This window comes from Centropristis striata, chromosome 15 (genome assembly GCF_030273125.1).
Source record: "Centropristis striata isolate RG_2023a ecotype Rhode Island chromosome 15, C.striata_1.0, whole genome shotgun sequence".
NCBI classification, from domain to species: Eukaryota; Metazoa; Chordata; class Actinopteri; order Perciformes; family Serranidae; genus Centropristis; species Centropristis striata.
The window spans coordinates 35,413,584-35,485,672 of record NC_081531.1 but is presented as its reverse complement, the minus strand read 5'-3'; the positions used below and the strand labels follow the sequence as shown (position 1 = coordinate 35,485,672).

The 72,089-nt window shown below is 37.0% G+C and overlaps 3 protein-coding genes across 9 annotated transcripts in view; 1 reads left to right on the top strand and 2 right to left on the bottom strand.

The window, feature by feature from the left end:
• npas2 (neuronal PAS domain protein 2) overlaps positions 1-19,698 on the bottom strand; it is a 56,628-nt gene extending 36,930 nt beyond the window's left edge. For 6 of the 7 annotated variants that reach the window (XM_059351899.1, XM_059351901.1, XM_059351900.1 and 3 more), the window contains exon 1: positions 19,229-19,698. The gene's annotated coding sequence lies outside the window, so the exon portion shown is untranslated. The remainder of the gene's footprint in view (positions 1-19,228) is intronic. The other variant, XM_059351902.1, reaches the window with a different exon arrangement.
• Positions 19,699-26,709: 7,011 nt separating this feature from the next.
• brwd3 (bromodomain and WD repeat domain containing 3) lies at positions 26,710-64,001 on the top strand. Its single transcript, XM_059351894.1, has 40 exons — positions 26,710-26,950; positions 27,125-27,183; positions 27,281-27,310; positions 27,502-27,561; positions 28,771-28,921; positions 29,099-29,197; positions 29,984-30,144; positions 30,947-31,168; positions 32,601-32,701; positions 32,818-32,888; positions 34,453-34,553; positions 35,433-35,473; positions 35,570-35,674; positions 36,358-36,508; positions 38,571-38,705; positions 38,790-38,918; positions 40,652-40,877; positions 40,987-41,121; positions 42,509-42,689; positions 43,742-43,835; positions 43,931-44,101; positions 44,189-44,262; positions 44,415-44,607; positions 45,578-45,688; positions 45,773-45,880; positions 46,541-46,665; positions 46,751-46,833; positions 48,028-48,139; positions 49,207-49,268; positions 52,457-52,612; positions 52,705-52,825; positions 54,427-54,552; positions 55,487-55,562; positions 56,297-56,347; positions 56,444-56,587; positions 57,749-57,901; positions 59,216-59,385; positions 60,198-60,286; positions 61,412-61,546; positions 61,973-64,001. Exons 1-40 carry the CDS (start codon positions 26,917-26,919, stop codon positions 62,818-62,820), a joined length of 5,394 nt encoding a protein of 1,797 aa, XP_059207877.1. The 5' UTR covers positions 26,710-26,916; the 3' UTR covers positions 62,821-64,001.
• A 5,932-nt stretch (positions 64,002-69,933) lies between these two features.
• The window catches only part of LOC131986630 (uncharacterized), an 8,020-nt gene continuing 5,864 nt past the window's right edge, over positions 69,934-72,089 (bottom strand). The window contains exon 2 of the mRNA XM_059351683.1: positions 69,934-72,089. This exon is cut by the window's right edge and continues 1,041 nt beyond it. Coding sequence (XP_059207666.1) covers positions 70,857-72,089 — 1,233 coding nt within the window. The 3' untranslated portion in view covers positions 69,934-70,856.

The following is a 72,089-nucleotide window of genomic DNA, read 5'->3' as shown; positions in this document are numbered from 1 at the left end:
ACATCTTCCGCTGGCGGTGGCTTGTAAACAGGCTGAGAGCTGAAAGTAGGTCAGCTGGTAGCTCAATACTCTGCTAAGGACGGCAGGCAGCAGCATAAGCAGGCTGTGCAACACATCCGAAATAAACCTATAGTGATCAGGAGGAGGGCTTGTTTGTAATATTTAACACGTGCTGCATGCATAACTGCATCCCTCAAAATGTCATTTTGAAAACTGGAAGGGAGATTGATATGTGCAGGGTAATATATGTGTAGAATGGTGAATGGTACGGTCTGAAGTGAAGCCTAATACCACTTGGCCATGGGAGCACAACAAGTAGCCTTTAATCTTTTAGACTAGGTCCATATTTATCCAGAAAGAACAGCCCAGTGTAAACTAGTAAAAAGTAAGGGGCTGCCATAATGGGACATTAATTGACCTGTCAGTCAGTCTCCAGAATAAAGACAATAACATGTCGAGGAGGTAATGGTGTCTCCTCCCTGCCGGCAAGACAGCAGATTAGCCTGTCTGACCCTGTTTATAATAAGTTCATAAACCATTTATTTCAATCTGGGGCCACAAAGATGACATGCAAATTCAAAACAAGAAGCTGAATGCCTTTTGTTTTTCCCCCTCAAGTACTTCCTCACTTCCTATGTTTTTGTGTGTGTTTTTTTTGTTTGTTTTTTTTACAACTTCCTGGTTGCCTTTTCCTTCAGTCCCAAATGTGGGTCAGCTGTCTGCATGACTAATATCAAGGGCTCATAATGGACCGACTCCAAGTGTTTTGCTTATGTCAAATAATCACACTAACTGATTACAGCTGTAAATGTATATTCGTGTGTTGACAGCTTTTAAAACAGTTTAAAGTGAGTATTTAAGGCAATCTTGTATACTTACACTATTTTTGATACAATAATCAGGTGCAACTTTGGACTTGGAACAACCCTGTTAGTATTTGATTGCCATACTTACAATGTTAATCAATGCAGTTTATCTAATTGGACAGTCTCCACTGAGTATACAGTCAACAAGTGTAGACAAGTCCTGAATTGGATTGACACAGTTTTGTTTTGATTGACTCCCACTACTATTGATTATAGCCATCATTTGGCTTTGATAACTAAATACTATTTTGATATATTTATGACAGACCTGAATGTGATCCTGTGTCATTGCTGATAAAAGAGAAAAATATCAACAGAATTCTTGGAGAGTTGCTAAATATGTGACCTCCAAATCTTTTCTCACTCAAGTTAAAAACAAGGTTAGTGTGGAGCAAAACAGATGGATTTTTATCACTCTAACTCAATTTCTTCACTTTTTTAGTAAATAGTTTACAGTAGAACAGTACTAAGAGTCTACAGAAGAGATAGTCAGCCAACTGGTGATTGAATTTACACTTCAAAAATCACAAAAATGGTACTCAGCATACTAGCACTAATAAAAACTCTTGTTAGCTAGAGCTTTTATCTGCAGTAATCTTAAATCCAGTGGAAAAATCTCATTGGCTTTTTATCAAGAGAACTTTCTGGTCATCTAACAAAGATAAACATCATCAGCATTCGATCACAGTTCATCTTTTTTTTTACTTTTTTACCCTTTTATTTGTCTTTTGTGACCCATTTTTATTCCTTGGCTTTTTAACACTGCGTGAGTTTTGTTGTCCTCTGTGTCTTTTATTTCTTTTATTTATTTTACTACTTTTAACTGCGTCTTTTATTTTATTTTACTATGTTTATCTGTTTGATTGTATTGTTTTATTTATGGCATCATTTTAGATTTATACACTTATTATTTATTGCTGATTGGTATATGGAATTGTTTGTTTTATTGTTGATTTTATGTACAGCACTTTGGAGACGTTTGTGTTGTTTAAATGTGCTATACAAATAAAGGGGGATTGGATTGGATTGGATTTTTTTTATCTCTAACTCTGTTTTGGAATGAGCTTTTATTACTATTTTATTCTATTTTATTTTATTGTTTTACTGTTTTTAGTGTTTTATTGTTTTCATTGTTTTTATTTATACCTATTTGTGTATGATGTATTCTATTTTAATAACTGTACAGCACTTTGGTAAACTGAGGTTATTTTTTAAATGTGCTCTATAAATAAACTTTGACTTGACTTGACTTCAGAGGAACATGAACGTCTGTGCAAAACTTCATGGACAATCCACCTGCGTCGAGACATTTCAAAACAATGAGGAGACAAGTCATTAGGATCATTCTCTGGGGACCATGAAAGTCTTTGTAACTGTCTTCAAAACCTCACGGCAATCCCATCCATTAGTAGTTACCGAGATATTTCCATCTGGATCGAACATAGAGAGTGTGGGGGGCGACCAAGGTTATTATAGTTAACGAAAACTAACGAAATAACAAAAACTAGAATTGAAAAAACATTTTCGTTAACTGAAATAAAAATAAAAACTAGAGTTTTAAAAAAACGATAACTAACTGAAACTGTATTTTGTGGTTACAAAACTAACTAAAACTAACTAAAATTATAGTGAAAATGTCCTTAGTTTTCGTTTTTGTCAACTTTTTTCATTCATAATTCAGTGTTTCTATTTGAACCTGCAACACATGGTGAATATGTTTACTGAGACTGGGATGTTTACACTCCAACCAAAATTCAAAACAGTTAATAACCTTATTGGGGCTGAGATGATAAACCAAAGGAAATAAAGGCAAAATTTATTATGACCTCTTTGAATCTGGCACCCAACAAATAGCCCATTACAAAAAAACTAAAACTAACACTAAAACTAATAAAAACTAAACTGAAACTAAGCATTTTCAAAAAATAAAAAATAAACTAAAACTAGAAAACTCACTCTAAAAACTAACTAAAACTATTATAACCTTGGGGGGCGACAAGCAATAATGGTCCAGAGTCTGATTCAAACTGAGGACGTTCATGCTTTAACTCTTTATGACACTGATCCAGCAGGGCATCAGCTGCTAAACTGTTTGTACATCATGATAATCACACTAAATGATTTTTCCCCCTTAGGCCTGTATTGACTTAGTTGTGTCTGACACACTTCTGATAAGAAATGTGTACTTCTGTCAGGGTCTTTGATATTTACACAAAGCCGAAGTGCTGTGTTACAAGATCATTTTGCAACTCCTACTTTGATGCTGCCATCACTTATATAATCCCACAACGTCCTTTTCCTTTTGATTCTGGACATTTAGGTTGCATAGAAGAGTTTCCCCAATGATACATGGTCTTATGATTAAGACCAGTTATCATGTGAGTGAAGAGTACAGCTAAAAGAGCAAACAAGAATAAAAAACCTTAAGTGCATTTTCCCAATCAGACAAATGGAGCTTCTCATAATGAAAACTCTATGCAATAAAATATCAACGAGGTGGAAAATATATATAACGTAATATTAAATACTGTGTGCACAATTATGAGCTACACAGGGGACACTATGTTGCGTTGTATATTTTTGGTATGTCAATGTTTTTAATACCTTAGTGCAGGGGTGTCAAACTCTGGCCCGCGGGCCAAATTTGGCCCGCAGTGTAATTTTATTTGGCCTGCGAGCCAATATCAAATTATTATATTCATTTTTGATTAATTGTTTTGGGACTGTTATGGTTGTTTAAATTGCTGTTGTTTTGGTCTTTTAAAACTTGTATGTACATTTTTATGTTATGTGTATGATTTCTATGTGAAGCACTTTGTGACTTCTGTCTGTGAAAGGTGCTATATAAATAAAGTTTACTTACTTACTTACTTACTATTATTATTGTACTATAAAAGCTGACCCGCCGGTATTATATGGCGCATTTACCGCTAATACTAGATTTATTATTGTTATTTTATTTTTAAATGTATTAACCTGTTGAAAAACTTTATTTTGATATTTAAATCAGAAGGATGCAAATAGAAAAGAGGCATACGATTTTTATTTAATTTTTATTTAATAAATTAATGACATTGATGTGTTTTTTGTATGAAATTTGAATTTGCATGTCTGCACTATTTAGTTATATATTGTATGTTTATAAGCGTTGCTGGTTCCATATTTAATGTTAAAGCAAAACAAGTTTGGTATATATTAAAAGGTTTATTTGTTCAATGTTGGCCCGCGATTTTATTCAAGTTTTAAATTTTGGCCCATTGTGTATTTGAGTTTGACACCCCTGCCTTAGTGGCTACATGATTTAAACGTCAAACCAAACCAAATGGCGGCCTCTGTCTCTGCCAGTCCTAATTATGACATTTTAGGATAATAATTTCTCCCCCGACATCTACGTGCTTGAGTTAGAGGTATCGCAATACTAGATTTGCAGAACACTTGCCTCAATGGCAATCTTCATGTAATGAGTCACACTTTCCCACAGTTGATTCAGACTGCAGCTGGTGTAGTAGTCCAGGTTTCGATGAGTGATTTGGCTTATGATGTGGTACTAGCATGCATGACGCCATTTTAACCAGCTTGCCAGACATGGAGCCACAGCAGCACAGCCAGTCATAACTTGTCCCTCCTTCATCAAATGAAGAACCCCATATTTGTGCTCAAAAGATTCTTGAATCTTTGTCCCGCATCTTTGTAATGAAGTAATATAACATAACTGTTAGCACTAACTAGCTTGGGTAGCACCAGCCCTCAGTGTGGCTGCTTCACAACAGAGTTTATAGACACGTTTCCTCTCCATGGTACAGCTCAACTCAGCTCGACTCGACTTTCTTATGGTACCAGTTTTTTTTTTCTGAATTTCATTTTCCACAGTGGATAATAGTCCCTCAGTGCAGGTAAGATTCTCAGCCGGTCGCTGCATAACATTATCGTCAAAGAGGCATTTCCTAAATCCTTTCATCAGCGACCAAACAGTCTGCACTTCATCAAATGAACAGCCTAGTTTTGCCAGCTTAAAATCTGGGTTTCGGGACTGAACTAAATTGTATTCGCTATTGATGATACCAGATTTGTGCAGGATTTATAAAAGTGAGAAGTGATCAGAGAGGGTATCAGCTGAACTTCTCACCAAGGAACCAGAATATGCTTCTTATATTTAAGGAAAAGGCAACTATTAACTAGAAGGACGATAAAATAATTATTTCACTGCTGTGTGTGTGTTGAAACCTGTTGAAGCATGATACAGTTTAGCCTTATTTGACACAGCGAGGCCACCAGATACCACCGAGTCCACCCACTATATTGGCCACATTCAATGCCCAACGTTGGTCCTTTCTGTGTAAAGCTCCCACTGTGTGATCACACTGGCTGTCCCAGTTTCTCTCATGTTTGAAAAACATGGAAGTCAGGTGGACAGCAATTTCCTCCCAAATGAGAAAAAAACTGTTGTCAAAAATCAAACATCAATTACATGGTAGAGGTGACTCAACCAGACAAAGACTCCATACAAAACGCGCTGTCAGTGAACCAAGATCGGAAACAAAAATATTAAATTCAATCATCTGCAATTGTGTTTCTGCAGGTGTCAATGAGCCTGCAGCAACCCAGAGGCTCCAGCAAAACTACAAACAGTTGCAGAGTTAAATGTTGATTGTGAGTAATAAAATAATTATTATTTTTATTTCACTGTGTCTACTTTCCAAGGTTCAGGTTGTGTGGCACATCCAGCAACATTTATTTATATTTGTTGGCTGAAAGCAACCACAGATTTTTCTTTTCAAATTTTCTTTTAAATAAATGTTTGTGATTGAGCCAATGCCCACAGATGAAGTCCTTTGTATTTGCAGTATTGTGAATTGTGCAGCAGTAGAGAGTGAATCTTTAACTTTACATTCAAACATACAAGCAAATTCTTGAATTTATTTTTAGAATGTAAATCCCTTTTTGCAGAGTTAAGTTTTAATTAAGCATGATTTATTAAATTATTCAAATATAATAGGGTTTGTATTATAATGCATCCTAATGATTTCTTAAAGCTTGAATTGTAAGAAATGTCTTCCAACATTACAGTAGATTAAAGATTACAATTACCCATATTTAAACAGCGCAACAACCAGAGCAATCCAGAACTCACTGCAAAACGTATTGTTAAGTGATCCAGTAAAGTCTTACATGAATCTAACCGTAGAGACAGGAAGAACAAAAGCAGTATGAAGTACTCTCATAAATATCTCCTATGACTCCTGACACAAAATGCTGACTTTAAAGCATGTACAGTTCATCTAATAAATAAAAAATAAGTAGGACTTCAAAATCCTCAAACTCTAAAGCAAGGAAACTCTTTGAATTGTATCATCATTTGAACACAGCTTTGATCACGAGATGTTAGAACGCATGAAGTAAGAAGTCAGCCAGAGAGATGCCAGTTGGTTTATGCTGCTGTCAGATCTTAAAAACCAAAAGCTGATATGTCCTGACGTTTATAAAAGCTAGCAATGTGATAATAATAAAACACTTAATTAAAGACATTTGTTGCAGATGGATGTAATATAATGTGCTTCACAGAAAAACAAAAACAAAAGACAAATAATAGTAAGTGATGCAAATGGCTCCAATGGGCAATGAGAGATACAGTAACTGTCTAAAAAGCCTGACCTTCAACACCCAGAAATCATGTCAATAAACTGCACACACAGCACATTTGTGTTTACCAACCCGTCTAGTCTGTGAACTACTAAAGGGGTGAAAGGCAAATGATTTTAAAGTGAGTGTGGCTGTGTTTTACTCAACTTGCTTCATTTTAGAATTCCTTACTGGCAGTATAGTGATTGTAACACATTTGCATTGCCTCTTAATAGTTTTTTGTAATTCCTGCATGAAATAAATGTTTTTCAATGATGTCTAAAGCTGTCAGGTGAACATTTTACAGTACAAAGACTTCCAAACTGTGACCCTTTATGGACTCCATGGACCAGACAAATCATTTGTGCAGATCTGCCATGACATTGAGTACAGACATTTATGTCCCTCCACTAAGGATTAACTGCAATAGTTAGTAATCATTACACAGTTAAATCTCACTAGCCTCACTAGCTGTTAACTTAAACCTTTGCTCTTTAGGTGGACAGACTCATTTGTCTTTGTTTCCTTTATTTTGTATCAAATGCTTACAGGATTAATTAAGAAATACAAATCGTTTACTCTGCATAAAGTGCAGCTTTAAGTGAAAGCCATAACCTGTCCAGTCTTGTCCTGGTGCTTATAAAGAGCTGCAGCCCTTTTATGTTGGATATGAGTAGTAGGGTTCTTGCATCTGGTTGGTATGATGTGTAATGAAAAGGACAGTTCATTAAGAAAATTAATCCTGAATGTTAAAGAAATGATGTATGAATGTATCATGTTAATGATTACATATTGAAGAAATGAAATAGGGTTTGTAGGAATGAGCAAAATGAGAAAAACAGTGTAAATTTGTTTAACGTTGTCACCTCTCATATTATAGTGCTGAGCTGATATATAGGACAGTTTGAAGTGGTAAGGTGGGCTCTCTTACTATATATCTGAGTGAAATGACAGAGGGACTGGACTGATTGAGGGAGAACAGCACCTGAACTGTTTGAGCTGTGAAATGAGCTGTTTAATTTTCTGTTTTTTTTGTCTTAAAGTCTCACCATGCTTCGCTGCACCTCACTTTCTAACACTATTTAATGCTTTCTAGCAAAAATGTAATATGTCCAACACTTTCATCATCACATAGTTAAATAACTAACTACATTTTTACCAGCCTTAGCTGTACTGTGTTTAGTGCTTATCATCAAATATCATGGATGTATAAAGGGAACCGGATAGAGCATTGAATGTGAGGTGTCTTTCATTCCTATAATAGTTGATCGGTGGCGCTTAAGCTAAAAAAGTAAAATAAAAAATATCTTATGCCAACAGACTTCCGTTTTGAATGTAAATAAAACGATTTAATAATCTCTTCTTATATACTTTCCAAATGTTATCAGACCAAATTAATCTAATTCTGATTGTAAAATGAGTTATTTCGCAGGGGTTATGATGTTTCAAAAAATGTACCTACAGATTTACAGACGTCTCTTTGTCTATGGGGAAAAGTCCTTTTGGGTCCCATCGCATGACTTTAAAAGGGAATGAGAGATGACACTAATGATTGTTTTAATTCATGCTTTGCCCAAAGCACACCCGTAATTACTTATGAGACTAAATGCAACCTCTTTAGCGCTTGCACCTTACTTTGTGCTCACATTATTCACCGTTTCACATGGTAGGGGGGTTGTATGCCACAAACTGCCTCTTTTGACTGCAGATTTAGATTGTTTAAATAGGGAATTTGTTCCATACATCTCTGAACTGATAAATATGCGGTACCTTTTTAGTTATGACCATGACTCAAAAGGAATAATCTCATATTAATGCAGGAACAGCTGCCAGTTGTTATGTAACATAACAAAGCCAACGATTGAAGGCTGTTTTAATTAAATGATGTTCAAAAACGTTTAAAAATCTGTAGGGTAGCAGTTATATGTTAGCTACACAAGAGAAAGTGAATAATGCCAGAGTGATGATATACAATCTTCCTGAACTAAATTGTTGCTATGCCAGCGACCAACAAGTGTGAGACATCTAAGATTCATAAAGATCTCCCACATTTTACTGCATTATTCACCATCCGCCTACATAGAGATTAGTTCTGCTCTTTTATGTAGGTCATGCTATTGGATGATGAGATGACATTTAGTGCTCATAAGCAGGCCTCCCTACATAATAAATGTCCATAGTTGTGTATTCTGTACCTCTGCCCAGACTGTTTGCCTTTACATCAGTGAAAAAAGGACTATTTTGATAATCTCTCAGACATAATGCCATCAGCTTCATCTGTGATACTGGTATTGATGATGTCATCGTGGCCCTCTGCTGAAGCACCGACTGTCATTAATTAGACTGTGGCACTGCTGTTCGCGCTGTGTTCCCATGGTAACAATGTGTGGTGTCTTTTTTTCCGACCAAGGCAGCTATGTCCATCAAGCCACTGGTTTTCATTTTCTTCTGGTCCAGGAGATTTTTCATGCACACCTCAGAAGCCCATTTGTTAGTCTGATTAATATTAATAAAGTTGCAGGCAACCCTCATTGCTGTGTGCTTTGATTCTTCATTATAACAGCCCAAACCCTCTCAACACATTGTACACAGCAGTAAAGGATGATTCATTACCAGGCAAAAAGATGGGCTGCAGAGATGGTTTACTGTTGCAGCTCTGAAGAAATGATTCCCTGTTTTTCTCTTATTATTAAATCAGATTTGATATAATGAATTACTTAATTATTGTCTCAAATGACATTAATAGAACAATAAATCCAAAGGACATGAAATGTAGAAGTAAAATTTGGAGAGGTAAAAGAACAATAAGTACTACAATTCACAGGATAATATTGAATGTGTAGACGAGGTAAGATAACTAAAGCTTAATTTGAGATGACTGGCAATAACCTAAACTGGAAAGACATTATTGATATTTTGAGTCTCTCCTCAAAAGGTAAGGTGATGTAGGATAATGTCCACATAGGATGTCAGGTTAGATAGATGGGTCAAAGACATGTAGCTCAGGTTTAATTGGTTACTCTAAATTGACTGTGAATGAGAGCATGAATAGTCTTGTGAGCTGTCCAGGGTGTACCACGCTTCTGACCCAATGTATTGACCACCACCACTCAAAGAACCAACAATAACCACATTTAAAACTGTGCCCTGCCACTGGTGGGGACGCAAATTTAAGAAACACATTAAACTAAACAATGAATTAAACTATAGGGAACACGTTGGATCTGAACACATTTTTTTCTCAGAAAGACAAGAGCATCAAACCACCAGTAGATGTTGGAACTGCAGCAGGAACTAAAGAAAATCGCCTTATTACTGACAATGAGTCTCATAACTGTTCGTGAGTCCATTTTCACTGCTTGACATTACACAATGTTCAGGTCAAGGACATTTTGCACCTTGTAGATTGGAGATGGAGAAGCAATGACTATGACTTCAGATGTTATCCAACAGCAGGGGAGGAAAGTTGGAAAAAGCAGAGACTATTTGTGGGTGACATTTACAACCAAAGCAGCATTTCTTCCATTGAGTACCCAATGGAAAAAAGGCACAGGCGGGTAAAGAAACAAATCATCACGACCGTCCTAAGCAGTGCTTTCCCACGAGCACTGTCCGTCTCAACCACACAGCAGCTTCACACTAATCCTCCCCTGGGCAACAGCTGAACCCTTGCACTCACTGAGCTTTACCCGCTGGACAATCCTGTCACAGTACAGTTTAACACATCCTCACGTGATGTGTACAAAAGGAAACAACACATGAACCTTTTCTTCATAACTGTACCTAAGTGAATAACCTAAATTATGTACTTGTCTTATATATATTTTTGCTTAAATTTTAAGTCAAATAATCAATTAGAATAATTGAATGATCGGTTAAGCATTTAAGTAAATTTGCACAGTCCTGCCTCAATCCTTAATTTTAAGCAGAAGGTATTTTCTTCTGGATTACATTGTTTTTTGACATATCACAAATATATTTCTAATTAAAGTCTATGTAGGTTTTTCAATTTAACTATCTCGGCTATGATTAAAATTGTATAGACTAAATTGCATAGACTAAACGAGTATGAGTGCTAAACAATAACTAATACAGATTTAGTGGCTCAATCTAACTGTATATTTTATGTAGGCTTCTTTCAATTATCCTGTGTCTACTTTTCATGCTTATACAGCAACATTTGTCAATGATTTTGGTGATACGTTACCCAAAGTGCCTTGTAATTACACATTCACCACATGGCTCAGCCTCACTGTGGGTGGCTGCATCCTTTCAATGAGAAAGGAGGCTTTTTAAAACAAACATCTTTTCTTTCACCAGGTAGATCTACTTTAAATATCCTCATAATTATACACTTTCAACAATTTAAATGGATCACCAAATTATTCCAGGCCTGTTATTTTATGCTGCTGCTCAGGAAAAGATGCAATTACCTAAGGCAGTGTGTGAGCAAAAATGTGGGTCACAATTCTAGGGCACGGGTGGAAAGGGCAATGCAGCTCTTTCTTTCTACTGCTGTCTCAAGCTTAGATCGTAGGTTACATCTTTGATTAAATCGCTGGCAGTGAAAGGGTGCTGATTCTTTTATAAAGCCCCGAAAAGAAACATTCTGAGTGGATAACCAGAATAATGTTATTGCTATGAATTCATCAGTGAATATTTGTAAAACCGCATGCAGCCACTCTCTTTATGCACAGACTCTGAAGTGAACTCAAATAGCCTTTTGCAAGCAGTCCATGGAAAAAATTACCTTATGTCTCCATTCCTATCTATTGCTATTTCATTTTCCTTGTTATGAAACGGTGCCGTCCATATTTTCAAAGCTTCCTCCTGAAAGCACACAAATCTCTCTCATTAAATTCAGGTTCCTTTTTTTAAAGAGGAAAGCAGCTTGTAATAAAAACATTCTATTTGAGGAAAAAGGTAAATAAATACCTGAATACTGAATTGCACTGTGAAAAAATATCCTGTCTAATATTTAATCCAGAATAACCAGAAGTACAGCACTGTAGATATAGATTTTCATTTCTTGATTGAAACGGCACACATTATTGACAGCTATGCTTTCATTTTTTATGTTTGTAAGTAATTAACATTATGGTTAAACTATCAGCTGTAGATGGCCTCTTTTTTACTTGAGGGCTTTTAAAGTGAAGGGAAAAAACAAGTTGACATATCATAATAGTTGCCTGACAAAGAAAGTGGGTTAATAACGTCTACATTTTTAATGATAAAAGGCTGGATAATTAATCCTCTGGAAAATAAAATAATCACACATTCACATTTGCAGACACACTCGGTTTATGATTCAGTAGAATGAAATACAGCAAATTTTGACCACTCATACTAACAGGGAGGCAGATTGTTGGCGACAGTGTAGATATCGTGCTTCATGTGATGATAACTCATGATTTGTGACCCTGCTGAAGGGTCCTTGAGCAAACCTTTAAATCACTTCCAGCTCTGTGAGAGACCCTGTCCTCTGACCTCCCAACAGATGGAGGAACAGAGTTTTAAACAGAGGAAGAGAGTTTTTTCCAAATTGCATCACACATTCTTGAGTTCTTAAGAGATACAAACATGGGTGTATAAGGAGAACAGATTACAGTGATGGAGTCAGGGCTCCTTCCTATAAAAGTTACTAAGTGTTGCATGAAGCCTAAAAAGACTTTTACCTGGATCCTAATGGATCACATTCTGATAGAGAAATTAGTAATTTTGTGGGGACCATGACACTGAAAAAAAGCATTTACTCATTTACAGACAACATAGTTAATTCCCTAAACCCTAAAATATTGCTTTACCTGACTTTTTATCAGAGTTAATGCTAATTATAACCTTTTTAACTAATGTAGGTCACTCTTAGTGGACAGAAACTAACAGCTTTAGCCCGATACAATTTACATGTGAGCAAAAAAATAATGTCCGATATTCTATATCCATGTTTATGCATAATATGATATGATCTGCGCTGAATTTCTGAGTTGCACCTTGAGAGATGGCCGTTCATTTGAATTTTCCCAGTAAGGAACGTATTTTTACCCTCAGTCGAGTACCACATGAATGCAGGCAATTATTTAATTGTAGCATTTTTACCATTTGTTCCTTCTATGTCAATTTAGTTCATGTTATTTCTTTATAGTAAAGAACTGTGCTGCAAATATTGTATAAAAGATGCCATACAAACAAAGATTATTATTATATCAGCAAAATATATAAAATAAAACAACAATACTGTAGTATCAAGTTGTCTAAGTTGTCTAGTTGACTAAGTGTTCATGCTGTGAGACTCCAGTTCAGTGTCACGAGCCATGATCACGTTTAGTCTCTTCCTATAACAGATAGCAGCTGACCCACTGAACATCAAAAGGAATTAGGAAGCCAGTGTGGGAGTGCTCTTTTTATTTTAGCATCAGACCTGACCTGACGTGTGTACATGTATGGTCTTCTGCTGTCTCCTGTGTTGTGTAGGTTACTCCACAAAAACAAACCACATCATAATGCCCGTGCAGCCAACACCCTGAGCTAAAGATCTGAATCACATCTAGGTCACACAGAGGGGCTGGGCCCAAGCACATTGTGAAACTATTTTTTTCTACCTCCTAGATACAAAATGTAGCCACACCCAACTCTTAAATGTGACCTGGTGACAAAGCGAATTACGTGAGTCTTTAAAACAAAAGAAAAATGACTGCAGCAAACAGTGTGTTACTCAACTAGTGGCTAATTTAACCTGATACTTAAAGCAACTCCGAAACCTTTCAATTTGGGATGATTTTGGTGGCTCCTGTGGACCAAAGCGGTACTGTTTTCCATGTCGAAAAGATCCAGCTACGAGTCAAAGAAAGACAGCTTTTTAAAAAATATTTTTCATTTTCGTTTAATTTTGCAGGATACATAATGATTACATAATGTATCTACAACTGTCGCTATGTAAGATTAATAATTGGCTAATGTACAACTCACATCAAAACCTTTGTGGGGAATCAGACCTGATGATGGGCATTATTAATAACTATATGGAGACAGCCAATCCTCTGGCCGATGGCCTTATTTGCTTAAGTAGGTCATATTAAGGCTTCAGTATTAAATTGAGGCGGTTTCATAACCAGTTAAAAACTCCTCGTAGCTGCTTTAATGATCATCATTTAGATGAGACCTTCAATCCTTTGAAGGAGCTCAAAACATCCTCAGAACATTTTCAGGTCACCAGCGTATATATTTCCTTAATAGAGATCTTTGTGTAGTCCTGCAACATCTTTGAAAAAATTTAACACATTATGTTGAGATGTTCATCTTTGGTGACGCAATATGTTTCATGCCACAAATATAAAGAGCAATTCACATAATGTAATAAGTCCCAGAGCCCCAAGAAAGGGACTTTTTTTTTCAAAAGCAGCTAAATGTCTTAATCATGCCCCGGTGGATCTGAGCCTGGAGCTACTGAGGACAATGAATGTGTGCTTTGGAGCAAGAGATCAGCGACAGCAGCAAGGACGATGACGTCTATTGAGGCAGTTATATAACCAGAGCTGAACATTTTGTCTGTCATAGTTACAAGGTTAAAGAGGATGGCATGAATACCAGTCATAGTCTCAAGAGTCATGTGCAACATAGTTCCACTGGCCGAGTTCACAGAGGCACACATCAGTCAGTACAGTGTTATTTGATGGTTATAATCAGCATGTCTGTCTCTATAGACCTCTATGAGGGCTTCACAGCGCCTAAAAAAATATCCTTACTTGACTATTCACTAGTCTAAAATGTTATTATAAGATGTGAAAAGCCTACAATACAAAACTCTCTTGTTTTAGGGTCTTTTTTATTGGCATGTATGCTTTTATTAGATAGCAAGACAGACAGAAAAGGGAAGAGAGGGGAGAACATGTAGCTTCAAAACCGGACTCAGCCTTAACCCATTGAAGCCTGGAAAGCGGATACGTCATTTTGTAGTATTTGTATAAGCTCTCAAATACTTTTTGAATTTCATTTCTATCTGCTACAGAGGCTGAAAAATCTATTATTTAGTAGAAGCGTTGACACTTCTGTTGAATTTCCAGAAAAACTTCAGGTTTTAGGGGCTTATTTTAAAATCGCCCAGAGGTTTTACAGGAAGTTTTAGGACATTTTACAGGAAGTTTTTTTTAGTTCACTGGGTTAAAGGAACACTTTACCTGGTGAGCCAGCAGCTTTCTAAGCAGACAGTATACAGACTAAATTTAGGATGTCAGAGTATAGGGAGGTAACAGGTCATTGGCTTTTCAGTGGCTTTAGACTTTCATAGATGGATATTAAAAGCACAATAAATAGCTTTTTCCTAAAACAACAACAACAATAAAACAATGTAAATAATGACATGCTAGTGTCTGTATCACTGTTCTTTCTCTTCTCTTGGGACATTTCTGCGTGTCACCTGACTGACACTGTAAACAGCTTCTTGTAAGCCAGAAGCTTGGGAAGCTATGCTAAACCTGTGGAAACAAATACTCTGCCTATTAGCTCGCTAGACTGAATATCACTGAACTGTTTGGCTAAATAGCCGTCACTGAGCAGGGCAGGAGAGGCCAACAATTATGTGTTAACAAACCACACCCAACAAATCCTTCTCATTCTCCCGTTAAACATGAACAGAAACTATTCTTCTTAGATTTTAATTGGTATTGTTGAGCATCTACAAAGCACAAACTGAGATGTAAAACGCTCATAGTACTTTACCATTTAAAGTCCCTCTAAACTTTTACTCACTGTTACTTTCCCTCAACGTTTGACCTTCACTGTACAGAATGATGAATGAAAAAGTAAACTTTTCTGTGCTCACCTTGAATCTGAGTTTAAGACATGCACGTACAAAAATGATCTCTTGGAAGCCAATCATGGTCCACAATTCAATCTGCACAACTGTGATATGGAAACCTCCACTTCACATACACTTTGTATCCAGCTGTTAAACTCTAGAAGTACTTCAGAAGTCTCCTTATATGTACGTATCCTTCAGTCTTTTTTTGTTTGTTTCTGTACAATTTTGTCAAATTGTCATGATTGTACATACAATATATAGTCTCCTTTTATAGACCAAATAATAATACACATTACTGGAAAAGAGTAAATTATCTTTAATGGTTGGACAGAGGGAGGTTAAAGCAGGATTTAGGACATTACAAATATATTAAATGACTGTGAATTGCCTGCTTCCCATCCCTCTCAGCTTTTGCCATTTTTTCTCTCCGTCTCCATGAGCAGGCCTCGACTGTTTAGGTTGGTATTTCATATACAGAATATGGAATGACTTTGGAAATAATCTGGCTATATACAAGCTTCATATTGGTTTCACACAGAGCTAAGAAAAAGGAAATTATATATAACACAGGATCAAATTTGTGTACCAAACAGGAAGACATGAGAGTTTCCATATAATTTCCATATACTTTGCACAATTTTTCCGAAGTATTGCTTTACCTGACTTGTTATCAGAGTTAAGGCTAATAATAACCTTTCTGACTAATGTAGGTCACTCTAAGTGCACAGAAACTAACAGCTTAAGCCCAATACAATTTAGATGTGAGCAAAAAAAAATGTATATCCGATATGTGAATTAATAAAAAGATTCTTAACATCAATCCACCATTTACTTTCATCCTCCATGTTTATGCGTAATATTGTGTCAACTTACAACAACCAATATCTGCACTGAATATCTGAGTTGCATCTTGAGAGGTGGCTGTTCATAATGAATTTTCCCAGTAAGGAACATATTTTACCATTAGTCCGGCACCACATGAATGCCGGTAATTATTTAATTCTAGCACTGTTTCCATGTTCATCATATGTCAATTTAGTTTATGATATTTCCTTATTGTGAAGAACTGTGCTGCAAATATTGTATGAAAGATGCCATACAAGCGAAGATTATTATTATATCAGCCAAACATTTAAAATAAAACGATAATACTGCCATATCAAGTTGTCTTAACTAAATACAAATTACAGTGGTGTTCATGCTCTGACAAGCCATGATCAGGTTTTGTCTCTTCCCATAACAGATTGCAGCTCTTTCCCTTTCTTCAGTAATTGCATTTCATTTTTCATTTCCAAAAGAAAAACAAACATTGATGGGAAAATGTATGTATTAATGCAATGTACTAATAGGGAAAAGGCTGCTCATACACATGAGACCACTGATGTTTAATAATAAGTAGCTGTACCTATTTGCTACCTGTGATTTCAACCTGAATTTCTAGTCAGATTTCACTCCATTTCATGTGTGTTTGAGAGATGACTCAACATGGGTTGAACATTCAACATTCCCGCGTCGCTCTGTTTTCTTAAAGAGACAGAGGGTGGAAATTATTTCTTTGCTGCTGCACAGAGCAGCACCATTTGTGCATGCCCAGTCACACTAAGCAGCTCTAGCAATATTCAGACTAGCGTTCAGTTTAAGCTTGCAGGACATGGCCCAGTAACCTACTTTCCCCACAACATGCTCGGTAACATCAGAGACGAGGCTGTGTGTCATCAGTTACTAACCTTCACCACAGCATAGTTTCAGCAGACATACAAACCCAGACAAAGCACTGCTGACGCAAAAACAGCGTAACAATGATCACATTTATATCTCAGCTAAGGAAATGTCCACGCTCACTTTACTGGAGAGAGGGATAAAATGCTGTAAAGCGATATTCTCTGCAAGAGGAAGAGACATGAAGAAAGCAAATAGCACAAAGAGGAAGAGATAAAGGGAGAAAATTGTCAAAGAGATTGTGATGTGTGGGTCAAGCTTATTATGAAAAGTTTTTTATGAATGGGTTAGTAATAATTAAAAGATAATACGTTATACTTATAAGAAATAAGTTTCTTAAGATTATGTGTTCATATTTGTGACTCTTGATAGATAGACTATGAGATTTCTTGTGAAAAAGAGACATTGCCTTGGGTTTTCCCCTTTCCCTGTGTTCATCACATCACATTACAGTCGGTATCAGGTGAACAGCACTATAAACCGTATAACCCGAAGACCTGATACCTTCAAACCATTCTTCCAAGTTTCTAGGTTAACATAAGATACAGTGACTAAACATGCTAACATACTGGCACAGTTGCTGTGTGCTCACTCTGCTCAACAAATCTAATAATCAAGATATGACAACAGATGATACAGTATGACCAATTAGAGATTGGACAGTGGGTTGATTGATTAGTTTAATTTCTGATTATGTGACACTGACGTTACATCAATTCTCAGTTTTTATGGGATAAAGACAATTTACGAAAAATTGCAATAGGAGTAAACGTGGATTGGAAAAAGACTGATAACGTCAGCAACTCAATAAACTTGCTTATTGCCCAGCCTTAATTTGTAACCCATAATTATGAGTAGAGCCCAATGGATTTATTGGTCGGATGATTTTATCAGCAGATAATGGCCAATCACAGACCCATTGGTATCTATCAGTATCAGCATTCACATTGTACAATATGTGCCAATATAAACATTTTTTGACAGAAAATATAATGCAGGAAATGATACTTGGGGTGATTTAGAAATAGGAATTAATTGTCCATTTTCCCAGTTTTCATTTATATTATTAATTGACAATGTAATACTTCCTATAATACATAATAATGGCAAATATTATATACATTGTATATGTATATATCTATTTAATAGTACATCAAAAAGTTATTTGTGTGAAAAGCAGCCAGAAATGTTGTAATTGTTTGGCAACTTTTGCTGTCAGACTTTTTCTGTTTGATTTACATTAAAGTTCTACTGTTAAAAACTAAGAAAGTTGCCTTAATTTTACATTCAGCAATGTTTTTTCAGCAGGACTTAAAATTAGCTAAACAAGAGGAAGACCGCAGAGTCATAAGGCTGGCTCAAATGTTGTGCCCTATAATGCATAATAATGGCAAATATTATATTGTATATGTATATATCTATTTAATAGTATATCAAAAAGTTTTTGTGTGAAAAGCAGCCAGAAATGTTGTAATTGTTTGGCAACTTTTGCTGTCAGACTTTTTCTGTTTAATTTACATTAAAGTTCTACTGTTAAAAACAAAAAAAGTTGCCTTAATTTTACATTCAGCAATGTTTTTTCAGCAGGACTTAAAATTAGCTAAACAAGAGGAAGAGCGCAGAGTCATAAGGCTCAAATGTTGAGCAGCATGATGTAAAAAAGGAGCATATGGTGCAGTGAACAGCCCAGTTCAGTCAGTCATGGAGCAGCCACCCTGTCCCACTCAGCTGTCAGCACACATCCTCATCACCATTCATGTATGCTGGCCAGACCTCAGCACTGACGCAGCAAGCTCAAGCCTTAATGTGACTATACGTGGAAGAAGATACAGAACCATAATTTGCAAAAATAGCATCCTTTAACTACATTTTAAGTACTTGACACAGCTGTCATCAGCTTGTTATCAGTGTAATCAGCCTGTGAATCTGGTCTTTTCTAGTCACATAATCTCTCCTAGAAAGTTTGCACAGCTCCTTCCCTCTTTTAAATACCTTCATATTTGTACATGATGTTTAAATGATAAATGATGTCTTACTTGCCGTAATTTTAGTAGTGTCCCTTCGCACATCTTCACTATATTTATTAATATTTTTTAAATACTCAAACTAAATGTTATGTAACGGTACATGTCAGCTGACAGTGATGTAAATCTTTTTTTTTTTTTTTTTTTTTTGAAACACTCGCTGCCTCCAAGTATTATGTGAATGTGCAAAAGTTCTCACTCACTTTATGTTGAGGGATATGTGTCAGGCGAGTCCAGACCAAAGTGTGTGAGGAAGAGGAGCTTCACCCGAGCAGAAGCCCCGGCGTCCTATATTCCAAAAGTTGCCCAGAGATGAGACAGCAGCCCCGGCGGCGGAGTATCGGGGACACAGCCTGTTGAGGGGGAGATCCTGGCGCTGCCCGCACACACACACCTCACAATTTATATTCTCATTTAGCGCTGAACGAAGCGCTAAAAGGTCCAATATAGACTGTCTCCACACACAGACGGAGGCTGAATGAAGAGTTTCCCTGCAGCCCGGCCACACTCAGAGTCCCGCCCACTGGACTATATACTAAATAAAGTTATGTGAGCACGCGCACGCGTGTCGCGTGTGTGTGTGTAGTGGTGGCGGCTGGGCTTTAAATATACCCTTTAAAACAGTAGTTCTCAACCTTTTTGAGTCGCGACCCCCAATTTAACATGTATGTTGTTCGCGACCCCCACTCAACCAAAAAAATAAACAGATTTACCAAAAAAGACACTACATGATAGAAGAAAACTAAAATACTTAAAAAAGAAACAAAATGACCAAAAAAGACACAGAATTACCAAAAAAATGACACTAAATTACTAAAAAAGACACATAATTATTTTGAAAAGACACAAAATTACCAAAAAAAGACACAGAATTACCAAAAAGACACAAAATGGCCCAAAAAAGAAAGAAAAGACACAAAATGGCCCAAAAAGAAAGAAAAGACACAAAATGACCAAAAACACACAAAATGGCCAAAAAAAGGAAACAAAATGGCCCAAAAAAGTCACAAATTGACCACAAAAATTGACTTATCAAAAAAAGACATTAAATGACCAAAGAAGACAGGGCTGACTTCCAAAATGATTTGGCGACACCCAGAAATCATCTCGCGACCCCAATTGGGGTCCTGACCCCAAGGTTGAGAATTGCTGCTTTAAAGGATCAGCACAGTCATGGCTGGAATTAAAGCCAAAAGTGTGAAGAAATCATGTCTTTAGTGCAGTATAACATCGAATAAAAAAATAAAGTTGAATTTCTGTGATGATCAGTGGCGGTTCTAGACCAATTTTACAGTGGGGGCTAAGCAGGGGCCAGTGTTTAATCAGAGGGGCACATTAGCACATGAAAAATGGCAAAGATGATATTTAAGTATTCAAAACCTTTGAATGTCTTGAAAAAGACACAAAATGACCAAAAAAGACACAAAATGAGAAGACAGAATAACCAAAATAAACCCCACAGAAGACATAAAAATGACAAAAAAAGACACAAAATGACCATAAAAAGACACAAAATAACTTAAACAGACACAAAAAAGACACATAAATGACACCAATGACAAAAAAAGACACAAAATAACAAAAAAAAGACACAAATGACCAAAAAAGACACAAAATGACTTGTAAAGACATGAAAAATATTCAAAAATTGACAAAATAGCCCTATAAGACTCAATGGAGTTAAACTATTATACAATGTACACATTCTGGGTTCCTTTTGTGTACATTGAGATATTGTTTGAACAAAAAAAAGGTTAGAATTGTTCCATTGTTCATTGTTATAAATGTATCATTTTATTATAAATTTGACACAGGGGCCACAGCAGGGGCCAAAGGCTTCTTCACAGGGGCAGTGGCCCCTGGAGGCCCCTGTGTTCTAGACCAATTTTACTGTGGGGGCTAAGCAGGGGCCAGTGTTTAATCAGAGGGGCACATTGAAAATCGTCAAAAATTATATTTAAGCATTCAAAACCTTTATTTTAGCTAAAAGTCTCATATTTGGAAGAACTACATTGATTGAAGCAATGAGACTTCCCAACATTATCAATTATTTTTGTATGACAATGACATTTCTCATTTTTGTGGCAATAACTTAAAAAAAACCCCACAAATTTCAGACAGTGGAGTTCAGATGGTTAAATAAATACATACATAGCAATTACATATTCAAGTATCTGTTTAAAAATTCTAATTGCCTGATCATGCAAAGAACATATATGTACCATACACTAATGTGCTGTGATTGGTGAGTCATGCCTTCTGCTCTCTGAGTCATGCTATCGTCATGTTGGCTGCTGATAAGAATAATTACATGTAAAGACAAATACAGTGGTGACACAAGTCAGTCCTTCATGTTTCACATAGTCCAACACATCAGCAGACGCTACAGTGCCACCCTTATGTCAATCAGTGCAGTTCACTGCTTTGGGAGTTCAGAGCCTTCATAACTCAGGTGATTATATATGCTTATTATATATATTATATCATAACTTATTATATATGCTCCATTACATTGCCATAGATCAGTGGCGGTTCTGTTGTGGCCCCTGTGTCAAATTAATAATAAAATGATCACTTTATAATGATGAATGACAGAACAATCCTTATCTATTGTTTGTTCAAACAATATCTCATTGTACACAAAAGGAACCCAGATTGTGTACATTGTACGATAGTTTAATTGTGCAATAAAAGCTTGTATATATATATATGTGTGTATATATATATATATATATATATATATACATATAAAGATTATTCTCACTGTACTGCACTTTCAAAATAAAAAAAGTAATGGTGCACAAAAATGAGAAATGTCATTGTCGTACAAAAATAGTTGTTATTGTTGTATTTGTATCTTCCAAATATACTTAAATTAGATTTTTAAATAACCTAAAATAAAGGTTTTGAATGCTTAAATATCATCTTTGCCGTTTTTTAATGTGCCCCTCTGATTAAACACTGGCCCCTGCCTGGCCCCCCAAAGTAAAACTGGTCTAGAACCGCTACTGCCATAGATGCATAAAAAACATGATTTAGGAAATTTTAAAAAAATGTATATACAGCAAGTATCGTATAGCATATACATTTTCTATGTATAGTGTATATTTCATATCATAATACATATTTTAAGTAGCATTTAGTATTTTAACTGGCTGATGTAGGGCTAATTTTAATTTATATATTAGGACATTTAATCCATAATATTGGCCTCATGTGTTTATAAATGTATGTTTTGTAGGTACACATTTTAATCTGCAAATGTACTATTTGCTCTCTGGTCTTTATGAAGTGCCTGAGGGCAACTACGACATTGTAACAAAGAAACCAAACTCCAGCTGTGACATAGTGAAGTAAAAAGTACCATATTTCCCTCTGAAATGTAAAGTAGAACATAATAAGTTTAATTTCACATAAATATCTAAGCAGAATACCTTAAAGCTTAAGTGCCATACCTGATTATGTACTTGGTTACAATTTAAAAAATGTCAGCAATGAGCTCCTTCATTCCATTCACTTTAATCTGTGTGATATCTCGAGCCAAATCTAAAAGAGCCGAGACGAACTGATAAAGCCCACATGATTTTCTTTAGAAAAGAAAAAGCAACCAGTTATCAGTTGGAATCAACTGTTCCATCAATGTACACCATCAGTTCAAGCTGGAAAATTTGTGTCAGTCCTTGTTTCTTTGATTTCTCCACTACTGCTGCCAAGATGACATTCAGTCTTATACAATAGCTTGGGGAGAAAAACTCTGGGCTCTGATTGTTGACATACCACATGCACTTAATGAAAGACTAAATGTGGCAAATAAACAGCAACTCTGACATCATTTTGTAAACAAGTAGAGATTTTAGTGGTAAACCATGTGAGTCAAGGCTTCAAATTAGCTGTAGGGATGATGAGTTCTTGCAATTATAGTTTCAACCTTGGAATTGCTGCTAGAATTTTCTAAAATAACAATATTCTAAACAAACCCGCTTGACAGCAGTGCTAATTACCTGACAAAATTGAATGTAAATTAACATTAATCTGCATGAAAGCACATATGTAGAACCTGATAATGTAATAAATTCCAGATAATGTAATAACCCCGATAATGTAATAAAAATCTGTACTTAAGTCCATTGAAAATGTAATAAAACCTGATAATGTAATAACTTCCCGATAATGTAATAAAGTGCATTTCCCAATAATGTAGTACACTTTTTTTTAACCAATAATGTAATAAGTTTAACATCAATGGGAGGTTATTACATTATCAGGTTAGCCTTCATTTCGCAAGTCCTGATAATGTAATAATTCCCCAATATTGTAATAATTTAACAGCAGACCACCCATTACTTGGGTTCAAGTGGTGATACTGTGTATCAACTCTAGCTCCAGAGCTCTAGCGCCACCAACAGGTCAGAGTTGAATGTTTATTAACTTCTGACCCATTCATCCGTTTTTCACAAACGAGGTATCCATGACAACGAATGCATTCAAAAGTTTCTTGAAATCTAAAGGTGCTTGGTGTTATACTTAATTACATTATTGGTAAAAAGTGTATTACATTATTGGGAAATGCACTTTATTACATTATCGGGAAGTTATTACATTATCAGGTTTTATTACATTTTCAATGGACTCAAGTGCAGATTTTTATTACATTATCGGGGTTATTACATTATCGGGGTTATTACATTATCGGGAATTTATTACATTATCAGGTTCTACACACATATTTAGAGATAAAACATGCCATAATATGAAGTTGAAGTGAAAATGAAATTACTGTGGTCTTTTAAGGTAAAATGATTCAGTCTTTCTGTCCCTTTAAATGTATACTGATCTTATATTACTGAGCTACACATTTATGGAAAAATGACACAAATGCCTTTTAGTACTGGTTGTCTATCATGGTGCATGGTGGAAAACTTAAAAAAAAAACATGTCAAAAATGGTCCAGGGGCCAAGATATTCTGACATTTTGATGTGTATCAAACTCTAAAAACACTGGATCCCACACTTCCTATAATGCCACAAAGCCAGTGGTAATGAAACTACGGTGGTCTGTTAAAATAAACATTATTCAGTCTTTCTTAGTTCTTCTTTATGAGTGTCAAATATGTTTACAAAAAGAAGCATGAATCACAGGACATTTACCTCCAGTAATCCATAAAACTAGTTACATCTTGGTTTTTTGGTCAAGACTCAGACATGTTGTAAACTTTTTCATGACTGTTTTTATATCAGCAAATAATGCCTGTGAAAAAACACCAAAAAAGTAGCTTTTTAAATTGTTTTTATTTGTTGTGTGTCATTAAAATACATCACTGTCAAAAATGTGTGTACTTTCAATTTCAGTTTTTAACCCTATAAAGCCAAGTGTATCATATTAGATACAGTTATTTTTGAGACCTCTACACAGTGGTGGTTCTAGACCAGTTTTACTGTGGGGGCCAAGCAGGGGCCAGTGTTTAATCAGAGGGGCACATTAAAAAAACGGCAGAGATGATATTTAGGCATTCAAAACCTTTATTTTAGCTTATTTAAAAATCTAATTTAAGTATATTTGGAATACACAAATACACTGATTGAAACAATGAGACTTAGCAACAATAATTATTTTTGTATGACAATGACATTTCTCATTTTTGTGCACAATTACTTATTTTTATTTTGAAAGTGCAGTCCAGTGAGAATGATCTTCTTTTATATACACAAGCTTTTATTGCACAATTAAACTATTATACAATGTAACATTCTGGGTTCCTTTTGTGCCCGATGAGATATTGTTTGAACAAAAAATAGGTAAGAATTGTTCCGTTGTTCATCGTTATAAATTGATCATTTAAATATTAATTTGACACAGGGGCCACAGCAGGGGCCAAGGGCTTCTTCACAGGGGGAGTGGCCCCTGGAGGCCCCTGTGTAGAACCGCCACTGCCTCTACATCATCAAAAACCTGATGTATACATGTGTTGAAGATAAACAAACTGAGCAACAAATTGCACAAAAATACCAGATGTAGCAAAAATGATATGCAGGTTCCACGAGTGGATCAGTCATTGCTGCATTAAAAAAACTTCATATCTGCAGATGTATGATGTTGTGTTATATGGAAAAAATATGTATTTTGCATGGTTGAGGAAAAAGGAAAAGTCAAAGTCTTAATAGGTTAAAAATGTTAGGGTTTATATGTTTTTGTTAGTTCGAGAAAAACAAACTGTGAGCAACAAAATGCACAAAAAGACCTGATGTATCAAATATGATACAAGTTAGAATTCATATATGCAATTTATTTATTTCTTAAAATTCGTCAGCAGGTTAATAAGCACTCAGTTTTTACAAAAATTGAATTTTCTGGCAATTATTTCATGGTTCAGGCTTTATAGGGTTAATATAATTAAATCTTAATATTCTAGATAAATATTTACATTTACCTGTTTTGTTTTGAAATTCAAGAGGGGTGACATACATTTTCTTACCTATAGGAATATTTTGAAGATATCATTTTGCTGGTGTTTCATCACTGTAAATTTATGAGATTAAAGATAGCTTTTCCTCAGTTCTTGTAATTAATTTATTGCTTGGTTTGTGTGTGTGCGTGAGCGGAAAGTGGGGTAGTTTTACTGTGTAGAGCACTTTGTGTTATATTTTTATTTGTATGAAAAGTGCTATACAAATAAAGTGTGATTGATTGATTGAAATAATGATTATTATTATTATTTTTTATTGGTGGCCAGTATCATCTTGTGGATAAAAACAAACAACAACAACATTTCTGTACCCTATGGTTTACAACATATTTATAAGATTTTCCTGGCATATACACATGCACAAGTAATCAAGGTAAACTAGTTTAAATTTTTATCCATTTTTACATATGTGGACACATAGACAGATAACAAAAATGTTTTTCTGTTGACCATTTTCTGTTCTGCATTCCTGTTTTGATTATAGGGGCAGTATTTGGACACTGTCACGAACATCTGGGTTTGATTTTGAAAGCGACCTTCTTGACCTTTGTGGCTGCAAAGAAAGCTGCAGGTTATATTGTAAAGTGGTAAATCATACATTTCCAAGCTTAACAGCAGGAACCAAACAACCCCTGCAACATTCCCAGATCTTATCTAAGAGAGTGAGCCCTGTGGTTATGATGTATGAGGAATTGAACATTATGGACCTTCTATAGTTTAGATTAATTGAATGTTGTCATATCATTCAATAACATTTCACAGTGCACTTGACTTATGAGAGATATTTTTTACAGTGACGTCTTTCTAGAATGAATGGATTGTTATTAAATGTTTTTTAAAGTAACAAGTACAATCATAGAAAAGATTCTCACGAAGTAGAATTTCAGATGTAGTTTTGACAACACAGCTTAACCCTTTAAAGCCTGAACCATGAAATAATTGCCAGAAAATTCAATTTTTGTAAAAACTGAGTGCTTATTAACCTGCTGACGAATTTTAAGAAATAAATAAATTGCATATATGAATTCTAATTTGTATCATATTTGATACATCAGGTCTTTTTGTGCATTTTGTTGCTCAGTTTGTTTATCTTCAACACATGTATACATCAGGTTTTTGATGATGTAGAGGTCTCAAAAATAACTGTATCTAATATGATACACTTGGCTTAATAGGGTTAATGATTTCAGTTGTTGTACATTTTTAATATCTATCCATTTAATAGAAAACAAACAAACCAGTTATTCCCCTGTTTCACTGGAGGGCGCTAACACAAAGCACCAGGTGGTCAGGGAACAACTTGAGAAAGGAGGAGGCCATTCACCAGCCTGTTTTAGCTACACACACCTAGCTACTGCTAGCTAGCCGGCGGCTAACGAGCAAGCTAAAACATCAGTTTGTCTTAATGCCGCCTGTCTTACCAAGTGATGGCAGGAGAACAGTGTTCCCAAACGGAAGCTGGTGAGTGCTGGGTGTCCCTTTTGATCCACCACAAAACATTTTTGCAATCACACAGTTTGTGTGTCTGCTAGCGCGCTAAACCAACCGAAGCTAGCTAACGTTAGCTTGGTAGCTAACGTTAGCTTGGCTCATTAGCAACATCAGATAAGCTAACACATGTGTTTTTCTTCTCAGAACTGTATTACCTCATTGCCAGATTTCTGCAGTCTGGACCTTGTAAAAAAGCAGCACAGGTAACAACCTGTTATAAGCTCGACATTAACTGGTTATAAACGGTGTAGATAAGTAGCTAATGCTAGCAGCTAATGCTAACTGTGTGTGTGTTGTTAGGTTCTGGTGGAGGAGCTGGAGCAGTATGAGGTAGGTTCAGCTGGACCTTTCTCTCTTTATTCTCCTGTGTGGTTTCCGTAGTGATGCCTATCTGTCCGCTTTTTGGGGGCAACTTTTCAGTATTTCTGTTGCTGTTGTCGGATAAAGGAGCGTGTTGCCGAGCCGCGGCGACACTGGCAATTTTGTTGCCATCTCTAACGGCTTGTTTTTTTTAACTTTAGTTGGTCCCTGAACGATGGAGTTGGGACGGAAAGAAATACAAACGGACCTTCCAAGACTGGGTGAGTGTCAATTGTCATAATTAACTTTTTTAATGATATGAATCGCATAACTTCTGTTTTTCTGTTCAGTCGCCCCGTAGTGAATGTGTATAATATAAACTATATCAACCGCACAGAATAGACGCGTTGGTAATGTGTTTATGTTTATTTGAACATATTAAACATTTATTATTAGGCCCGTCGGTAAATAACTATATTTGCTATTGTGTGGGCTAGTAGGCGGAGACTAGAGACGAGGGCAGGCAGTGATTGGCTTAGACGGATATAGAGAGCTGTCAGTCTTGTGAAGGAGCCAATCAAATGACAGTTCTATTTGCGAGCGAACCGGAAAGTCGTAAAAGACTCTTCTGATTGGCTGTGAGCTTCTCTGCCCCTCCTCTTTCGTGTCCTCTCCCTCCCTCTCTCTTGATTGTTTTTCTATCTAGCTACATTACAAAACCATGCAACAAATAATGAGCAAGTACAAACAGTAAGTTAAGTATTTTTTCAGGAAGTTGATATTGAAGCCTATGTGTTGGCACACAGCTGTTTTAATTAAAACTGTTTAACCCTCTGAATCTAAAGTCGTTTTGCTTCCTTTTTTTAACTTAATATTCACTGTGGCCTTCTATTTCACTTGTATGTCCTGCATATTGATGGAATCAGCACAATCAATTCAATTCAATTCAATTCAACTTTATTTATAGAGCGCATTTCATGCACAAGGCAGACTCAATGTGCTTCACAATACACATAATTACAGTTTAAAACAACAACAACAACAACAAAAAACACAGAAAATCAAACAAATCGATTACAAATTAATTGAAGAGTGCAGGTAGACAAGCTATGCCATATTCACCACATATACACTTACTATCATATACACTTACAATCATGGCTAAAAGTTAGAAACAGCTCAATAATGTATTCTAAGAAATATAACACAGTTACAGTTTATGACATGCATTGTAAAAAATTTTTTTCCAAGTTTCATGAATATTGGAAAAAAGAAATGTAGTCTCCACATGCTATGTGTATTGAACTATTTGCATTTTACAACCTCTACTTGCAACCTCTTCTGTCCTGTTCTGTGTAGTCGGAAAGTTCAAATTTAGACGATAATGCCTGTTTTGCCTTTGCAGAAAATGGCCACTAATGTCATGATTAATAATGATTTATTATATATGTATTCATTGTATTACTTTGTAATGTCTGTGACTCCTGTAGGTGATTTTGAACCAGCACATTCCTGCAGACTATCTGCTCCATGTTTGCCAGCGGATAGGTCCGCTTATAGAGAAGGAGATCCCACCTAGTGTCCCTGGAGTCCAGACTCTTCTGGGGCTGGGAAGACAGTCCTTGCTTCGTACCACCAAAAGTGAGCATTTCTCTCTCACTCACCTTTTCTTTATATTTATGAACAGTTCACATATAAGTACTGTTACCGTGTTATTGTGTTTGTGGTTTGTTGACCATAGATCTGGTTCCAAATCAGTTATCATGTCTATCACTTTGTTTACAATATGTGTTTTAAGTCACTACCTGTCTAATTTAGGTTGTAGCCACAAAGTATGCAGTGGCTCAGCTGTTGCTGCACTCCACAGAGGACGTCCACCAGAACCTCCAGTCAGCAATGGACATCCTCCCAATGTTGGTGTGTGAAACTTTTTTCTTTTTTTTTAAATGTATACCCACCTAGAGCAGCTATTCTCAACCTTGGGGTCGGGACCGAGATGATTTCTGGGGGTCGCCAAATCATTTTGGAAGTCAGCTCTGTCTCCACTGTGTTAAAGTGTTTATGTGTTAATGTGTTTTAGTCTTTTTGGTCACTTAATGTCTTTTTTTTTTGTCATTTTGTCTGTTATTTGGTCATTTTGTGTCTTTTTCTTTTATCATTTTGTGGTCATTTTGTGTGTTTTTTGGTCATTTTGTTTCCTTTTTTGGTCATTTTGTGTCTTTTTTTTAGTCATTTTGTTTCTTTTTTTTAGTCATTTTTTTGTCTTTTTTTGGTCATTTTGTGTCTTTTCTAGTCATTTTGTGTCATTTTGTGTCTTTTTTGATCATTTTTTGTGGTCAATTTGTGTCTTTTTTGGTCATTTTGTGTTTTTTCTAGTCATTTTGTGTCTTTTTTTTGTCATTTTGGGTCTTTTTTGATCATTTTGTGGTCAATTTGTGTCTTTTTTGGTCATTTTGTTTCCTTTTTTGGGTCAATTTGTGTCTTTTTTTGATCATTTTGTTTCTTTTTTGGGTGATCTGAACTGTGCGTGTGAGATTCTGTTCAGTGAGCGGGGGTCACGGACAACATGCATGTTAAATTGGGGGTCGCAACTCAAAAAGGTTGAGAACTGCTGACCTAGAGGAACGAGAGCCCTGAGATAATTTAAGTCTACTTTCGCAGTGTGTAGCCTCCACTCATTGTTCTTGTTTGTTTGATGTCAAGTGTCCATCATGGGTGCTCGCCGGACCACAGGCACAGCTCGCTTTGGCCAGACCCTGCCGTCTTCCTCCTACCAACACATGAAGATACACAAACGTATTCTTGGCCACCTTTCTTCAGTCTACTGTGTAGCCTTTGACCGCACCGGCCGTCGGATATTTACGGTAAGTGTCGGTTTTTGGTTCAGATGATTATTGCAACAAAACTTTATCTGTAGTGTCTCTAGCTGTGAGAGTCCTTAAAAAAATTATTTGCAAAAAGATGCAAATGCAAATGGAGCATTACTCCATCAACACAGGGTTTTTCCAGATTTATGCACTGCTAGACATGTGAAAATAATTTTTTTTTGAGGTAAAGGTTTAAGAAATATCATTGGATTTTTTGTTTTTGTCTTGTTGTAATTATCTATGTGTATGCATGTCCCTTTTTCTTTATTTATTTTCTTTCAGAGAATTAAAGTGAAACTCCCTCTTATGTTCGAACTGTTCATAATGTTAATACATAAAAATGTTAAAAAATTGGGCCTGGGAAGAAAACTGATGTTGATGTATATCTATGGATACAGAATGAAAATCCTGATGGTTATCTTTTCTATGATTTAGTTTTGTTTTCCTTTTTTTGCTTTTCCTATGTATCAGGAACCTGTACATATAAGATAAATTATGTTTTGTTTTTTTAAGAAGGGAAAATATCCTATGTTGTATGTAACCTGTTGGCCTCAATAAAGATAAAATTAAAAAAAAGAAATATCATTGGGATAATACACATTGTATGTTTTTGTCAGATATGAGGTAGTTTCACTTTTGATTGTCACAAACAAATTACCTTTATGTGGAAAGAGTCCACAGTTAGACACAAATTACTCTGTTTGTTAACAATTTTAGTGATGATTTACACTCTCCAGTAAAAGCTTGTTCCCAGTGAGACTGTCTTATTTATTTGTTTCCCATGGTGTCTGTGTTTTAGGGTTCTGATGACTGCCTGGTGAAAATCTGGGCTACAGATGACGGCCGGCTCTTGGCAACACTCCGCGGCCACTCAGCAGAGATCTGTGACATGGCCGTCAACCATGAGAACAGCCTCATCGCCTCTGCAAGCTGTGACAAAACCATCAGACTTTGGTGCCTGCGTACCTGTGCACCCATCACTGTTCTACAGGCCCATGGTGCCTCCATCACATCCATCCAGGTGAGACTGATGTATTTTGAAGAAATGACAATCATGGTTAATGTGATGCTAAAGATGATCCGTGCTTGTTTTGCACAATGTCAACTCTTGTATTTTTCCTTTTTTTTCCTTTTTTTAATTTATTAATTCTTCTTTTCGAACCGGAAAAAAAATAAACAACATAAACTACAACAGCGCAGGCTAGATGCATATACATATTCATACACATACTCACATAGACACCATTAAACAGATTAAACATAAACATTTACACACATACAGTATATAAAGCCCTATACATATACATGCATCTGCCCCGTCTAAGTAATAAGATAGAAATAAGAACCAGTTAACTTAATATTCAATATGCATTTCCTCATATCATTTTGGTTCGAAAAAAAAGGGAGTAGGCTGAAGTATAAAATACTTCTCTAGGCCTAAACCCTGATACTCAACACTTCTAAAATAAGAAATTATATCTCTATATATAGACACTTAATGTCAAATAAATATTTATTATTATTATTATTATCATTATTTATTTACTTATTTTCTTATTAGTCAACCATAGTATATCAAACACCTTAGATCTGAGAATTTCTATTACTCCCGCAAAGAAAACAAAAAAACAACAAACAAATCAAAACACTGAAGGCAGTTACAAGAACGTCCTCATCCAGCTTGCGAGCTGTACTTTTTTAGCATATCATTTTTCATAATAAGCCTTTTTAACTTAACAATTGTTGTGCATGATTTCATTTCATGGCTGCAGTTGTTCCATATTCTCACTCCTTTACTTGTAATGCAGTAATACTTTGAATTGGTCCTTATCAGGTGTTTTTAGTACACATATACCTCTCCGGGCATGTGTTCTTACTCTGACCTGAAACAACCCCTGAACACTTTGTGGAACTTTTTGATGAATTACTTTAAACATAAACTGTGATATTTTAAAATCAACTAAGTCTCTAAATTTGAGCGTTTCCAACCTGATAAAGAGTTGGTTTGTTGGCTGTAGTCAGCGTTACTAACTATTCTAATAGCTCTTTTCTGCACAATATATACAGGCTCTGTGTTGGTTTTGTAATCGTATCGTGTTAAATGCTGATTACTCCTCACCAGTTACTATTACCAGTACCAGTTATGCACTTTATGTGTTTTTATGCACACTGTTCATTGCACCTTATTTGTTTCATAGCACCAACATTTTTATACTGTATATTCATATTTATTCTGCACTGGAATTCTATTCTACTCCTTCTTTAGACACTTTATATTTTATTGTATTTTTATATTTTATTGCTTGAAGTATGCCTAGGTTGTTCTTTTTACTTAATTGTGTTGTCATTGTCTCTGTGTGTAATGCTGCTGCTACACTGTAATTTCCCAGCTTGGGATAAATAAAGTCTATCTATCTATCTATCTATCTAACACCGACTTTCTATCCCCTAAGTTTTGTCCTGCTGTGAAAGGGACGATGCGGTACCTGGCCTCCACTGGTGCAGACGGCATGGTTTGTTTCTGGAAATGGCACGCGCCCACCATGAAATTCCAGTAAGTGTTTGAAATACCTGTTGAAGCTTTATTAGCTCTACCATTTCTAGCTCTAATGAAGTTTCTCTTTTTCACGGGAATAACTACAGCTTTTGTGTTTTCACTGCTTTTCTCAGCGATCAACCAGTCAAGTTTGTTGAGCGGTCACGTCCAGGAGTCCAGGTCTCCACTTCCTCCTTCAGTAGTGGTAAGTATTTCTCCTTGTCTGGCAACATTTCACTTCCTAGATGCGTTGTCCTAAGCTGCTGTGAGCAGAGAAGCAAACCCAGACAACCAGGGTCAATGTGAAGATTTTTATGTCTCAGAGAAATGAAATATTATCCCTTTTTCTTGAGATTAAAATCAGTTGATAAACAGGCTTGAAATTATATTCCAATTAAAATAAATCCTGTCAATAAACTTAAGTAGATAAATAAAATGCAGTATTGGCGAGGCAAAAAAAGTCACATCCACAAAGCATGGTAAACGAGACAGGTTCAGTGTTTTTTTTTCTCTGTGTTTTTTTTTTTTTTTTTCTACATAAACACAACAAACAAACAGGGTCAAGAATGGAATGCTTGACATCATATAAAAATAAAAACGGACGGAGTATACTAAGTACTGCGAGTCCTATTTTACCCATGATTATCTTTGAAACAGTCACATTCAGATAAGATTCCATTTCTTCCAATAAGTCAGTTGTTCCATGTTATAAATTTCCTTCACTATTTCAATCCATTCAGGAATTGTCGGAGATTCTTGGCTCAACCATTTCCTGGTTATTGTTTTTCTTGCTACCTGCTAGTAGAATAAGTAATGGATATCTGTCCTGCTTGTTCAGGACACGCTCAGTGTTTCAAGACACGTCTTGAAAAGTGTAATGTGTAATGTCAACTGTATTTTTATGCATCAACGTCAAAAGAACAGAGATTCTCAGTGTGACAATGTCATGACAAATAGTTATAATTATGTTGTATCTATTATGAATGAATTGATGTTTTGAGAACATTTTAAATAAAAAAAAAAAACTATTGCCCATTGGGAAATGTTTTGATATACACTACTGGTCAAAAGTTTTAGAACACACCAACTTTTCCAGAATTTAATTGAAAATGATGCAGTTTAATGTCTCAGTGTACTCTGAAATGAATGCACATTTGCAACATTTAACATTCTTTATTGAGCATGATAGTGTTTTGAAAGTAAAAAAAAAGATTCAAAATCACATTTTATGTTGGACTAAAGGACTAAAAAAAGACACAAAATGACCAAAAAAAGACACAAAATGACCAAAAAAGACACAAAATGACAAAAAAAGACACAAAATGACAAAAAAAGACATGAAAAGAATTCAAAAATGGACAAAATAGCCCAAGACTCCATAGAGTTAAGTTGTTAACCCATTTCTTGTTCCCTGAAAAAGGCCTACTTGTATAATTCTGAAATGTACATTATTTTTCAGTTTTGGTTAAGCTTACCTTTTTTTATTTACCTCTGGCAGTTCACCACTTACCTTTGTACCCTTTCAAGCTGTTCATTTGACTTGAACTGGTTGATTTTCAATAAAAAACTGGAAAAATTGGGGTGTTCTAAAACTTTTGACCGGTAGTGTACCAATACAGACAAGACACAGAATAAATTACATACAAACAAAAATACTGCACATCCCAGTGAGATAAAAGATGTAAATACATTGCATCATAATAGAAACCAGACTAAACTTGTAGACTGGATGGGTTCTGGTCACTTCAGTCTCTTTCTCCTGTCAACAGGTGGTATGTTCATGGCTACCGGTGGTACGGATCATTTGATCAGAGTCTACTACCTGGGTGGTGAAACACCTGTGAAAGTCTCTGAGATGGACGCACACACGGTAAGAAACAAGACACATCTGAGTGTGTTATTTCTTTTTTTTTTTTTTTTTTTTGACTGTTTAGATTATTTTATAGTAGTTATTTGTGTTGTTTTCTAGAGGAATTCCCCTAAAATTCATTATACAATATATATAATTCTTATATGAAACTGCACCTTTCATATGTAGACAATTATTTTTATTTTTTTAACAGTAGTCCTATTATTATTATTATTATTATTATTTTTTTTATTATCTTTTTTATTGATTCCACATATCAACATTCCAACGACATTTTACATGTGCTGTACAATTTTCCAACATTAGTAGAATATTCACATACTTCCCCACCACGGAGCAGAGACATAGTTTGACACAAATTATCAAGTAAAGTTACAGTAGAAGTAAAATGAAACCTTTTTCCACTACTCTCCTTATTTTCATACCTCTCTTGCATCGTCCCTTTTTCTCCCGTCTGAGGGTAAACATATCAAATAAACATATGAACAATGAACAAGTTTGTAGCCTGAACCAATACAAGGGGGTCAATAATCTACAATACACCGTGCCCTTACTGCACAAAGTCTGCTCTCAATGGAGACACAAAACCAACCCAGTTTTTCCAGTATATTATAAAAGTATCTGTTTTTAGTGTAGTTGAGAAAGTCAGCTTCTCCATTCTATATATATCCAGCATTACCTCGACCCAATCCTCTATTTTTGGTGCATCTGTTTTTAGCCATTTTCTGGTGATGGCCTTTTTAGCCGCCACCAACATTATTCGAAATATGTATTTTTCTCCTGACCTTGTAATCTCGAGTGTGTTATTTCTCTTCCAGTGTGTTTAACTTAAACTGGGTGTCTGTAACAGAAATGTACGACTTCTTTTCCTATTTTCAGGATAAAGTTGTAGTCGTCCAGTTTAGCAATAACAGTGACAGGTGAGTGTGATTCCTGTGATCAAACACTTTAACAGTTTTTATTCTGTGTGTGTGTGTGTGTGGTTGTCGAGCCTCTGACATTGTGTGTGTATCCAGCTTAAGGTTTGTGAGTGGCAGTCGCGATGGCACAGCCAGGATCTGGCATTACCAGCAGCAAGAGTGGAAGAGCGTCACTTTAGATATCGCTACCAGGCTGCCTGGGTAAGAAAGTCAGCAGTGTTACAGATACGCCTTTACAGAGTGTCATTTTTTGTCTACATTTGAAGCTTTTTTGAGATTAGTATGTAGTTTTAAATGTCTGTCATCAAATTTTTAAAACATATTTCATTCAATTTTGAAAGCAACAATATGAAACTCACTAAAACAGTGTTGGTTTGGTCAAAATTAACCTTTAACCCATTGAAGCCTGGAAAGCGTTTACGTCGTTTTGTAGTATTTTGTATAAGCTCTCAAATACTTTTTGAATTACATTTCTATCTGCTACAGAGGCTGAAAAATCTTTTATTTAGTAGAAGAGTTCACACTTTTTTTTTCCAGAATTTTTCCAGAAAATTAGAGGCTTATTTTAAAATCGCCCAGCGGTTTTTCAGGCCTCAATGGGTTAATACACAGAGTTGGATGTAAAAATATGCTCCTTTACATGCTGTTTTTCCTACTACTCAGCTGGAAGCTTTTTGTCTAAGAGGCTGATCATTAAAGTGTAAAAAAAAACAGCAAAACAGCTGGTGAGCCGAGATATTTATCCAATCACACAACCTTAGCGCAGCATTCAAATGTTAATTTACAAATGTCAACGTAACAAGCGAAACTTTGAGTTTCATGATGCCTTCTCTGTCTCCTTAAACCGCTAAGTGTTCCATATCTGATGGGGTGTTTTTGTCCAGGAGTACTGTCGCCAACGGGGATGATAAAACCAAGCTGGTGGTGACCATGGTGGCCTGGGACCGTGCAGATAGGACGGTCATCACGGCAGTGTCAAACTACCTGCTCAAAGTGTGGAGCACAACCTCTGGGCAGCTGCTGCACGTTTTATCTGTAAGTGTTTGAAGCTGCTATTTCTACTGTGCAACAAGGAGTAAAACTAGCCTGGGTATACCCAGACTGCCTTGCACGCTCGATTTAATTTTGAACTGCTAAAGGGTCTGGAAACCAGAGAGGTTTCTTAGCCCTGTTTTAGGGATCCAATCACAGAGCGGGGAGGGACGGCAAGACGATGGCGCGTACTACTCGGCAGACGGAAGCTTGTAGTTTTCTTACTGATCCAACATGGCTGCTGCAGACGCGAAACACTCTTTAGCTGTACTGCCCTACAAAGTCTAACTGCAGTAACTACATTTTTGGTCAAAATTGAGTTATAACTAAAAATGAACTCCTTGATGTCTGTTTTATCTTGTGAAAAAGTTTTAGATTTCAATTTTGCTTCATTTCAGAGAGATAATTATTTAAAAACCACAAAATCTAACTCAAAACCAAGCAGTAATTGTAACTTACCATGGTCTGATTTGGATATATATACTAATTTAAACATAAAATAATAAATAATAAGTTTGTTTGAAAGGCAATTATTATCTAGATAGTGATGAAGTAAAAAAGTGAGATAAAATTATATTAAGACTAAAATATAACATTTCTTTGTAATATTAAGTCTAAAATACCTTTTATAGCAATGCAGTAACTACATTTTTGGGGTCAAAGGTCAAATAAATCATCATGATTTTTGAGCATAAAAATGACATCATTAATACATGTAGAAATAAGTGTCATATCACTTATCTACCTATGACCCATTTGGCTGGCCAGTTAAAACAAGTTAAAAAACTTTAAAGCAGTTTTTCTCAGTTTTACCTTTTGCGTAGTTACTGCAGTTAGACTTTGTAGGGCAGTGTAGACTGTGTTTTAAATAGTTTAGAGCAGGGGTCTCAAACTCGCGGCCCGCGAGGCAATTGCGGCCCTCGTGGCGATATTTTGTGGCCCTCACCTTGATATGAAAGTTTAATGTGAGTTTTAAATGAATGGCACTTTACCGTGTTGTGTGTGGAAGGTCCCTTTGGTTACGTTTTTTAGGTAATTTTGTGTCTTTTTTTAATAATTGTGTGTCGTTTTTTAATAATTGTGTCTTTTTTGGGGTAATTTTGTGTCTTTTTTTAGTAATTTTGTGTCTTTTGGTCATTTTTTGTCTCATTTTGTGTCATTTTAAAATAATTTTGTGTCCTTTTTGTTTCTTTTTTAAGTAATTTAGTTATTTTTCTGTCATTTTGTGTCTCTTTTGGTCATTTTGTGTCTTTTTTAAAAATAATTGTGTGTCTTTTTTGCTAATTAAGTGTATTTTTTGTCATTTTGTGTCTTTTCTAAGTAATTTTGTGTCTTTTTTGTGATTTTGTGGGCTTTTTTGGTAATTTTGTGTCTTTTTAAAAAAAAATTTTTTTAGTAATTTTGTGTCTTTTTTTTGGTCATTTTGATACTGCCTCCAGCGGCCCCCAGGTAATTTGACTTTGAGACCCCTGGTTTAGAGCAAAAGCGGCCCCGCTGTCTCCCGGCTCGTAGCGAGATCACCGGCGTTACGGTACCGGGGCTAATAGCGGTAGCGCTACGCTACCGTTACGGCGTTAGCGGTAGCTATTAGCCCCGCTACCGTAACACTGGTGATCTGGCTACGAGCCGGGGACAGCGGGGCCGCCGAGAGGCCCGCAGCAGCTTGTTTATTGCCCATAAAATCAGTGGATGTGTGTGGCTGAATGACATGAGGGGGAATAAAGCGGGAAAATAAATAATTTTGCAGAAAGCGAGAACTGGAGAAGCAAAGCAGCAGCAACACTCTCTCACAGACACACACACAACAAACATCCATTTCTGTCGCTCTACTACGTCATCTGGTATAACTGATCTGATTGGCTAAGAGCTACCTACAGACGCTTTGATAGACATTCTTAGCGCCCAATAAACGGCTCCGGAGGATCGTAAACCACGCCTCCTCTACGGAGAAATGAACGGCTGGTTCCCAGACCAGATGTCATGTGAGATTAGTCTGGTGTTAGCCAGGATAGAGTAAAACGGCTGTTTTACAAAAACTGAAGTTTTTGTGCTCACTCTGTTCCAGGGTCATGATGATGAGGTGTTTGTGCTGGAGGCTCACCCATTTGACTCCCGCATCATGCTATCTGCCGGTCACGATGGCAACATTTACATGTGGGACCTGACCAAAGGAGCCAAGATCCGCAACTTCTTCAACATGGTAATTGATTAACAACCAGAAACGCCCACCAGCTGTGTTTTCATCACGCTATCATCAAGTTCATATCAAAATATTTGTTTCCAGATTGAAGGGCAAGGCCACGGTGCTATTTTTGACTGCAAGTTTTCAACTGATGGGCAGCATTTCGCCTGCACTGACTCCCACGGCCATTTGCTCGTCTTTGGCTTCGGCTGCAGCAGACCATATGAGAAGGTAGCTGCACAGAACTGTTTGTTAAAATATGTTTTCTTTTAAAAAAGCTATCATTTCCTTTTTTTTAAGGAACACACTGTTCTTTAACCCATTAAGGCCTAAAGCGCCTGGACAAAAATGCCTGGAATGCAATGCCCTATGGGCGATTTTCAAATGATTGTGCTAAAACCTGAAGTTTTTCTGGAAATTCAACACCTACTAAATAATATATTTTTCAGCCTCTGTAGCAGATAAAAATGAAATTCAACAAGTATTTGAGAGCTTATACCCGTGGCTTTCATACGAAGTTGAGTTTATTTGTCCAAACCTTCAATAAAGTTTTTTAAAAAATCAACAAACTCAGCAAATGTTACATTTGACTGAATAAAAATCCTATGCATAATACTAATACATGCCCATTAGCAAGATGCTAACATGATATGACCACTGGAAGAAATAGACATAGTTCTCATTACCCTACTGTAATAAAAAAAAAAAAAATTATCATAATAATAATAATACATTTTATATATTGCGCTTTTCAGGGTACTCAACGACGCATAAAGTAATATAAGACAAACAGTCATGATTTCTTATATCATCATCACAATCAATTAGCCTATTATTATTATTATTATTATTAATATATTATTAATAATATTATTATTATGTCCAGATGGCCACAAATCTGTCTGTTCTTCGGTGAAAATATGTCGCCTAAAAACATATTCCTCATCCATAAATCCTGGTCGATTGGTTCCGAGGGTTCAAAGTTCGGATCAGCAATAAAATCATCGGCGCTGTTTTCATCAGATCTCTTCCGTCACTTCCTGCTGAGCTCCTCCGCTATAGTCGTCTTCCTCCATGATTTAAAGTTCTGGAAAAGTCCCATGATGCATTGTGACACTCCCACATGTATTCTGATGCATTTCAATGGCCAAGAGACTGAAAATAGATGGAAAAAAATACAAATACTACAAAATGACATATCCGCTGTCCCGGCCTTAATGGTAGAGTGACGCAACAGCGCTCCCGGTTTTAATGGTAGAAATGCGGTAATGCTTTCCCGGCGTCAATGGGTTATACATAAAACCTAAATATAAGTGACATAAGGGCAGTGGTGGAAGAAGTATTCAGATCCCTTACTTAAGTAAAAGTACTAATACATCACTATGAAATTACTCCACTACAAGTAAAAGTCCTGCATTCAAAACTTACTGAAGTAAAAGTACAAAAGTATCAGCATCAAAGTGTACTTAAAGTATCAAAAGTAAAAGTACTTGTTGTGCCGAATGGACCCACTCAGATTGTTTTATATATTCTAAATATAGTATTACATTATTTGTATTAATGATTTTATGTAAGCAGGGTTTTCATTTTGTAACGATATGGCTCATTTAAGTACTTAATATGCTGTTATAAGATTTAATAAAATAAAAAAGTCTAATCACCTTAAATTGATCATATGTTTTATGTTGAATCTTGACCTGTAAAGTAACTAAAGCTGTCAGCTAAATGTAGTGGAGTAAAAAGTACAATATTTGCCTCAAAATGTAGTGAAGTAGAAGTATAAATTTACAGAAAATAGAAACACTCAAGTAAAGTACAAGTACCTCAAAATTGTACTTAAGTACAGTACTTGAGTAAATGTACTTTGTTACTTTCCACCACTGCATAAGGGATCTGATATATTGTAGAGAAGACTGCTAATAACCACAAAGAAGCTCTCTTATAACAACGATGATTCCTTCCAGATTCCCGACCAGATGTTCTTCCACACGGACTACCGACCTCTTATTCGTGACGCAAATAACTACGTGCTGGACGAGCAGACGCAGCAAGCCCCTCACCTCATGCCTCCACCCTTCCTCGTGGACGTTGATGGAAATCCTCACCCTCCTCACTACCAGCGCCTGGTGCCGGGAAGAGAGAACTGCAAAGAGGATCAGCTAGTACCGCAGCTAGGATACATGGCTAACAGTACAAAACCTGCTTCCTTATTACTCCATTACTTGTATGATTCAGAATGCTTGCACAGTTTTATCGTAGGAAGAATAACTAACCCGTGATCTGCCTTTTTGCTGCCTAGGTGATGGAGAGTTGGTTGAGCAGGTTCTTGGCCAGCAAACTGCAGAAAACAGAGAAAGCCTATTGGACAATCTTATCAGACAGTTGCAGAATGAGCAGGATGCACTTCAGATTGCAGATGAGCCGGCTGAAGAGGGTATGTTTTACTTTATGTAAGCAAATTTAACAGTCGGGCTGCTCAGTGTATCGTTTTAGCATCAACATTGTGATGTGCGCTTACAGTTCAGGCCAAAAGTTTGGACACACCTTCTCATTCAATGCGTTTTCTTTATTTTCATGACTATTTACATTGTAGATTCTCACTGAAGGCATCAAAACTATGAATGAACACATGGAATTATGTACTCAACAAAAAAAGTGTGAAATAACTGAAAACATGTCTTGTATTTTAGATTCCTCAAAGTAACCACCCTTTGCTTACTAGAATATAAGACATGTTTTCAGTTATTTCACACTTTTTTGTTAAGTACATAATTCCACATGTGTTCATTAATAGTTTTGATGAATCTACAATGTCAATAGTCATGAAAATAAAGGAAACGCATTGAATGAGAAGGTGTGTCCAAACTTTTGGCCTGTACTGTATACGACGAACGTCACATTGCAGGATGTGAGATGTTCGAAATTAACTGCTACAACATTTTTGCTGCTTTACACAAAATGAGAACTCCTGAGGTTGTCATTTTTCCACGACTCATTCAGTTTTTCCCATTCATTGCCTACAGTGTAGCTAGGCCTGCCACTGTTTGATAATGACACCGAAAATATTCGTACACTAACTCCTATCGCCAAAAATGCCATATTTCCCAAGAAACTTGTTGTCTTTTGAACAGTATTTAAATCCTAAAGTAGTCCACAGAAAGAGTGGAGAAACTTATTTTAACATGCTGCCCAGCTACATCACATATGTGGCTTTGTCGATATTTTTAAAAATCAATAGAAGACATAGAAAACATTCAGCTAATTAGATTGCCGATTGTATTTCGAATGATTCTTTATTTTTATTCTTTGTCCCAAATGATCGCATTTTTCACTGCCTGAACATACCCCAAAATTCATGAAATTTTAAATATAAGTTACACCTGGCGAAAAATGTTATTGTCATCCTGAATTTACACCACTAGGTGGTGCTATAATAAAGGAAAGTGCGTTTGGCTAATAACTCCCACATACTTCATCGCACATTCTACTATTTTTTTTTTTGCAAATTCGCGAAATGTCGCAAACCTACTTTTTCTTTTTACTTTTTAGTACTGCTTGCAGTCCTAGTGTAGTTTGTTTTTTCAAAATTTTCTACTTCCATTTTTACTGCTTTTCTTTTTCTGCCGTTCAATTGTGTCGTTTACTCTTTCTATATTTTAGTCATGTCCTTATCTTGAGTTTTTATTTTGTTGTATTTGTTTTGTTATTTGTATTATTTTGTTTTTAATGCCGTACTGTGAAGCACCTTAAGCTGCATTTTATGTATAAAAGGTGCTATACAAATAAAGTTATTATTATTATAAATCTTTTTGTATTTTTAGCTGGTGATGAAGCAGAGGTGGAAGTCTCTGAACCGGCTGCTGAACCACGCAGGAGTGGGCAGGTGGACGGAGTTTGGCAGATGCAGCATAATGCTCTGCGTAGTCAAGTGGCCACCGAGAGGGACCTGCTGGCCTGGAGCCACAGAGTGATGGTCAGTGAAGTGCCACAAGGGATATCCAGGTGAGGCAGAAAGAGAGAATTGCATAAGATTCAAGGACACTACTAGCCTGGGTATACCCAGACTGCCTTGCGCGCTCGAATTTCATTTCCTACCTCCAGGCAGTCTGGAAACCAGGGCCGTTTCTTAGCCCTGTTTTAGGATCCAATCACAGAGCGGGGAGGGATGGCAAGACGATGATGCGTACTACTCGACAGACGGAAGCTTGTAGTTTTGTAGTTTTCTTACGGATCCAACATGGCTGCAGCAGACGTGAAACTCTCTTTAGCTGTAGATGGTGTTTTAAATAGTTTAGAGCGAAAGTTGATTTTAAAGATTAACAACGTTTGACTTTACACTCCTGTTTCACCACGAAAAAGGATGTTTTAGCCTTGTTTCCGACAGGATTTGGGAAAACTCTAATCTACTAATCTACCTACTAGCCCCGCTACTAGCCTCGCTACTAGCCCCGCTACTAGCCCCGCTACTAGCCCCGCTACTAGAGCCGCTACTAGCCCCGCTACTAGCCCCGCTACTAGCCCCGCTACTAGAGCCGCTACTAGCCCGGCTACTAGCCCCGCTACCGTAACGCCGGTGATCTGTCTACGAGCCGGGGGACAGCGGAGCCCCCAGAGACCCGCAGCAGCTTGTTTATTGCCCATAAAATCAGTGGATGTGTGTGGCTGAATGACATGAGGGGGAATAAAGCGTGAAAATAAATAATCTTGCAGAAAGCGAGAACTGGAGAAGCAAAGCAGCAGCAACACTCTCTCACAGACACACACACAACAAACATCCATCTCTGTTGCTCTACTACGTCATCTGGTATAACTGATCTGATTGGCTAAGAGCTACCTACAGACGCTTTAATAGACATTCTAAGCGTCCAATAAACGGCTCTGGAGGATCGTAAACCACGCCTCCTCTACGGAGAAATGAACGGCAGGTTTCCAGACTTGATCTCATTTGTGATTAGTCTGGTGTTAGCCAGGCTAGGTCACTACAGAGAGTAGGTTCTATTTTTTTTTTTCATTTTTTGTGTACATGTCCTGATGGAAATGATCGTTTTTGTTAGAGTTCTGGTGGAGTGCAGACAAGCCAAAGGCGACATGGAGTGTTCTCTGTACAACGCAGAGAGGAAGAAGAAACCAGTAACCGGCCCACCGAAGGTACACCGCTTCACTTCACAGTTGTTTTACAAACGTTAAAAATACAATTTATTCCTGTTTCACTTATTTTCCGCTCTCCTTCCACCTTGTTGCAGAGCGACCTGCTGACGACACGCCTGCGCTCGCTGCGACCCACCAAGAAGAAGCAGCAGCGCCACGCCTACCAGACCCGCTCGGCTCAAGTCCGCCGTCCTGGGAGCAGGAGTCGAACTTCCAGTAATCGACGTAACTCTGACAGCCAGATAGACTCGGACAGTGATGGAAACGTATGCTCCCTCTTTATACTCATGGCGTGATGCTTTGGAGAACTGTCTTCATAACAGTGAAGGAGCTTTTTGTGTTTTTGTTGCCAGGTGGCAGCAGAGGCTGATCAAAGTGAAGCCTCCTCTGATGGTGAAACTCAGTGGCAGAGTGAAAGCAGCTCCAGGTGAATTTCTTTGACAAAGCATTTTTTTTTTTTTAAAACATCAGAAATGTGTTTTATGTGGTCCACTTATAGAACACATCCTTTAAGGATAACTGACTCTGAGTTCTTATGGGTTAAGTCCCACAAAATAACAACACAACTCTCATTCTCAGTGACTCCTCCAGTGAATATTCTGATTGGACAGCCGACGCTGGGATAAACCTGCAGCCGCCAAAACGACCTAGCAGGAGGCCCGTACAGCCCAAAGGTTACAGCAGCTCTGAGGACGAGGAAGGAGATGGCAAGGCAAAGGAGGCCAAGAAGAGGGACAGTGAGAAGAGGAAGAAGCCCAAAGAGACCAAACGGGTACGCTGACATCACACACAGCTCTTGTAGTCACAGTAAAAAAACTAATCCAAATTTCCTGCGAAATTTCTCTGAACCCCAACAAGCCGTTTTCGGGCGTTTTTTGCTCTTTTTTATATTTTGCTCACTGTAGCCTTGTATTTCACTACAATATATACACTATTTGGCTCTATGGTATGAGCACAATCATGGCTAGAAGTGGGAACAACTCAAAAATGTCATCTGTGCAGAAGTTATAATGTCATACACTACTGGTCAAAAGTTTTAGAACACCCCAATTTTTCCAGTTTTTTATTGAAATTCAAGCAGTTCAAGTCAAATGAACAGCTTGAAAGGGTACAAAGGTAAGTGGTGAACTGCCAGAGGTAAATAAAAAAAGGTAAGCTTAACCAAAACTGGAAAATAATGTACATTTCAGAATTATACAAGTAGGCCTTTTTCAGGGAACAAGAAATGGGTTAACAACTTAACTCTAGTCATTCTAGTCGTCTAGTCTAGTCATTTTGTGTCTTTTTTTTAGTCCTTTAGTCCAACATAAAATGTGATTTTGAATCTTTTTTTTACTTTCAAAACACTATCATGCTCAATAAAGAATTTTAAATGTTGCAAATGTGCATTAATTTCAGAGTACACTGAGACATTAAACTGCATAATTTTCAATTAAATTCTGGAAAAGTTGGTGTGTTCTAAAACTTTTGACCAGTAGTGTATACCTTGAAAAAAAGGGGGAAAAAAATGCAAGGTACAATATTGTAAAGAAAACGAAATGACTGATTATGTTTGTGAAAGTAAGAAGCCTTGCAATAAAGTATTAAAAAAATATATATATATATATATTACTTGCACTGACATCAGATGACCGGGGGAAAGCATCCAGACATGGATCACTGTTAATGCTACATCTACATGGAACTAAGATATCCCAGCAGATTTAAACATTAAACATGTTGTTTCAACTGTATATTGATAGAAACCAACGTCGTCTCTGGCTGGCCTCGATGCGGAGGAGTGGCTTCCACCATCGTGGATCATGGAGACCATCCCACACCGCTCTCCTTTTGTTCCACAAATGGGAGATGAGGTAAGGAGTGTCATTCTCATGTCCAACAGGAAAATATATTAATACTTCATGGATTTTAATCATGGTTCTCTTGTCCTCCTCCAGCTCATCTACTTCAAACAAGGCCACCAGGCCTACGTCCGGGCGGTCCGCAGGGCCAAGGCCTACAGCATCAACCCTCAGAAACAGCCGTGGAACCGACTCGACCTCAGGGTGAGGCGCCGTTTTATTTTAAAGCCAGTATTGTGTACCTGCTCCATTAAACAGGAGAGCCTAAAACAGCAGCCAGTTGTTGTAACTTTCTATAACTGGTCATCTGATGGTAAGGCACCATTCCCACTACAGCTGTTCAAGTGTCCAGGTCTTGAATCTGAATTAAACACTAATCATCACTCATCTTACTTCATCTTAAATGAGCTATACTGTAAAAAAAAAAAAGAATATATATATATATATATATATATATATATATATATATATTCCAGAAATTAACTGTATTATTTCACAGGGGTTTTCTTGTTGCTTTCTATGTGCAAATGCCATTTAAAAATAAATAGATCAATAAAAAGATTTATACAAAAAGTTGGAATCTGACATTGACGATTATTCAATTGCTTAATGTTCTTGAATGTTAAATTACAGTGAATTCTGTGTAAAAATAAAAAGAATACTCAAAATATTAATGACTTTAAAATTAAAGCAATTTCTTCTTTTTTTAACGGTAAAACCTTCAATTTAATGTAAAAAGCAGTTAAAAACACTTACCGTCATATTAAAGTAAAACGAAAAACGTAAAGCCATTATTTGTTTTTGTTTTGTTTCTTTTTGTGAAGTTCTGTTGGTCATACAGTCTGTTTTGGGGTATTTTTTTAGGACCAGGAATCTGTGAAGGTGGTTGGCATTAAATATGAAGTGGGACCTCCCACCCTCTGCTGCTTAAAACTGGCATTCTTGGACCCAGTCTCAGGGAAGATGACAAACGAGTCTTTCTCCTTAAAGTAAGCATTTATATTCAGTGTACACAATATAATATGATACATGTTGAAGCATTTATTTTAAGATGTTTCATTCCCCACTTTAAAGGTATCATGACATGCCTGACGTCATAGACTTCCTGGTGCTGCAGCAGTTTTACAACGAAGCTAAAGAGCACAACTGGCAGCCAGGTGAGGTTTACCACTCATGCTTGATTTGATTTCCCCATTTTATCAGAATATTTTCTGAAATTTGTCCAAAGATCTATATTTACACACAAAAAATAATAATAATCGAACAATAAAACCATATTACAAACGTATATCAAATCATGAAAAAGCAGTGGCACTTTGGTCTGATGTAATATAAAGTTATAATAGCTTTAGGCTCCGTTTCCATGGTGACGGTCTGAACAGAAGACGCAAAAAGTGGCGTTGCGTCTTTATTTTTTATTCCTCGTTTAGACGAGCGTTTTCAGGAGGAAATCTGCTGCATACGGTGACGCAAAAGTGTGTGAAATTGGATTGTATGCAGCCAGGCGGCATCACTTAAAGCCATAAGAGCATCTTTGGGCATGCAGAAGTTTTCACAAAAACCCCCAAAAACACAGTCACCGTCTAAACGAAAGGCACTTCCGATAAAATATTTTGTCATTTTTACCCGCAAGCGTCCTCGTGTAACGGTGACGGCGTTTTGGGGGCTTAAAGACGCAAAAATCTGAAACCACCTTCCAAAGTGTAAAAGTGTAATCCTCTCCTCCGTAGCGTGTCGTCTACACTGACAAGACACAAAACTCTGATCTGATCTGCTCACGTCACGTATGTGTTTACGTCACATACATGCTCCAGTACAGGAAATAAAGAAACGTGGGATTATTTCCATGGTGGGACCTTCAAGCTGCTCTGGCAGCTCTAATAAACTTACAGGAGTCTTTCCACCAAATGTCCAGGATATGTACAGATAGTATTAGTGAACAGAGAAGGATCTGGAATTACCTCCATCACATTCTGGATGCAGCGATTGGTGGGAGGAGCCAGACGGCTGTGAACGAGACCTGGGAGATCTAGTGATGGAGGAGAACTTTGTGGAAGGAGTAGCTGATGAAAATGTGTGGCGTGAAAACTTCTGCATGCCCAAAGATGCTCTTATGGCTTTAAGTGATGCCGCCTGGCTGCATACAATCACATTTCACACACTTTTGCGTCACCGTATGCAGCAGATTTCCTCCTGAAAACGCTCGTCTAAACGAGGAATAAAAAGTGAAGACGTGACGCCACTTTTGCGTCTTCTGTTCAGACCGTCCTGGTGTAAACGGGGCCTCAGGGTAAACATTTTTCCTTGTTGTCAGTGTGCTGTCCTTTACCTGTGTCTGATTCTGTCCTCAGGTATGAGGTTTCGCAGCATCATTGATGACGCCTGGTGGTTCGGCTCCGTGGAGGCTCAGGAGCCGCTGCAGCCAGAGTATCCAGACAGCCTGTTTCAGTGCTACGCAGTGAAGTACGTCAGATTCTCTGTAGTATGTGTGGCTAATGCAGGAGTACTCTACAACAGCTATTCTCAACCTTGGGGTCGCGACCTCAATTGGGGTCGCGAGAGGATTTCTGGGGGTCGCCAAATCATTTTGGAAGTCAGCTCTGTGTTTTTGTCTTTTTGGTCAGTCCTTTTTTGGTAATTTTGTGGGGGTTTTTTTACTCATTTTGTGTCTTTTTTTGGTCATTTTGTGTCTTTTTTTTTCATTTTGTGTCTTTTTTTTCATTTTGTGGTCAATTTGTGTCTTTTTTTTTGGTCATTTTGTGATCTGAACTGTGCGTGTGAGATTGTGTTCAGTGAGCGGGGGTCGCGGACAACATGCATATTAAATTGGGGGTCGCGACTCAAAAAGGTTGAGAACTACTGCTCTACAACAACATAATGTGTCAAATCAGGTCTCTGTTAACCCTCTGAACCCCAACAAGCTGTTTCAGGGTGTTTTTTGGTCCTGTATTTCACTGCAGTATATAAAATCTATAAGTCCTGCAGCTCTATTGAGTCAATGCAATCATGGCTACAAGTGTGAATAATTCCAGAATGTCATATCAGTTATTAAGACATGCATAAAAAAGTTGAATTTCTCTGATAATTTTTTAGAATTGGAATTAAACAGAATTTATATATACAACACTTTTCAAAGTGCCCACAAGTGTCTTGAATATTGGGAAAGAAAATTGGCTCGCAACATTTAACAAATTTGATTTGATTTATTCTGTTTTAATGGAGAAGTGATTTTGATAGAAATATCACAATTTTAAGCTTTGTTTGGGACTTTTTTTTCCCAACGGAAACTTTCATTACCCATGATCGTTTCAATAATTGTCAGAAGGTTCAAATTCCAGTTATAATGCCTGTTGCGTTCTACGATAAGATGTATTTTTATCTTTTAAAGAAAACATGTTTAGGGGTTCAGAGGCGTCCAGAGGGTTATTGTTATGTAATTTTTGCTGACCTGATGTCAAATTTAGTCAAAATTAAATAAAATATGCGATTGTTATCTGGTATACATAATATTTGTTTTTTTGTTTGATCAGGTGGGATAATGGTGAGCAGGAGAAGATGAGTCCCTGGGACATGGAGCCTATTCCTGAGGAAGGTCAGTGGTATATTTATATGAGAATTACACCTGGTTATAAACCGGTGCAAGGCAAAATGAGATTAGATTAATTTTGAAATCTAATTTAAAGCTTAATCTTTCCAAAATGAAGCATTATGGTCAATAACAGTGTCAGGGAATCATGTCAGTTTATCAAACAAAAATACATAAATAAATTATTATCTATCTTCTTCCAGTAGGTAGAGCAGAGAAGGTGTTCAGAAAAGACTTTTCTGTGCTGAGAGAGTTGAAATTTCCCCTAAATAATGCAAGCATACATCAAAACATACAGCAATAAAATGTTGCAAAATAAAATGGTAAACTGTATCATTATAGACCAACTGAATATCTATGAAAGATAATTAAATAAGAATTTTGGGTAACACTTTACAATAACCAACTAAATGATGTTTATAGAGCAATTATTAATCATTTACAAAGTGTTTAATCTTTAAATGTTTTCAACCAATTTCTTAAAGGTATGTGAATCATTTCAAAATCATTAACATACTTAATATGGTGTTTAAAATGTTAAAATGAGTGCAACTAAAGCTATTAATCAGCTATTAACTATAATTGAATTGTTTGTTAATGGCAAAGTAACTATAAACTTACATTAATATTCCATCTATTTGTCATTTATAGATGATGTAGTTAGTTAAACATTAATAAATTATGTATTTACCATTCTAAATGGTCTATATACAGTTTATAAATGATGGTTAAACATTAATAAACTATATGTTTACCATTTATAAATGCTGGTTATTGTAAAGTGTTACCAAATTTTGTACTCCAACTATATAAGATTCCAACTATAAGTCACATCATTAAATAAGAGTTCTATATTTGTTAAAACATTTTGTTCAGTAATGTTTTTGACAGTGAATTGCAAGGAAGTTGTATCTTTATTTTATTTTTATTTATTTTTTTTTCAAACATGTTTTTATTAAACTTTTTCTTGCAAAGCAGAAGCGACAGAGAGTACAGAAAACATATCACTAATAATAGTGCACAAAAATACAGACATTTAAGCCTGGAATAGTAAAAGTGAAAAAAATAATAATAATAATAATAATAAAATAATATAAATAAATAAATAATAAAAATAAAAATAGGGGCAATCAGGGAGACCAAAGGAGACAATATAATATATACTCAAGTTTGATAAGTTATATCTTTTATTACTAACAAAGGTAGTTTATGTTGCGTTACTCAAAGGAATTAACATATAGACAAGTTATTTTATACCTGACCAAGAGCATAACTTCACTCCTTAACCAACACTTTTTTTTATTTTTTATTTTTCCAGAAAACATGTATTATTATCAGAGCAAATCTTTCTCTTGAATTAAAACAGTGTGCCGGTTGAAAACACCCTGGGCTCCACAGATTGCTATTATATTACTTTTGAATTTAGACAGCTGCTTTGTGTTTTCCACACAAAAAGGTTTATTATTTCAGCGTGTAGAGACTAAAACTGTTCTTTGTGGAGGCTACTTAGATATTCTCTTAACACCTGGGAGCTGTCCATATAACAAAAGACTTGATTTTAATTTCAAACCACTTGCTGCTCATTTTCAAGTGGCATTGTTTCCTCTTTGGTGTAATTATCCAACCAAGAAGCACATTAACTTTTTTTAAATGTAGCAGGCTGTCAGTCCCATAAAAGTCACTGCAGATTTATTCTTTAATTTCTGTCGCAGCATGGTGAAAATGAAAATCCATTTTGTTTTCATTACATTCTTTTATTACAGGCTTGAGATCAGATTAACCCATAAGAACCTATGGTGACACCCGTGTAACAAACACTTTAAATCTTCTATAATCTCCCATATTCAGCTTTATGCTTCACCTTAACTCATTAAATCCCTAAGTGGCGTATACTCAACACCCTGGTGTGGTGGTCATGTGACTTTACTAACAGGAAGTGACTTCTCCAAAATGTAGCTGTGACTGGGAATAGAAATGTGAAAAAGTAGCTGATTTTAAAAAGCTTATTTTTTGTTACTTGGCTAAGTTTAAACCCATTTAACAATTCTAAACCGTTAATAGGGAACTGAACAAATTAAAGTCACAATTTTGATATATGTTATGGAGAAATTTTGTGCTTACAGAGACACAAATTTGCCTATTTTTTTTTCTATTTTAAAATAAGAAATATCATAAATATAAATACAATAAACGGCCAATGTAGCGTTCGTATGTCACATCACAGATCTTTGGCATTTAGGGGTAGCATTTTTTTTTAAAATGTGTTTTATGTTATGTCAGCTTATATAACACATCCTTTAAGGATAACTGGGTCTGGGTTCTTATGGGTTAAGATGTTTTTTTGAAAAAATAAATCCTCTATAAAAGTATTTTATCAGTAGTGTGCGCCTAATAATTGCTCAAAACTGTGTCAGTGTCTTTTATTTCTTTTATTTATTTTACTACTTTTAACTACGTCTATTATTTAATTTTACTATGTTTATCTGATTGATTGTATTGTTTTATTTATGGCATCATTTTAGATTTATACACTTATTATTTATTGCTGATTGGTATATGGAATTGTTTGTTTTATTGTTGATTTTATGTACAGCACTTTGGAGACGTTTGTGTTGTTTAAATGTGCGATACAAATAAAGTGGTTATGGTTAAAACAACATGGTCTCACAGAAATCCGTGAAATAGCCACGGATTTCGCTTAACTCAAAATCCGTGGAATTGCCACGGAATCGCTCAAATTTCCGTGAAACTGACACGGATTTCGCTACAATGCAAGTTAATGACAGTCATATCCCGTGGCTATTCCAACATACAAAGTGATTATGTACATTCACTGAGTGAAGATTTAGAAAATAAAACATATATTTCTCGCTAGAAATGTGATCAAAATCCAAAATATTGATTTTTTTTCACTAAAAATGAGAGAACTGTCCGCCATGTTTTTTGTTCTGACCGCCGGGACCTTGAAAGTCACGTGACTTGGAACAAACCAATAGGAACAAATATCCATGGAATAGCCACGGGATATGACTGTCATTAACTTACATTGTAGCAAAATCCGTGTCAGTTTCACGGATATTTGAGCGATTCCATGGCTATTTCACGGATTTCTGTGAGACCAGGTTGGGTTAAAACTTCTGTGGATTATAGTTAATTAACTTTATATTTCTTGGCACATTTTGTGTGTCCGTCAGCGGCGCTGCCTGAGCAGATTGGCGATGGCGTGGAGGTGGCGGAGGAGGAGCAGAAGGCTCTGCTCTACACGCCTCAGGAAGGAGAATGGGGCTCTCACACACGAGACGAAGACTGCGAGAGAGTCAACCACGGGATCGATCAGCTTCTTACACTGGGTAAACAAACCAGGAGGGTTCATGGCTGATTGTTGGTTCCAGGGAAGAGTGCGACCTCGTTCATGTTTGATCTCCTTCCTGTTTGTCTGCAGATGTAGCCAAGGCGTTCGCGTCTCCAGTGAGTCTCCGGGACTACCCTCTGTACTGCACCGCGGTGGCTTACCCCACCGACCTCAGCACCATCCGCAAACGACTGGAGAACCGCTTCTACAGGTGAAGCAGCACACAAACACAAACCTCACACATCTTATCTTTACCATCAGCTAAATAAGTGCTGATGCTAAAGCAGGGGTGGGCAATTAATTTCCCCAAGAGGCCACATGACCAATACCACGAAGGTTGCAGGGGCCGGACCAAAACTCTGAACTAAATTCTGCTCAATAATCATTTAATCGATTTATAAAATACAGTAAATTATCTGGTTTTGAGATGCTACTGATAGGAATACATGTTATGATAAGACTGTTAATGTGGAGTAAATGACCTTTAGCAAGGTTCCTATTGGTGTTTTTGTGTTATATAGCTTGTTTGTATATTTTATAGGTGTTTTACAATGTTGTAATGCTTTTATTTTTAAAAGGTGCCGTCCAGTGTGAAATGGGTGCTTCTATTTTGAAAGGTAGTGACAGGAAATAACAGGTAGAACGGTAAAAATGAAAAACGAGCGGTAAATAATAACGAGTGCGTCGTAATTCATATAAAGTTGATATAAAGTATCAGAAAAGCTTCTATAGTGGCTGACAGGACACAAGGTTTATTAAAGTTTATTTTCTTCTGTCATATATATTAGTGGCTATATTTGTTGTCTTAACTATAGTAAAAGTGCTTGTTAGCTCAAGTGCTAATGCTAATGTTTGTTATTGCTCTTACGGTGGATTCACAAGGTGACGAAGGAATGTCTTATTTTTATTTTCATGGAGCTACGAATTAAAATAAATAAATTAATAAATGCTACTAAACATACATTCAAACCACAAAAACAATATAGAGCATGTATGTTATGCAGTAAACCAGTAATTTATTAACTTTTTGCAAAAAGCAATACGTGTTTTTGACAAGGTACCGAGGTAACTCGGGTAACTCAGATATACACTACTGATCAAAAGTTTTAGAACACACCAACTTTTCCAGAATTGAATTGAAAATGATGCAGTTTAATGTCTCAGTGTACTCTGAAATTAATGCACATTTGCAACATTTAAAATTCTTTATTGAGCATGATAGTGTTTTGAAAGTAAAAAAAAAGATTCAAAATCACATTTTATGTTGAACTAAAGGACTAAAAAAAGACACAAAATAACCAAAAAAAGACACCAAAAGACACAAAATGACCAAAAAAAGACAAAATGACCAAAAAAAGACACAAAATGACCAAAAAAAGACACAAAATGACCAAAAAAAGACACAAAATGACCAAAAAAAAAGACACAAACTGACTTACAAAGACATGAAAAGAATTCAAAAATGGACAAAATAGCCCAAGACTCCATAGAGTTAAGTTGTTAATCCACTTCTTGTTCCCTGAAAAAGGCCTACTTGTATAATTCTGAAATGTACGTTATATTTTACCTTTTTTTAATTTACCTCTGGCAGTTCACCACTTACCTTTGTAGCCTTTCAAGCTGTTGATTTGACTTGAACTGCTTAATTTTCAATAAAAAACTGGAAAAATTGGGGTGTTCTAAAACTTTTGACCGGTAGTGTACGTAAATCGCCTTCAAAATAAAAGCACTGCGGTTGTATTGATTTCTAATTTCCAATGCCCAGGTCTGTGCTAAAGTGTTGGTTTCTGATGTAAATCTTGTCTGATGCAGGCGGATCTCTGCATTAATGTGGGAGGTGCGCTACATTGAACACAACGCCCGCACTTTCAACGAGCCTCAGAGCCCCATTGTAGCAACTGCCAAGGTGGTGACTGACGTTCTTCTGCACTACATCGGGTAAGAAGTTACACAGTGTTTGTTCGGGGTATCACAGTTCTACAAATCCATGATTCAATTTGACTTTCAATTAAAACTTTCTTTTTTCCAGCACTGCCTGTCCTCTCCTCTCTGCTCTGTGTAAACCGCCTGCAGTTCTGTCTTCACAGTGTTGCTGAGGAGCAGAATTTAATGTTTCTAACAGGATCTAGTTATTACAAACGGTTTAAGTTTTGTTAAATTTTAAATGAGATATGTAGAATAAAATGAATTTGACAGAAATATCATGTTTGAAGCTTCGTTTTGGTTACTTTTTCAAACCAAAACCTTTGCAAATTATGATCCGTTCAAGGACTGTCGGAAATCCAAATTCCGACGATAATGCCTGCTTTTATTTTTTTATTTGTTACGTGACCGTTCTCAGCAGAATCAATGATGCCTTCACAGTGTTGCTGAGGAGCAGAATTTAATGTTTCTAACAGGATCTAGTTATTCCAAACGGTTTATTTTTATTTTTTTATTTAAATATCACAATTCAAAATTTTGTTTGGTTAATTTGTCTAGCAGAAACCTTTGTAACCTATGATCCTTTTCGAGGACTGTCAGAAAATTCAGATAATGACAATAATGCCTGTTTTTTTTACAGTTTCTTTCTACAATAAACTGTATTTTTTCCATTTGTTTCAATCCCGCCAGCGGTTCACAAGGTTAAATTACTCTCTCAGAAAGCAAAACATTTCAGTGAAGAATTTCCACTTCTGTTGGTGTTTTTCCATCTCTGACTCCAGCAGTGGGCTTGGTGTTTAAAAGGAATCCCTGATCTAGCTTTTGTTTTTGATCGTCAAATTGAAAGCTCATTTCGAGATTATGGCACGCCCAGTTCATGTTCTAGCCTCCTTATGGATGCTGGTGTAACAATAATAAAGATGTGTCTGATGTCCTCTGTTTCCTGCAGGGACCAGAGCTGCACAGACATCTTGGATCTGTACCGCAAACTGAAGTCTGAGAACGTCAGCGGAGGAGAAGCTGAGGTGAGAGAGTTGGATTTTTTTTTTTTTTTGCAGTATATTGACAGCTGTTTCTTTAGATCAGTAGTTCTCAACCTTTTTGAGTCGTGACCCCCAATTTAACATGCATGTTGTCCGTGACCCCCGCTCACTGAACACAATCTCACACGCACAGTTCAGATCACCCAAAAAAATAAACAAAATGACCAAAAAAAGACACAAATTGACCAAAAAAGACACAAAATTACCAAAAAAAGACACAAAATTACCAAAAAAAGACACAAAATTACCAAAAAAGGACACAAAATGACCAAAAAAGACACAAAATGACTAGAAAAGACACAAAATGACCCACAAAAGAAACAAAATGACCAAAAAAAGGAAACAAAATGACCAAAAAAGACACAAATTTACCACAAAATGATAAAAAAAGACACAAAATGACTAGAAAAGACACAAAATGACCAAAAAAAGACACAAAATGACCCAAAAAAGAAAAAAAATTACCAAAAAGACACAAAATGATCAAAAAAAGACACAAAATGACAAAAAAAAAGACGTTAAGTGACCAAAAAGACTAAAACACATTATCACATGAACACTTTAACACAGTGGAGACAGAGCTGACTTCCAAAATGATTTGGCGACCCCCAGAAATCATCTCGCGACCCCAATTGGGGTCCCGACCCCAAGGTTGAGAACAGCTGCTTTAGATGACTGGATTTGCTGTAAATAAACAAATCTGTGTTCCTCTGCAGGCTGATCTGGATGTGGACTCTGACACTCCAGGCACGTCTACAGGACACCGGGTAGGAGTCCTACAGTAGTCCTCCTAGGCAGTCCCAAAGGTGTTTCATCTGGTGGAGCTCCAGACTCAGTCACTTCCATCTTCTTCTCTCTTCCAGGGAGCTGACCCAAACTCCAAGAAGCGTGGTGTGGTTTTGGATGTGACTTTCTGGCGAGGTCAATGCAAAGAGCTGCTGCGTCGAATGATAACGTCACGAGATTCAGAGCCCTTCAGGCAGCCGGTGGACCTCTTTGAGTATCCGGTGAGGAGATCTGAAATAACCGCCACTCCTGTTTCTGACAACAGGAAACTCTTAGTCAGGCAGCTTAGCCAAATAAAGGGGACACGTCGGACAAAAGCACCAAATTTTTTCCACGTGCTCTCTATCACCATAGGTTTCAATTTTTGGTAGGAGCCACTTCATCAAGATTGTGGATCGGAGATGGCAGCCATATAAAGTCTATGAGAAACTCTACATCTTCCAAGCCAATTAGAAGGTCAATCTTGGTGTCAAACTATACATTTTCTGTGTCAAGGAATCATTTAAAGCTATTGAGAATATCACTAGATGATTATTTGATCAAATAGATATGTTCATTTTCACCCAGACTGGTAGGTCTTCAAGTGCTGCAGCAGGAATCCTGAGCTGAAGATGAATCTATGTTCACGGGAGAGTGCGGATTAGCTGCAATGTACACTTCTCAAAAAAAAATCAAGGGAACTCTTTAATCTCATGTCAGATCTCTAGTGATATTCTCAATAGCTTTAAATGATTCCTTGACCCAGAAAATGCATATTTTGACACCAAGATTGACCTTTTAAGTGGATTGGAAGATATATTGGTTCTCATAGACTTTATATGGGCGCCATCTCCGATCCACAATCTTGATGAAGTGGCTCCTACCAAAAATTTAAACCTATAGTGATAGAGAGCATGTGGAAAAAATGTGGTGCTTTTGTCCAGCGTGTCCCCTTTATTCTTAAATCTGGTCCTAAGCTGCCTGACTATCTTATATAACATTAGAAATGCCTGGTAGGCAGGAGAGGTCTCAAACTGCTAAACTGATAAATTAGATTTATCAATCTGTCTTTTACTATGCTTTCCTGTGTTGTATCTGCTTTGAAACGTTTAAGTGTAAAGTGTTCCTAAAGTTCACATGGTCAAGGCTCCAGGGGTCCTGTTTCTGTATTATGACCTCATTTGTTGACCTTATAGTTGCTGTGTAGTACATGCACTCTTTCCATGAAGTGGCAGGACTTTTATATATTTTATAAAAAATATATTTGTACTGTTGTCATGTTTGAAAAGACCATTTTAAGAAATAAAGTACTTAAAATAATAAAATAAATGCATGCTAAGGGTCAAGGGAAGTGTACTGAACATCTGTATATTAACATTTGTAATGAACCTTGTTTTGTTCAGGACTATCGGAACATCATTGACACTCCCATGGATCTGGCTACGGTGTCAGAGACGCTGGTTGCAGGGAATTATGAAAGCCCGATGGAGTTCGCCAAAGACGTGCGCCTCATTTTCAGCAACTCCAAAGCATACACACCCAACAAGAAATCACAGGTGAAGTAACTGGGGCTGAAAATGTACTGCAACTATGTCTGTTTTAACCCTTTGATGCACAATATGGTCTAAAGCGACCCGACAGAGTTTTTATGTTCTCTATCTTTGCAATAAATTATTTTCATCATTCAGTATTCCAGGTTTTCCTCAATTAGTTTGTTTTTGATCATCATACATCCTAATTTGTATGTTTTCCTTTATTAATTTTTGAATAAAATCCCTTTTTGTGTCACTACTCTTCTAATGCAAAACATGGGGCAAAAATGACTCATATCCATTTTTTAGCTAAGTAGCTTGTTAAGCTAACTACTTAGCTAACTTCTTGGCTAAGTATTTAGCTTAGTAGCTTGTTAAGCTAACTACTTAGCTAACTTCTTGGCTAAGTATTAAGCTAAGTAGCTTGTTAAGCTAACTACTTAGCTAACTTCTTGGCTAAGTATTAAGCTAAGTAGCTTGTTAAGCTAACTACTTAGCTAACTTCTTGGCTAAGTATTAAGCTAAGTAGCTTGTTAAGCTAACTACTTAGCTAACTTCTTGGCTAAGTATTAAGCTAAGTAGCTTGTTAAGCTAACTACTTAGCTGACTTCTTGGCTAAGTATTAAGCTAAGTAGCTTGTTAAGCTAACTACTTAGCTAACTTCTTGGCTAAGTATTAAGCTAAGTAGCTTGTTAAGCTAACTACTTAGCTAACTTCTTGGCTAAGTATTTAGCTTAGTAGCTTGTTAAGCTAACTACTTAGCTAACTTCTTGGCTAAGTATTAAGCTAAGTAGCTTGTTAAGCTAACTACTTAGCTAACTTCTTGGCTAAGTATTAAGCTAAGTAGCTTGTTAAGCTAACTACTTAGCTACCTCCTTGGCTAAGTTTTTAGCTAAGTAGCTTGCTAAGCTAAGTACTTAGCTAACTTCTTGGCTAAGTAGTTAGCTAAGTAGCTTGCTAAGCTAACTACTTAGCTAACTTCTTGGCTAAGTATTAAGCTAAGTAGCTTGTTAAGCTAACTACTTAGCTAACTTCTTGGCTAAGTAGTTAGCTTAGCAAGCTACTAAGCCAAGTAGTTAGCTATCTAATCATACAAAAACTTTTTTTCTTCATAAAGTATGAGAAGCAAAATGGAAATAATGATCTGTTGTTATCAAAAACAAGATATTTAAATAATTATTGGAATATTCAATCATAAAATAAGTTGAAATCAGAAGATAGAGTAGACCTACAGAAACACACAGCAGCATTAAATAAGATGGGAAATGAATGAGGGTAATGTTGTGCATCAAAGGGTTAAAGCTGAGTAGGTTCACTGACTTCCTTGTGTCTGTCCAGATCTACACCATGACCCTCAGCTTGTCGGCCTTCTTTGAAAAAAACATCATCGCAATCATGTCCGACCACAAGTCTGCTGTTCAGAACGAGCGGCGGACTCGTCAGAGGCTCAGCTACAGGAACAGGATGCACAACGGAGGCAGCTCCCCGCCTGCTAGCCCATCCCCCAGGTGCTCATTCACTTTTTATTATCAAATTGTCTACTTCTTTTTTTTTTTTTTTTTTTAAACTTTGTTTATTAAGTTTTTTCACAATAAAACACAGACGTACAGGAACACTCAGAACAGAATCCCCACCCCAGAAAGCGAAAACAGATATATAGATAGATAAACAACAATAATAATAATGATCAATAGATGACTCAATCTAAGACAATATAAGTTAAGTATGTTGTAAAAGGGGACATCTATAAACATAAAAAAGGAGAGAATTTTACAGGAAAACAAAACAAAAAAAACAAGCAAAAAACATTAGAAAAGTACAGTACATACTGAATAGTATTTAAGCGGGTTGTCATCTCAGCACAATGAAATCTGTGGCTGTCCTAATTAACTTGAGTCATGCAGCTCTGATTTCTCTTCCACATATTTTAGAAAAGGTTGCCAAATCTTATTGAATTTGCCAGCTGAACCTCCTAAGTGTGTGTTTTATTTTTTCCAATTTCATATAATATAAAGTACTTCTGATCCAAAGTGTGTGGCATAAATTGTCTTCTTCATTCCAATTTACACAGGGTGTCTGCAAGTGCTTTAAATTCATTGCATGTTTTACATTTAATGGATAGTTTGGAAATGTTTTATTTTGAGGTATTTATCTGTTGTCATTGCATCCAAACTACCCCTTCAACATGCACATTTCAATAAGTCCTGATCTTAAAAGCAGTTTCAAAGCCTTACGTTTAAGCAGATGAAAGCTGCAATTATATACCATCGTCAATCATTCTGAAATGTTGCTTCTTTCCTCTGTTTTTTTCCGTGTCCAGCCCAAAAGGAAAGCACAAGTCGGGGAAGGTGTCAAAGCCAAAAAAATCCCAGACCTCATCAAAGAATCGTTCTCAGAGATCACGTAAGGGTATGAACGTAATCATATGTTATTTGCCTTTTAATTCTATTATTACAAAAAAAATCAGATGTGGCTCAGTTGGTAGAGCGGTCGATCACCGATCGGAAGGTGGTTCGATCCCTGACCATGGCAGCCTACATGTCGAAGTATCCTTGAGCAAGATACTGAACCCCAAATGGCTCCTGATCCTGCATTCATCTGTGTGTGAATGAATTCCCAATGGTGGCAGGTGGCACCAGTGTGCCCTGATAGCCTCCAACACCTGTATAGTCAGGTGGCTTAGGACCAGATTTAAGAATAAAGGGGACACGCCGGACAAAAGCACCACATTTTTTCCACATGCTCTCTATCACCATAGGTTTAAATTTTTGGTAGGAGCCACTTCATCAAGATTGTGGATCGGAGATGGCACCCATATAAAGTCTATGAGAACCAATATATCTTCCAATCCACTTAGAAGGTCAATCTTGGTGTCAAAATATGCATTTTCTGGGTAAAGGAATCATTTAAAGCTATTGAGAATATCACTAGAGATCTGACATGAGATTAAAGCATTCCCTTTATTTTTTTTTGAGCAGTGTACATTGCAGCTAATCCGCTCTCTCCCGTGAACATAGATTCATTTTCAGCTCAGGATTCCTGCTGCAGCACTTGAAGACCTACCAGTCTGGGTGAAAATGAACATATCTATTTGATCAAATAATCATCTAGTGATATTCTCAATAGCTTTAAATGATTCCTTGACACAGAAAATGTAGATTTTGACACCAAGATTGACCTTCTAATTGGCTTGGAAGATATAGAGTTTCTCATAGACTTTATATGGCTGCCATCTCCGATCCACAATCTTGATGAAGTGGCTCCTACCAAAAAATTTAAACCTATGGTGATAGAGAGTATGTGGAAAAAATTTGGTGCTTTTGTCCGGCGTGTCCTCTTTATTTGGCTAAGCCGCCTGACTAGTAAGGATGTGTATTGTTCTGTGTAGCTCCACCAACTATCTCTAATTTGTATATATAATTTGTTTATATTTTTCTGTTATGAAAACAATAAAAATAAATACACAGGATGTGCTGTGAAAAGTAATATGATTGTAGTTTTGATTAATAATTAGTGGTCTGTTGTTTGTTTCAGCTCAGCAAAGCAGCAGTGTAGCAGATGAGGAAGACCTCCAGCCTTCTTCTCCAAGTTCAGGGACAAGCAGCGAGAGCAGAAACCAAGAACCGCATCGGGTGACCCGCAGCCAGTCAACTCCAGTGAAGAAGTCAGGTATGGCAAGCTATAGTTTCTAACCAAAGTTAATTGAATTTGTGAAAGTTTTGTTTTAACCCTTTTTTTACAAATCGCCAAAAATACACCATTTATCATAGAAAGAAACTGTAAAAACCAACATGATCTCACAGGAATCCGTGAAATAGCCCCAGAATCACTCAAATTTCTGTGAAACTGACACAGATTTTGCTACATCATCAAATTGTCTTATAAAATCCTTCTCTCATTATTCTGGCATTTAGCAAATAGAAATAATTTTGTTAATCCTAACGGACCTAAAACAGGAAAAGTGATTCTCTGATTTCATGTCAGACAGTGAGAAAAAAAGCATATGTGTCTTTTTATATAGTGTATGTAAACTTCTGGTTTCAACTGTATATATAAGGTTAATGTGACTTTAACATATGGTCCTCATGTCAACAGGGCACCAGCGTAGTCTGCGTCTCAGTAACGGCTCACGACAACGCCGCGGGAAAGAAGCACCGCCGTCGGGCGCCGATGATGATGATGACGACGATGAAGATGATGAGGAGGAGGAGGCGGCAGCGTCGAGATCCAACAGGTCCTCATCTGACTCATCTTCCAGCTCGTCATCATCATCTTCTTCCTCGTCGTCGTCAGACAGCGAGAACAGCTCTGAGTCTGAGATGGAGAAGTTTGTGGAGGGAGGAGATCACGACTACAGCAAAGCTCCCTGCCTCTCAGCACGCACCTCCTCCAAGGGGAAGGAGGCCGCCTCAGGAAAAAGGAGACACAAAGGAGGAGAGGACACAGCACAAAGACCTAAAAGAGCACGAGTGCAGCTGCCGGTAAAGGAGGAAGAGGAGGAGGAGGAAGAGGAGGAGGATGATGACGACGATGATGATGAAGAAGAGGAGGAGCAGGAAGAGGAGGAAGGGGAGGAGGAGCAGCAGCAGCAGCCAGTGGATGTCAGACAAGCAGAGGATGAAGGACAGGAAGAGGATGAAGAGGAAGAAGAGCCAGAGGAGGAGGAGGAACCTGAAGAAGAAGAAGAAGAGGAGGAGGAGGAGGAGGAGGAGCAGAGAGGAGCTGCAGCAGCCAGCAGTCCCAGGAGCAGCCAGTGCAGCAAGTCTCGGCGGGTCAATACACGCAACCAGGGCCGCAGGACAGTTCTGTACCGGGACGAGTCTGAGGACGACGGCCACGGGTCGAAGGAGGACCCGCTCAACCTGGGCATGTCCCGCTCAGGACGGGTCCGCCGCATGACGGAGAAGGCCCGGGTCAGCCACCTGATGGGCTGGGGCCACTGACCCCGCCCCTTTACAAACCTCAATAAAAAAACTGTCTAATATGACTTCAGGGATTTTTTTTTCTTTCTTTTTTGTACAAGTGTATATATAATATATATATATATATGGTTTTTCTTCTTATCTGAGACTGCTTATGACTCTCTAATTGATAGCTGGTGCTCATGATGTGTTGCCAAGGAGTTTTCCATCCTGGTCGACAGAGCCACTGTTCAACTCTCCAACTGGACTAACTCACCTCGGCCTTACTGCTCGCTGGAGGATCCTTTCACCATGCGGCACTGCTCCTCCTCCTCCTCCTCCTCTTCCTCGGTCTCCTGTGTGTTTCACCTCCAGTTCTAAACACTATGTCTCCTCCTCTCAACCCTCCCTTGAGTTTTCTTCCTCCTGGTCACCAAAGAAGGATGCAGAGATGCCAAAAAAATGGTGCTCATATTTAATTTCTGTTTTTTCTCTCAAAAAGTAATTTAACAAAACTTTTCATGCTCGTGGTCACTGGTTCAGTATCACTGATGTCAACTATTTTGGTACTTCCTCACAAACACAAGCCTTAGTTTTCAGAGCTCACATCGTTTAAATTTAGTACTCTCTGTGGCTCGAGTCTGTGTGGTTTGGGTACTAGCAATACATAGGGATCAGTAGAACACAGCTCCATAGTAATACTGCAGCTCCTCGTCTGACACTTTGGCGTCCATGAATGTTAAATGTTTTTCCTGCTTCCCTTTTGTTGGTGTGGACTGTTTTTTGGCTCTTCAATTCTGTCATTGGGTTAGAATCGGTTGCTTTTATTGTTTTTATTTTATTTTTTTCAGGGTAAAAAGTGATTTTCTGGGGTAAAAAAGCCACTACATCCTGTTTTGTATTTGTTGTGCTCCCTGGTGGATCAGAGCTGCATCTCTTCAAAATTGCTTCCATCAAATCTCCTCCACCCAGCATGTTTAAGGAGTCCCTGCCGTACTCTCTTACACAGAAATATTTATTTTTCCATTGTATTATACTGAGGTTACTTTAACTATTCCGTACGTTAATAGCGACAAGGAAGGTGAAATATTTGCACATTTATCTACTCCACGTGGCAGCTGAGTTATAAAGATATTCTAGAAAGAAAAATTGATTTTTGTGTAAGAATGTTTAAACTGTGCCAGCACACATCCAGTCCTTTTTGTTTAGTTTTTTTTTTTTTTTTTTAAACAAAACCTCTTTCATCCTGTGTATGGTGAAGGTCTCATCTGATGCAATCTTAATCATGCTTTCTTCTGGCCTAAAGCAAAGGTAGCAACCATGGATTAGCCCCTGATTGTGCCATTTATTCCCCCCCTTGTTTCCTGAACATCTGTGCACTGATGGGTTTGCTAGCTTCGGGTGAATCATCTGCATGCATAATTTTTTCCATAAAATACTACAATCAGGTGTTATGTTGGTGTCAAGATCACTGTGTGTAGTCTTATGAGTCATTCGTGTTTCGCGAGGAAGAGCATAAAAAATGGGTTGCATCCCCTCGTTGCAGCAGTAATGTTTACTTTAGAGCAGGAGAAATCAGGAAAGCTGACTCACAAATTGTCATTTCAACACTGGGTGCTCTAATCCGAAAACGCCTCCTCATCACTCTGCCTCTGTGCGGTCACTGAAATCAGAGCGAGGCCTCAGAGGTTATTTCGTTTTCTTTTCCTTTCTGTTTTTTGTGTTTTGTTTCTCCAGCTCAGAGTTGGGTGAGTGTCAGGTGCTCAGAGATGAAAACACACAAATCAGCATCTAGGGTGCTCCGAGCGACAGCATTAACTGGCGTCTTGAAATGATTCTGGTTGAGTGTGAGAAGACTTATGATTCATATTTTGGAATCTTATTTTCAAATAGTAGAAGGCTTTTAGTCTCGCCTCGAGTGATCAGCTTAGTTGAGGACACATTCAACAATAACGCTCTACTGTAGGTGGATTAAGATTATGTGACTGTTTTTATACACAATGTTTTGATTGTATGTGTTTTCTTTTTTTTTTTTTTTTTTAATAAAATTTGTTTCTTTAAAAATAAATGTGTTGGTTTTGGGTTTCTGTCAGTGTTTTAGCCAGCAGAGGCTTTGAATATTATATAATATATAATATAATAATATAATATAATATAATAATTTGAATAAAATACAGGCTTAATTTAGGGAGATATGGCCACAACTCCTAGTTTCTAGCACTATGGTGAAATGTTACAATGCAAAAATAAATAGGGTCATCAGAATTTCAAACTTTGATACTTTAATATTATTATAAAAACAATATTTCACACCTCTTTTGATGCAGCAGGAAAAAAGAAAAAGGTCCTCTGCTCATAAAATAGATAATTTTTTTCCTTTATTTAAATTCACCACCAGCACAATGAACACTGTTCATTTTCTTTTGTTGTTCCATCTATTAAAATCCAATTGTAGATGTGTTTTTAATTTTTTTTTTATAAAATTTGTTTCTTTAAAAATAAATGTGTTGGTTTTGGGTTTCTGTCAGTGTTTTAGCCAGCAGAGGCTTGAAGAGCTGAGTCATTTGTAGTCTTTATGATCGTTCATAAACCTACAGCGAAAGTAAAGAAATAACAGAATATTGAGACTGTTTAGTGATAGAATTGTAAACCATTTGCGAGTGCATTAATGCACTGAATGCTGAGGTGAGTCAGACGAGGAGCAAACAAGGTTGAGCTGTGACGCATCATGCTCTGCCACACCTAGAAACTGCAGAGAAGCTGGAGCATCATGGGAATGAAAAAAGATCAAATCATGAAAAAAAGGTAAATATCACTTTAATGGAACACTACAGGTGTCCTCAGTTGTTTTATCTGCATTCAATCTTAAATTTAATCTTGTAATAATATGCAAATCAGGATATAAATCAGGATATGGATGGTATATAATCAAAACCATCTGTAAAAACTCAGAATATAGATAGGAGTAAAACTGACTGAAAGCCTATAAACTATTTTGAGCTTGATCTGTCTCTGTTTGTTTTCAGGATTGTTTTTATTTTGGTGATTATTTGTTGAACAGAATATGATTGTTCTGTATGATAATTGAAAAATCACAAATAAAGTTTAAAAAAAAAATTAAAAAATCATCCACTAACTATTAGCCGTTTGTGTGCAGAAACTAAAGGTTATGAACTTTAAAAAAAAAAAAAACAATCAAAAAATAAATGTTTGTCATATCAGTATCAGCCATGAGAACCTGGTATTTATGGCTTATATCTGCTGTAAAAAAAAATCCTTATAATGTATGCCTGATTACTTGCTTATAAACAGATATTAAAGTGATTTAATTGTAAAAAAAAAAAAAAGCCTATAAACTGCATGGCAATGAATTGGGAACTATTTTGATAAAGTTAGTATTTATGCAAAAGCACACAGATTGTCAAATGTAGAGAATATTTACAAATAGACTATTTTGTATTTTTATAGTGTATTATAAGCACTTTAAATACTTTGAATACTTCCTCCACTACTGGATAATTGTGTCTAATCTATATTAAGCATTTAGTAACTATAAACATACCAATCAACCTTCACAATACTCCATATAGAAAGATCTCTAAACAATGTAGAATTTTTGTGCAATTGTCCCAAGCAGAGAAATTAAATTCAGGCGGATGAAGCCTCACACTGTTTGTAGTTTATACAATATTTCATGATATATACTTTGCAATGAATGAAGCTGTGAAAGTAGAAACATTATTTTCTAATTCCAACTAGAACTCTAATGCACTCTAATGATTTTTACTACAATTTTCACAAACTCACTTTGTTAATTAACTTTAAAGTAAAATTAAAATGTAAAAATGTTTTAAACGATACTTGACTGGCTGAAAAAAAAGCAGCTCTCAAAAAAACTAACTGGCCTGACTGAAAGTCAACATGTGATGTGTTTCCAGAAAAAACAAACATTTGTGTAGTTTTCTATTCTACATATAAAGTGTTGCCTTTAAATGTGTTTTTGAGCAGTTTTTTGGAGACCACATTTTTTTCCTCCAATATTCAGGATATTTGTTGGCAGAAAAGTATTGTATATATAAATTCAATTTTTTTAAAAAAGGAAATTCTACTTGCCATTTTACCTTTTCTTATGTGATTTATGTCATTAAAACAGCTATACTGCAAAAAAAAAAATGTTTTAAGTTGTTCACACTTCCAGCCATGATGGTGCTGATTCCATAGCAGGACCTACGTATATTGTATATATATTTTATATATTGCAGTGAAATACAAGGCCCAATGAGTAAAGTGTAAAAAGAGCAACCAAAACCTGGGCTGTCTTATCATTTAGTCGCTACCACTGCACATTGTGAGTTTTGAGCTTTTTTAGAAGGGAGCTGAAAGCAACAGGCAGTAAATTTCAGCATTTCACATCGAGGGTGAAGACAGACAGACAGTATGAGAAAAAGCATGCATTATCGAACATTAAAGAATAAAACATTTTCCAAAAATGCGTGTATGAGCCTCAAAGTGAGCAGTACACTGCAAAAAAGCCAACTTGTATTTTTTGGCCTAAAACAGTGATTTAAGTTGGTAAAACTTGGAAATATAAATGATTGACATTTAGGGCAATAATGTAAGTTAGCACAACAAAGGAAGCCAGTTGTCTGCTCAAAAACAAGTTGGTGAGTTGTTGTTACTTATATCTTTAAGTTGGGGTTCACAACAAGGGACAATAGTTCTGATAACTCTTATTTCTTTGTTGAGAAATTCGGTCATTAGCGAAAGCTAGCGGCTAACTGATGCTAGCGGTTAACTGATGCTAGCGGCTAACTGATGCTAGAGGCTAACTGATCCTAGCGGCTAACTGATGCTAGCGGCGCTGCTTGTTACAGCTACAAGAGTAGCCATTAGCGTATCAATGCTAATTCAAAATTGTGGTCACAACATTAGCTGACATTTCATAGCGGCGTTACAATCGTGCCAGAGAAATTCAGAGTTGAACAAACTCAAAAACAAAACTTAAAATATTTAATTTAATTGTCCAACTTAAAATTTTGTCGAAGTTTGTTGCCTTGCAATTTTGAGTTCACCCAACTTTTCTTTTTTTTGCAGTGTATATGTCCCCTTTAAAATATAAACACTCAAATAAATAATTTATCCAAACAGTGCTTTCTTTATTATCTTGAGTAATGCTTGAGTAGAATGAGACACATATTAAGTATTTATCTCCACTGCAGATCTGTTTGTGTCCTCAGCATGCCAATAATGTGGTAACCTGCATGATCGAAGGTTCCAACTGCAGCTTAATAAAAATAAAACTCCAGACAAAAAGCTGTTGCGTTATATTTATTACCACAATAACACAACAATCTGAGCAACTAGATTTCATAACAGGAATATTTCAATTTCTCTAACGGTGAAACAGTTCTGTAACCATACACAACATACCCAAAGTCTCGAGATAGATACATCACTTTAACGCTACATAAAGTATTTTTCAATATTTAGTTGGAGATTCACGAACATGTCAGAAACACTTTCATTACTCAACAACAGCGATGTGCATTTACATTGTGCTTCAGTCTCAGCCCACATAATCTAACCTGTGCTTCAGTTGCCTTCTTTTTTTTTTTTTAAATACTGAGTACATGTACAGTAGCTATGCATACACAATGAACAAACACACAGGGACAGAGTGCAATAACTGCATCAGACTGCTTGAATAATTAAAATGTGCAGTAACATTTTTGCTCACAATGGCAGTCAGAACACTCAGCACCTTCACTACAACAAACTATCACCATGTAACACACACAGGAAGTCTATTCAGCCCGTCGGAGAGGGAAAACAGAGGTCAACATGCTCTCTGGGTTTTAAGAACAAGACATAACACCATCAGGAGCTTAATCCCAATAGATTTGAATAAAATGCAGGCTTAATTTAAGGAGATATGGCCACAACTCCTAGTTTCTAGCACTATGGTGAAATGTTACAATGCAAAAATAAATAGGGTCATCAGAATTTCAAACTTTGATACTTTAATATTATTATAAAAACAATATTTCACACCTCTTTTGATGCAGCAGCAAAAAGAAAAAGGTCCTCTGCTCATAAAATAGATCATTTTTTTCCTTTTTTAAATTCACCACCAGCACACAGTCTGGTGAACACTGTTCATTTTCTTTTGTTGTTCCATCTATTAAAATTCAATTGTAGATGTGTTTTTAATCGTGTCATTACTTTCAATACTATCACATAATGGGGATTGTATTGTTTTAAACAGGTGCTATCAAAAAAACATTGAAGTATCAATACACCATTATGTTACCGCTCACTGATTAGGGGTTTGGTTTAATAAGGGGCTGGAAGAAAATTATATGGGGTCAGATTACTTTTTTATTTTGACTTAAGTTCTTTTTTTCCTTGTCCCAAATATATATATTTTTTAGCTTTCTTCTCACCCCATGTTGCCTTAAATTAAGGGAAGTTTATTATGAATTTAAATAAATGTGGGTTGTGTTTAACAACAGCAAAACTACATCAAAATATCAGTTTACAAACTCACATAACTCATGCAGAATGATAAAGTCCCATTCATCCAGTCGTATGCTCAGTTCGTCCAGAACACGTGCATTTTCAGTAAAATCCATGTTTTCTTTATGAGTTCAAGCTCACAATGGAAGTATTACTTTAAACTCTTATAATAAAGGAATAAAATACATTTCTGGCGCTTTAATAACCTTGAGGAGGGAAACATGAGCTTCAGCCCCTCCTCACCATCCTGATCATTCTCATTCAGTTCCTAATGGAAGAAACCTAAGATCTTTTGTTTCTATCTTTAAAAAGTGTTTACATTCACAAATATAGAACTTACAATATCATGGAAATACCACAGCAAACTCTGTCTAATGTATGCCCTTAAAGGAACACTCCACCGTTTTTTCATATTAAAACATGTTATTCGGGTAAGTAAGACTAGTTGATACAGACCTCTTGCGTCTCAATGCGTGCACTCAATCTCCCTGGCGCGCGGCGCCACTTGGCTAGCACTTAGCTTAGCCCAGTTCATTCATTAGGATCCAAACAGATGGACAGTTAGAAGCGACCAAACTCCTCCACGTTTTCCCTATTTAAATACAGCTACACGAGTAGTTAAACGCAGTAATATCATCACTTCCGCTCCCTCTCACTTCCGTCAGGAGTGATGATATTACTGCGCCGAGTCGAAGTGCTCCCAAGTGCTATTCCGCCATACATTATAGTTCTCCTTTTTATCCGCTTCGAAAAGCGCCACGTTTTATTTTGTGTCGCCATACTTGGTCGTTTAACTACTCGTGTAGCTGTATTTAAATAGGGAAAACGTGGAGGAGTTTGGTCGCTTCTAACTGTCCATCTGTTTGGATCCTAATGAATGAACTGGGCTAAGCTAAGTGCTAGCCAAGTGGCGCCGCGCGCCAGGGCGATTGAGTGCACGCATTGAGACGCAAGAGGTCTGTATCAACTCGTCTTACTTACCCGAATAACATGTTTTAATATGAAAAAACGGTGGAGTGTTCCTTTAAAGGTGTCCTATTTCTATACAGTGAATACACAGGTATAGTCACATGCTGAAATTTACTCTACAGACACAAAACAGCTATACGGGATCTTTAACCCTTCTGAAACATTAAGGATTTATCATTATTCAAACTTTAACCGAAACAATATTTGAGCATGTGTTTTCATAGATAGAATATTTCTTCAAGCCACCGAGAATTGTCACATGACAGCATTCTCCTCAACAAAGCATGGTGACCAGTCCAGAGCCCGGCCAACGCTGATCTGAAACAAATCCCTCCACTTCAGTGAAGGCCTCTCTAGCAGCTCTCTGTTTCTTTCCCTTTCAAAAGAGTTCATATTGAAAGGGTCACATGCTTCGCCTCCAGACCCCTTTTCAGTTCTGACCTTTCCTGATCATTCATGTCATAAGCAGGAGGGGTTTCAAAGCATCAAACAACACCGCGCCTGTATGTTGTTGTTAAAACTTCCATTAGCGCCTCTGCTAGCAGAGCACCATGCTGAACAGCCACACGCCTCCCTGTCGGCGTGTCATGGAGCTACACCAGGCCAGTCTGCATGTGGACATGTAGCGGGTAGGGGTGGTAGACCAGGGGGGGCTGGGCCTGGGTGATGAAGTAACTGCTGTAGATGGGCTCCGCCATGTAAGGAGCCGGCTGGTAGAAGCAGGTGACGTTGGCCGTGTTGGGGATGGCGTTCTGCTCGCCCAGCACCCTGAGCGCCAGGACGGTGATCATATTGAGCGTCTGTCTCCTCTCGTGTCCCATCAGACACACCGTGCTCTCGTCTATCACGCGCCGCAGCGTCATCAGGTAGTCGTACTTGCTCGTCTCCTCGTTGCCGATGAAATGGCACTGCAGGTAGGCCTCGATCTTACGCTGCTGCTCGCTCACATCAGGGAAGTCGATGAAGAAGCGGGAACACATGTACCGCTCCAGAGACTTGATCTCTGTCTCGCTGGCAGGTCTGAAGTTCCTCACCAGCAGGTCGCTGTATTTGAGGAGTCCCCCTCCTCGGATCTCCTCAGGGTTGTGGGTTGCGATGAGGCGGTGGCGGAGGTGCTCCATGGCCTGTTCAAAGTCTCCATACATGCACTCTGCCTCCACAGTGATGGTGAGCTCTCCTTCTGCCCCGGCCCACGAGCTCACTCCACACCTGTTCATCACAACGTCTGCCCGCTCGGCTGGTCTCTCATTATTCTGTGGCGGGACATTCGCTGCACGGGGGTCGCACTGAGTCTCTGAATCAGGAGGCTTCTTGGAGTGTTTTGGCTTAACGGTTAGTTCCACAGTTTCATTGGAGCCGGTCCCGTCCTCCAGAGGACTGACTGGACTGCATGTGGGAGCTGTGAGGACATCTAAGGTCTCTGGATTTGATGCTGGAACATTTGAGCCATGCGTGCTGTCTGGTAGAGGAGGCTTTGGCTGCAGTGGTTTGGGTATTTCTATGGGAGGAAACAGCTGTGTTGTAAGATCTGACAAATCATTAAGTAAAGACCATTTTTCAGGTTTACTGATTAGCTTCCTTGACATTTTCCTTTGTAGTTTTGGCGAAGGGCAATAGTCTGGTACAATGTCCTGTGATGTGCTGCACGTTTTCTTAGCTGGAGGAGGAAAAGAAAATTCCAGATGTGAATCTTGGAGGCCTGAGGGACTTTCAGTCCTGCAGATTACAGATTCAACTTTGAATTGGGGAATTTCTGCAGAATGGACTTTTTCCTGTGGAGCTGACTTTTCTGATGTTTGGGCAGCCTGTGGTGCACACAGTTCTTC

What these genes read in the sequence shown, in the direction of transcription:
- brwd3 (XM_059351894.1), top strand. Translation starts at nt 26,917, where the DNA reads ATGGCAGGAGAACAGTGTTCCCAAACGGAAGCTG. An exon ending in ATCGCTACCAGGCTGCCTGG is followed by an intron (nt 35,675 to 36,357) that starts GTAAGAAAGTCA and finishes GTTTTTGTCCAG; the next exon opens with GAGTACTGTCGCCAACGGGG. An exon ending in CAGTAACCGGCCCACCGAAG is followed by an intron (nt 43,836 to 43,930) that starts GTACACCGCTTC and finishes ACCTTGTTGCAG; the next exon opens with AGCGACCTGCTGACGACACG.